The following is a 60,198-nucleotide window of genomic DNA, read 5'->3' on the forward strand; positions in this document are numbered from 1 at the left end:
AATATCACTGTAGCGTGCACATTTTACATTTTCCATAAATTTCACCTAAATGCCAAATATCCCTAACTTTTTGTGAGTAGTGTATATAGCTTAATTTGTAATATTTATACTACTACTATATTTATTTTTTATGAACTACAGTGAGAAAATGTCAGACTCTCAGTGCACAGGGGTGGGTCCAGAGAATTTTCTGGTGGGGTAACAACAATTAATCTGGGCAGGCCGCCCAAAAGTAACAAAAATTAAAGCTGCCACCAATCGCCCACTTCAATATTTATATTGTACAGTTACACACTGTTTGTTTTCATCTTGCTGTAGGATGATTGCTACAGAGTTAGTCAGAAGTTAGTGCTCCTAGATCTGTACAGTGAACATAGTAGTTCTGTGTAGTAATTAGTTTTAAGCACCACTTCAATTCTTACAATGTAAAAAAAAATAGCCTATAATAATAAAAACAAAAAATAAAAATGTGAAATAGAATTTAAAAAAACAATAAAAAGCTCAGTGTTCTGTGTAGTTATCAGTTTTTTTTTAAGACTAAGCACAATCATCACAATGAAATTTACAGCAGTAAAAACATCTTAACATCAGTAGTGCTCAGCTTTGTACAGTAAACACGAGTGCAGTGTGCAGTCATCAGTTAATAAGTTAATAGCATTTTTAATGAATATTCTACCTTGGGGACCTTTTGGTGTAGCAAAAGTAGGATGAACTGGGAGGTTCCTGTTGCTGGTGGAGCTGCTGCAACTGCCAGACCTGCTGTTACTGTCATCTGATTCAGCATGGTCATCATCAGGGTCAGTCCTCTCCTTTTGTGCATCTGAAAGTATTGATTGACACAGTCAACACTTCATTTTTCACTCTATTTTTAATTACACATACATGATTTTAATTTTTAATCAAGCGTACATGATTATTTGTTTTATAATACATAGCATGAATTGCAGATATTTAACAAATAAACAATTTTAAGTTCATAGTTCCAGTTTTATACTGTGATTTAAAATGAGGTATTAAAAGGAGGTATTAAATTCCTTCATTCACTGAATAACTGTAAAATTGTGCAGAACACATCACACATTTTAAAGCTTTCCCTAGTATCGGCTGTATTTTCACCTGGAGGTCCATGACTGCTGGTCTGGCCCTGGAAATTTTGGTCTGTTTCAGCTGCCTGGCTGCATTCAGCTTGACTTTGACTCTCACACTCCTGCTGGTCACCTGCACTTTCCCTGCTAATTTTCTTCTTACTGAAGAAACTGGAGATATCTCCCTGGCTCCGTTTCACACTATAGTATACAATGAAAACAAACACAATGAAAAGCAACATGTTATTTGCACTGTACCAACATCACAGTAGCAACAATGATATGATACGCTACTCTGTTGTTGACTGTTAATTCATGTCGCAAAACACAACAGATGCTAACGTTACTGAAATAGTGGAGAGATGTGTTAACGACGTTTATCCAGATGGAGAGCTAACTAAAGTAAAACACACCTGCAGTGTTGTTTAAGAGCAGTTTTCATGCAAATTTAACAGAAGTTGGCAAAACATTGTTGTGACAGACAGTCTTAGAGGACCTGCAGTATTCTGTTCCTACCTTAACTCGGTGTTGGCAGAGTTCAATGCGCAGTGTTCTGCGTGTGTAGCAGTAGTCGTCATTTTGCATAAAATAAAGAGCGACGGAGGAATAAAAAGCTGGGAGAAAAAGGAGATGTTCACACTAGTATTCGTGCAACTCAAATCACCACCTGCAGCAGTAGCACAGCAGCACAGGTGTCTTCTTTTTCTTCTTTATGGTGTTTAACGGCGGCTGGCCACCTTTGCAATGGGGCATTACCGCCATCTACTGATACGGGGTGTGGATCAGGCTCCTATACCCCATCCTATATTCTATTTTCCACCTACCCTAATTGATCCTAAATAAATATAATAAAATAACTGAAAAGAAAAAGAAAAAAAAAATAAAAATAAAAATAAAAATAACATAATCATAATAATAATTTTTTTAAAAATTAAAAAGAAAAGAAAAAAAAAAAGGGGGGGGGGGGGTAATCCCTCCCCTCATATTCATTCATTCATCTTCTTATCCTCACTAGGGTCGCGGGGGGGTGCTGGAGCCTATCCCAGCGCTCATAGGGCGAAGGCAGTGAAACACCCTGGACAGGTCGCCAGTCCATCCACACACACAGTCACACCTAGGGGCAATTTAGCTTCTCCAATTCACCTAACCTGCATGTCTTTGGACGGTGGGAGGAAACCGGAGTGCCCGGAGGAAACCCACGCAGACACGGGGAGAACATGCAAACTCCACACAGAAATGGGTGGGAATCGAACCCAGGACCTTCTCACTGTGAGGCAACAGTGCTAACCACTGCACCACCGTGCCGCCCCTCCCCTCATATTCTATAGGGCTTGGCAACCGACGTCACTGCGCAATGCATTCTGGGACGTAAACAATAGCGCGCCGCCATTTTGTGTGGCCATATTGAGCGAGAGAAAAACACAGCAAACAGGACACAATAACTTCTTGAAAACTTGTCGAAAGTGATTTTAAAAAGTCGATTAAACGACTTTTGACGTTTCCCGATTTTTTGTGTACTTAGTCTGTGGCGTCAGTGCATATACCAGGGGTCGGCAACCCGCGGCTCCGGAGCAACGGACTACATTTAAACTTACTCACTGACCCGAACAGCAATGTTCTCCCACGCCGTCTCCCTCCTTTGCCGCTGCAGCGGTGTTGCAGAGAGACACTTGAGACTTTTGATTTTAATTCAGCTGCTGCACAGTTCACTGCAGCGAAAATGCGTAAAAAGTAGGCTTTTTTTCGGGTCAATGCGTAAGTTTAAATGTAGTCCGTTGCAATCACAGTAATATTACAGGGGAAAACTGCTTGAATAGTAGCCTATTAATTTATTTCATTTAGGTGCAATTCTCCCGCACGGGGGAGAAGCGCACTTGGCAGCAGCTTAAGATGAAATATAATAGGCCTAACATTGTTCAAACATCTATGCGCGGTCTTACAACCATCTCCCGACGAATATTTAATTCTCTGCACCTTCATCCACGGGATCGTTGTCAAGGACATGCCATGTTCGTGAAAAAAGTTGCCACCTAACTAGGCTACTAATGGACTTATAAAAGCCTACTGACTGTTTTGTGTTGTTGTTGTTTTTTTTTTTTGTTTTTTTTTTTAAATAACAGACGGCAGAACTAATATGCCACACCAAAACTCACCTGCTGACTGAATGAATGAGGAAGTTAAATACCGTGTGTGGCTGAAAGAGGGCGGACACAGAGAGAAACTCGAGGTTTCATGAGAAAAACCTGGTCCCGACCAGGTTAGTTTCATGGAGTCTGTTACTGCGGTAACTGACCGAGAGCTTAAGTCAGCCTACCTCCCTTTGTGAAACGGAAAACTCAGTTTCCCTCATTTCAGGGTTAACAGAATCAGAGTTTTCACTAAACCTGCTTTGTGAAACGGACCCCAGGGCTGTGTGCCGTCACCTTCATCTTTACACAGGATCGTAAGCTGTCATCTGTCAGGCGTGCTCGATGTTTGCTTTTAAGAGCGACAAAAATTTTTTGACACGTTTTATTTAGATGTTACAAGATCACCATAATCTTCAAATTTAGAATTACATTTTTTTTTTTTTAAAACGAACGAACTAAAATAAAATACATTTTAATTAAATACTCTTCAATTATTTTCAAAAGCCACAGGGAGGCGCATCAGAGGGATGACAGAGCCGCATGCGGCTCCGGAGCCGCGGGTTGCCGACCCCTGGCCTAGCCTACTTTACAATAAAAAGATTACGCTATAAATTGACATGCCCTGATATCATTCTTATATGGCCTGAATATAATTTTAAGCTCAATAAAATACATTACATCCGACCACACAACAGGTTCTTCCCATGACGGTAACTTCTCGGCGCGCAACAACGAACAAGTGGCCTCACAATATGGCGATTTCTCCCATCAGCCCCTGCGGCGCTCCAGCCGTGACGTCACGCCCCCATCCCCTATTATATAATCCTGTACTCTTTATAAATTCCATCACCACCCTCGATTTAGCCGCACCACCCTCGCTAATTATATCCTTCAGCTCAAAGCCTTGGACCCCCAGACGCCTTGTTAACCGTTCCTGCTTCAGCGATCCGACCGTGGTCGGAATGCACAGGGGAGATTATTACTCTGCTCCAGGGCCGAAGTTAGCAACAAACTTCGGGGCTAACCCCCACTCTTCGTGCAGCAAGTGGCCAAGTAACACAAACAAACCGTCTTGAGGAGTTCTCGCATTTATTCTCCCAGCAAAACTCTGCCGCATACACCTTATTCTTTATCATTTACAACCGCTTGGTCTCCGGTCGCCACCTTCTCCCCGGCACACACACACTAGACTGCGCAGCACCTGCGCAACACGTAGCGCACTAATTAACCCTTAAAGGGGCCACAGCACTTGTGTAACACTACCCCCACTCTGGATGGCAATTAAACATAATTCCACTCCAGCAAGATAACATACAGCAACATTTTTGTTTTCAAATACAGGTAAACAGTCCTCATTTACAAGCTAAGAGGATCCAGAACCATCAGTACATTCACAATCCATTATAGGTGGGCAATAACCAAAGTGCAGTGCTTAAGTGCAAATAAACATATACATCTATTACAACAGAGCATTGGAACCCTGAAAAAGAATGCATTGTAAATACTTGCTAAACAGTTATGCAGTGATTTGTGCTCTGACCAGGAGACCGGGGGCCTATTCCATCAAGCTGGCTAACGGGATAGCCTGGCTTATTTCGATGAGTCTCGCTAATTTAAGTGAGAGTTCCGTTCCATCAAAGTGGCTTGTATGAGTTGCAGCTCAATAACCATGGCAACTTAGTCAGCAGAACTAGCCTGCTCCGTGGCAGGCTTACAGCCAAGCTTAGCTCAGCTGCTGTCAGAGAATGTCCGACGGACGCAAACAGACCCCCAAATGACGGCTCCGTCACGTCTGTATTGTTGTCCTGACATCACATATTCAATTTAATTAAGTTCAAATTTAATTATGTAGCACCATGTCCGTGTTCGGAAATATAAATTCAGACTTAGCCTATTTCCCACAATGTGACCAAGCATGAATGTACGTGTTTACTTAATAAAAATAAACGTAATGAAAATCATGTGTTATCACTGTCAGTCTCCGAAATCAACCGAATAAACAATCAATTACTCAATCAAATTTTATTCATATAGCACAAGTCATACATCAAATGCAACAACAAGCGTTGAACATAAAAGGGTTGAAAAGAACATGAGGTTAAATTAAAAAAAAAAAGACGTCTTATTTTATTTCCCACCCGCAATTTGCGATGACCCGCCTCTATTCTGCCCGAAGCCAATAGATTAGTTGACATAGGTGAGGGACGTAAGAACACATATTTCAGTTAATCCCAATTGGATTCATGGTCATCCTACTTTTTGAATGATCCCTTTATATTTGGATTTTTACATGTAGCCTACCTATAATTTCATATGTAGGCCTAATGTAAATTCCTAAGTTTTGAAATCATTTAGCCTATTAACCATTAAAAAAACAACAAAACAAACTCAATCATCATCATTTGATCATCAGAATGAAAGCATTAGATACAGTCCAAACCATGGCTTTCTGTTGTGTTTAAATTTATAGGCTACTTAGCCTACTTCCTTCTCCAGTTTTTTGATTTCCATATCCCGACGGTGTCGCGCCGGTCAACAATTCTGCTTCCGGCGCCCCCCTGGCCACTAGCGGCGCCCCTCCAGCAGATGGCGCCCTAGGCAATTGCCTATACCGCCTATGCCAAAAGCCGGCCCTGTTTGTGATGATTTCTCTATATTCTTCATACAGTCCCATCAGCAGTGTCTGCTCCGCCGCTGAAAATGTCGAGGCTCTCCTTTTCCCCTCCTTTTGAGGCAGTTGTACGTTCGTTTCGACAATCGACTGTTCTGGGCTGCTTATGTGCCCCGTGAACGCGCGCACTTGAGGCTTGTTCAAACGTGGCTAGAATTAGCGCTGACTTGACGCGGCTGAATCGCGTTCGTGGAACGGGTTGAGGCTTTAGTGAAAGTTGACGCTAATTCAAGCCAGGCTATATCACGTAAGCGCAGCTTTCTTTAGCTGCTTTCATGGAATAGCCCCCGGGACAATAATGAACTAAGCTTCACAGCATGAAAGGTGTGTAACAAAACAATGCAGTTCCATGACAGTGCTTTATCACGGTTACACTAATACTCCTCAAGTTTTTTTTTTTTTTTTTTTTTTTTTTTAACATTAACCCTTAATTTCAACAGCAGTGAACAGTAAAAAAAAACCCATGTATTTCTTTTTTTAAGTTTGTTAGCAGTGTTGGGTGTAACGCGTTACAAAGTAACGCGTTACTGTAATAATATTACTTTTTTCAGTAACTAGTAGTGTAAGGCATTACTCGTCTGAAAATGGTAATATTATTAGTTTTCCTGAGCTAGTTACTTGCGTTACTTGCGTTACATTTGCCAGTCATACACATCCTTCATCACACACAACACACAGAACAGAAGGGAGGGGGAGGAGGGCGTGAACAGTGATTGGTCTGGGTTTGGCACGAGGTATCATTTACCATCACTGATTGGTCGACACCCGGCAGCCGGCGGCAGAGCAGCACCCGCGAATCAAATGGGAAAAAAATGGAAGCGTTAGCAACACAAGAACATGCTACGGCAAGCACTTTTTCAGAAATAGCTTCCCAGCAGCAGAAAGCCAGTTTCGACGGGTGGAAATTCAGTCATTATTTTGAATATGTTCAACGGAAAGAAAATAACTTGACGGTGAAGTGCACACTTTGCCCGGGGAGGAAGCTGCTCTCCACCGCTTGTAACTCTACCTCCAACTTAAAGAAGCACCCGGAGCAACAGCACGGACACACACAGCTCGTTGCGAAGCGACAAAGTGACGTGGACGAGCAGCCCCGCAAGCAGCAAAAACTTTCATTTGAACATAAGGTACTACCACCAACATCAAAATCCGAAATAAATAAGCTTGTTGCATCGTACGTAGTGGAAGAAATGTTACCTCTTTCTCATCTTATGGACTGTCAAAGAAGGTCACAGCAACAGTCACAGACAACGGATCAAACTTTGTCAAGGCTTTCAGGTCAGTTGAATAATAGTTTACTTACTTGTACTTATTTGCAAATGTACAAGTTAATGAATTGTTTAATTTGATTGCATTAATCAAGAACACACATGATATGAATACAGCTGTCCCTCGCTATAACGCAGTTCACCTTTCGCGGCCTCGCAGTTTCGCGGGGTTTTTTTAGTGCAATTTTGCATGCTTTTTTCCCACAGCGCATTGTGTTCTGCGTTCTGATTGGCTAAGAGAGAGCCCGCACATTGTGTTCTGCGTCCTGATTGGCTAAGGGACTGTAGACCATTGTCAATCAATCTCCTCCGTGCCGTGTCTCCTGTACAGTACAGAATGCGTTCATTCTATAATACTGGACTTATTTTTCTACGAAGGTTTGAACTTTGAGAGTGTTTAAACAAGAGAGAAAAGGGAGAAAATGTTAATGCCTGTCTGAGAAAAGTGTATATAGTGTGTAGTGAGGGGTTTTACAGCCTTAAAACATCTATAATAATTGTAAAAAATAAAGCTGACTACTTCGCGGATTTCGCCTATTGCGGGTTATTTTTTAGAACGTAACTCCCACGTTAAATGAGGGACCACTGTACATTTTAATTGAATAGGCCAAACATTATAGTTTTTTTTTTCTTTCACTTCTCACATTCACGGAGTGTGAGCCCAAGCCAGCAGCAGCAGCAGCAGCAGCAGCAGCAGCAGCAGCAGCAGCATCCGATTCAGAGGACGAGGGATCCGGCGAGGATGAAGAAGTGACATTTACTGATGTACAAGATGTACACTTTACTCTCCCCCCTCACTTAAGATGTGCCTCGCACACACTTAATCTGATATCAACTGTTGATATTGAAAAATGGTTGACAGTGACAAACAAAACAATTTACAGAAGTGCCACTGCAAAGTGCTCTGCCCTCTGGACTAAGGCCAGCCGGTCTGCAGTAGCTGCAGAGCTAGTGGAAAGCCTTGTTGGAAAAAAGCTCATGGTGCCTGCAGTGACGAGATGGAACTCTTTCCACGATGCAGTTGCACGAATAACTGAGATATCCATACCACAGTTGACGACTCTCTGCAGCCAGTTAGGTGTGAGACCCTTTTCCGAGCGAGAGTACAAATTCCTTGTAGAGTATTGCACAGTCACAAAACCGCTTACAAAAGCTTTGGACCGTTTACAAGGTGAGATTAAGTATAGGTTAATGTAAACCTGTAGCTTCTTGCCTTTCCTTTTTTTGAATGTTAAACATTTGAATCAAACAAGTAATTCATTCATTGATTCATATTCATTCATTCCAGGGGAAAATGATTGTTGTTATGGCAATCTATTACCGACACTGGAGTCTCTGATGTCAAAGACCTTGGCATTGCGTCCCGGCCTCTCCCAGATGATGGGAAATCTACCTGACGTCATAGTGCAGGTAGGCTGTGAGTGTGTATTTAAGACTTACTGACTGTAACTTTGTGTGATATGAGAGAAACCTTTCATATGCACAACTGCACATCCCTCTACTATCACAGATGCTGTCAGATGCTTCCACTATCACAGTCTTCTAAATTTCACACTGAAATAGGCTCTTAGAGAATGTAAGAATTGTATTCTGGTACTATGTTTCTGAAGACTTGGTATAGTCAACTGTTGCGTCATTTACATGTCAACTCCTTCCACAGGAAGGTATGTTTTGCTTCTTTAAGAGAAATCTAATTTTAGAAATCTCTTTCTCTCTTTCTCTTACAGGCCATCAAAACCCGCTTTGCCTCTGCTTTGGACAGTAGGGAGGCTCTTCTGGCTGCTGTCACTTTGCCAAAGTTCAAGATGCAGTGGCTGAGGGAAGAGAGCAGGAGAGAGGCCCTAAAGACTCTGCTGATAACACAGTGTCGTGCTTCACCCCTGGCTGCCCCCAACAATGAGGAGCATGAGGTCAGGCCTCCACAGATGAGTCCAGCATCCAGCAGCAGTGAGGATGACTTTTTTGTGTTTGAGCAAGAGCAAGATTCAGGATCTTTTGGTCCTGACAGGGAGGTGATGGAGTACCTGAAGTCTGGGTCAGAGATGGGGGTCCTAGACAACTTCCCCAGAATTAAGAACTTGTCTTTAAAATACAGCACAGCACCAGCATCCAGTGCTCCAGTGGAGAGGCTTTTCAGCCTGGGAAGCCTTGTTCTCACTCCAAGGAGGAACAGGTTGGGGGACAAGCACTTTGAGAGACTCCTCCTTATGAGGTATAACCACTACTTTGACAAATAAGCTGACACATTCAGCTCATATTTTGCACTAGAAAAATGCACTAAAGTAAATGCAAACTGTATTTTTCATTTATTTACTTTGAGTCTATTGTATGTGCGTTAACTCATTTAAACAACCTACCTCTCTGCACTGTGTTTTGCTTTTTAATTTACCTCACCTCTACACAGTGCTGGTAAGGCCAGTCTTTTTTATTTATGGATATATTTTTTGAGGAAGTTATATATATTTTTTGTTTGTACTTGTTAATCGACAATCAAATTGATTGTTTGCACTAGATGGTGTTTGTTAAACATTGAGGAAGTTAATACTTGTTTTTACTTGATTGCACAAGTACAGATGTTTGTACTTATTTGTGCTATGCAGTGTTTACATTATGGAAGTTAATATTTGTTTTTACTTGATTTCACAAGTACAGTTGTTTGTACTTGTTTGTGCTAGACAGTGTTTACATTAAGGAATTAAATATTTGTTTGTGCTTGATTGCACAGGTACACTTGTTGCATGCATACCTATCCAGTATTGGCAAGGCCAGTCTGTTGTTGGCGTAATAAAGACTCTAAAGAACACTCCTCCTTTGTCTGTTCTCCCTCCATCTTATGCATCTCAGGCAATTATAGAGTAATTAAGAAAAAAATGTAACTAGTAATATAACTAGTAATATAACTAGTTACTTTCTCCAGGGAGTAATAAAGTAAAGTAAGGCATTACTATTTTTGAGAGTAATATGTAATATGTAATGTATTACTTTTTTGAGTAACTAGCCCAACACTGTTTGTTAGCAACAGTCAATGTAACAAAACATTAACCAGACACAGTCCAATGTGTGCACTCTTCTTTTCTTCTTTTGTTTCTTTTTTTTGTTGTTTTCTCTTTTTTTAAAAAACATTGGAAACTGTCCATGAACTCTTGAAATCAGTGAGCCACCCACTCTCCGTACTTGGCTGGCGGTCTCCGTGGACGGCTCGGCCTTTGAGACCGATGATCTTGGTGAGGTAACTCTGCTGCACTACCCCCACTATCCTGAAAGTAGGGAGGAGAAGAGAAGTCCGGGCGAGGGAAGATGGAAGAAGATGAGGCAGCAGGTGCAGGGAGGTGCCCTGCTGGATCTGGTGGAGTGTCGCTGGGGGTTTCCTCCGCACCTGCAGTGGTGAACAACCCGGAGAGTCCCAGGTCCGTGTCCGTGGGGTCCGATTCCAACTCTGGAGGTGACACCTCGACAGGTGTCCATTAGTGAGCCTGCTCCAGGGCCCAAGTGTTGTCAAGTGGGTCGCGGCTGCGTAGGGCTTTAACTGATCATGATGAACCACTTTCACTTTGGTCTTTGGGCCCTTCTGGATGCGATACACTAAGTCGTCTAGATGTCCCAGGACAAAGAATGGGCCTTCATATGATGGGAGGAACTTCTTGACCTTGTTCTTGGCTTTCCGTGTGCCTTTGATGAGGTACCACACAGCATCCCCAACTTGGTACTGTGTGCGGCAGCAATTTTTGTCATACTGTCTCTTTGCACGTTTCACAGATTCACCAAGCGCATCTCTGGTGATCTGATGTGCCAACTCCAACCGGTCACGGAGGCGCTGGACATACTCAGGGGCAGAAGGAGCTATTTCAGGGTCAGGGGGCAGGCCAGCTACCAGGTCCACTGGCTCACTCACTTCCCGACCAAACAGCATGAAGTTGGGGGTGAAACCAGTGGCGCTGTGCCTGGTAGCTCTGTAGGCCATGACAGCATAAGGGATCATGAGGTCCCAGTCCCAGTGACAGCGCTCAGCTGTTGTGGCCAGGATCTTTTGCAGGGTGGCATTGAATCTTTCCACTTGGCCATCTGACTGTGGTCGGAAAGGTGTGGTGTGTGTTTTGTCAATACCGAACAGGGTGCACATTTTCTGGAACACTTGAACAGACTTGAAGTTTCGTCCTTGGTCACTGTGCAGTGACTGGGGGGCTCCATAACGACACACCCATTCGGAGGCAAGCACTTCAGCAACAGTCACTGCCTGGTCATTGGGCAAGGGATAAGCTTCATTTTTGTCAGCCAACGGAGGCTGCTATGGTCGGTGCGCACAATGAAAGGCCGGTGTAGCAGATACTGGCAAAAGTGAGATGTGAACTCTACCACAGCTAGCAGCTCTCGCCGAGTGGTGCAGTAGTTCTGCTCAGTTTTTGATAACTTGCGACTTCCATAGGCGAGCACACACTCCCTGCCCTGTTGAACTTGTGACAGGACGGCACTGATGCCCACATCGCTTGCGTCAGTGTCCAGTATCATGTCGCCCTGATCTAGTGGGTAAGCCAGGACTGGTGCGGTGGTTAGCAGGTGCTTGAGTTTGTCGAATGCCACCTGACATCCTGAAGTCCACTGGAAACGGGCATATTTCCTGGTCAGGGCATGGAGGGGCTCAGCTACACTGGCAAAGTCTTTGACAAACCGACGATAGTATGATGCCAAGCCAATAAACTGGCGGATCTCCTTGACCGATGTGGGTGTAGGCCATTCCCACACCTTCTGAACTTTGATTGGGTCGGTGACCACGCCATCCTCCGAGACGATGTGGCCCAAGTAGGCTACTTGGCGGCGGAAAAGGCAGCATTTAGCAGGCTTCAGTTTCAGGTTGGCTTGTCGCAGCCTATCGAAAACCTGGCCAAGGCGCTGCAGCATCTCTGACACATCCCTGCCCAGCACGATGATGTCGTCCAAGTAGACTAGGCAGGTCTCCCACTGTATGCCAGCCAAAACACGGTCCATCAGCCGCTGGAACGTCGCTGGAGCATTGCACAGTCCAAACGGCATGACATTCCATTCAAACAGTCCATTTCTGGTACAGAAGGCGGCTGCTCGGCGAGCTCTGGGGGTCAGTTCGACTTGCCAGTAACCAGATGCAAGATCCAATGTGCTGAACCATTTTGCAGTGGAGAGGGTGTCAAGTGTGTCCTGGATGCGAGGCAATGGGTAAGCATCCTTAATGGTGCAGTCGTTTAGGGCCCGGTAGTCTACACAGAGGCGGTAAGTTCCATCCTTTTTACGGACCATCACGATGGGAGAAGCCCAGCTGCTGTGGCTGTGGCGGGCCAGGCCGACTTCCAGGCTCTGTTGGTCAGCCTCCTGTTGTTTATCCCATGCCATCCGGCGTGGTGGCTGCTTGACTGGAGTGCCTGGCTGAGTCACAATGTCATGCTGCACCAAGCTGGTGCGACCAAGGTCGTGGAGGCCAGTTGAAAACACACCACTGTATGTGCACAGCAACTGAGCGAGCTGAAGTTGCTCCTCTCTGTTGAGCTCAGCTGAACTCTGATGATACAGCTCCTGTAGGTGTGGGGGAACAGTAGGATGTTCTGGCTGCTCTGGCGTGGATGTAGTGGTAATGGGCTGCACAGCTTGCACAGGCTGGAGGAACTCTGCGATGGCTCCCTTTTTGATGGTAACGGCTGCATTTCCAGGGTTAAAGAGGCGGAGTGGCACCGGCTTAAAGGGCTGGGTTTCTACTAGGACACGGGCAACTAGCACTCGATGTTTCTCGACAAAACCTTTGGTTGGGCTCAGCATCACTTCCCCTTTAATGTGTTCCCTGATGTGAGTGTTGCCCCTTACCACATACTCCTGTCCAGCCTCCAGTACCACCGTCCGGGCTACTCTCACTGCATGTGTCTTTTGCCTGCCTGGAGCGTGGAAATATGGCACTTCCTCGCCGAACAGCACAATGCGGTGGTTTCCAAAGTCTAAGCGTGCTTGGGCTTGGGTGAGGAATGGCCCAGGAGAGCCTCATTGCCAGCGATGTCAGCTACCAGGAAATGCACACTCACTTGGTGGTTGTTGATTTGGACAGGAATGTGGGTTTCCCCGATGACAGGAACTTCACCAGGCCCAACACCCAACACGGTCGTTACCAGTGAAGGCTGTAATGGGGGCCGTGCATCGGGGTGAATGGCGTTGTAATGGCGCAGAGGCAGCACACTTTTCCGTGCTCCACTGTCTAGAACAGCACAGACATCCAGTTCATGCACTAACATATGAATGCTCATTTCTCGGTCGTGTGCATTAAGGTGAAGCACAGTAGGCTCTGGGTTCTCATGAGGGGCTGTTGCAACTTGATTTCTGGTTGTTTTCTTTGGTGAAGGGCAATTTCTCTTCATATGACCTACACCAGAGCAGTTATGACAGCGGATCTCCTCCCGCTTGACATCCTTATGGTTTCTCTGGGGGGTGGATGTGTGATGGAAGGTAGGGGATTTGTACCTGTAATGGTCAGCTGAGGAGGTTGCAGCAGTCCCTAACTCCGCCCCTTCAGCTCCCTCCCTGACAACAGCAGCACGGGGCCTCCGTTCTGGCATGTGGTGTGTTCCAGATTGCATGAGGCTGGTAACATGTGATGCTGCCCGCTTCGTGGTTTCATGACGGCGGGCGATGTCATAGGCTTGGGCTAGTGTGCGGGGTCGTTGTTCCAGCAGTTTCTGTACAATCTCTGCATCCCCTACAGCATTAGTGAAAACTTCAACAACCACAGCGTCCTGCTCACTTTCAGTCCTGTCACTATAGGCTATTGACACTTGACCATATATGTCATCTCTCAATACATGGAGAGCCTCACCTGGTTTGCGGACTCGCTGTCTCAGCTCAATAGCTACCGCAGCAGCGTACTCCGATGAGGGGCCATAAGCCGTTTCTATCTCCTCCACCAAGCGGCTGTAATCCCACTGAGAAGACCGTGGATTTCGGTGGATGATTGCCCCTGCAGCACCTACCAGGCAAAACTTTAGCTGGACAGCTTTAGTCTTTTTGGACCAGTGATTAGCTTTAGTACAGCTCTCAAACCGGTGCAAAAACTCCTTCCATGAGGAAGTGCCATCATATTGCCCAGGGCGTAATGTGGGGACCCTCTCTCTGGGCTCATAGTCTTCCTCACTCTCAGAGGAAGGCTGACAGCACGTTGGACTGGGTTGGCATGTGGGCTGGTCATTTTTGGGGCAGGAGCGTTTCAACTGCACAGTCTGATTGTTATTGTGCTCCATCAAATGTCCATAGTTATTGTCTTTAGGTGAATTACAACAAGGGCTGTGCATAGGTGGGCATGGGGTGAAAGATGCACAACAGGGAGCCGGTGTACTTTGAACAAAACTCCCTGAATGGGCAGATGGAAAGGGGTTTGTACGTGGTGTCTCAACAGTTGCCACTGGTGGCAGAGCGCTGCGGTGCAATTCTAATGGTTGAGCTTGCTGGTCATGCATGTGGAAACAGGGGTCTTTGCTGAATTTGTGCAGGTCACAGTCGTGGAAGCAGTAACTTCCCTCATCAACATCAACAAAGGGATTGGTGCTTGTGAACTTTGGCCGAATATGCAAGTATGTTGGTTCATTTGCTTGTTTAACTGCAACAGTCTCTCCTTCACATAAGAAGGGGTTATGTCTCTTATTCTTGGAATCTGTTTTTATTTCCACATCACTTACTTCAGTCAGCGACATGAAGGGGTTGGAGTGTCTTGTTAATTCAGGAGATGGGTAGTGTTTCTTTTCAGTCTCGTGGCGTCGGCTGGCGGTCGCCATGTTAGCCCTTTTTTTATTTTTCGGGAGCAGTAACACGGTAGCTTTTTCTCCTACTTAACGGCGCGGTTTATTTTACCGTTCACTCACCACTGCTGCTGTTATTTGAACGTGATAATGTCCCTTTGTGGTCGCCAGTGTTAACCGTTCCTGCTTCAGCGATCCGACCGTGGTCGGAACGCACAGGGGAGATTATTACTCTGCTCCAGGGCCGAAGTTAGCAACAAACTTTGGGGCTAACCCCCACTCTTCGTGCAGCAAGTGGCCAAGTAACACAAACAAACCGTCTTGAGGAGTTCTCGCATTTATTCTCCCAGCAAAACTCTGCCGCATACACCTTATTCTTTATCATTTACAACCGCTTGGTCTCCGGTCGCCACCTTCTCCCCGACACACACACACTAGACTGCGCAGCACCTGCGCAACACGTAGCGCACTAATTAACCCTTAAAGGGGCCACAGCACTTGTGTAACAGCCTCAACTTATCCCTCATCACTTTTCTATGATCTTCATACATTCTGCACCCCAGCAATACATGTCCCACTGACTCCTCCTCCTCCCCACATCCCTCGCATAACCCTGATTGATGTCTCCCCACCAGCTTCAATGATTTATTCAGTGCACAATGTCCCAACCTCAATCTCATCAAAACTATCTCCTCTCTCCTCCTACCTCTGTTGATCTTACTCCCTCTAACATCACGCTGTATCTGGTAGAAATGCTGACCTTTCTCCTCCCCATCCCATCTAGCCTGCCACAACTGATTGGCCTTTTCCCATATTATCCCCTTGGCCTCTGCCTTACTAATCTTAACATGCATATCTACCCTCTCCTTCTTTAAAGCCCTCTTTGCCAATACATCAGCCTCTTGATCCCCCCCCACTCCTATATGTGCCGGCACCCATAAAAATCTCACATCACATCCTTGTCTCACACACCGGGTCACACACATCAGGATCTCATATAACATACCCTGCCTGCTTCCAGAATGAAAGGATATTATGCTTGACAGTACAGAAGCGGAATCTCTACATATCAGCGCTCTCTCCACCCTTGCAGACTCCACCCATGTCAGAGCCACAAGCACAGCTACCATCTCCACTGCGCTCCACCAGACGGTCTGTTGTCCTTCTATTTACAGACACCCCCCTCTCCGGAACAACTACCCCAAATCCTGTCACCCCAGTCTCCATGTCCTTTGATCCATCCGTGAATAATAAAGTAAAATCCTTATAGAAAGTCTGAGTAAGACCCTTAAAGGCCATCACCGCATTCACTCCTCTTCCAGCCTTTCTCTCCTCCAGCAGCCGCCAATCCACATCTGGCCAAACTAACATCCAAGGACCCACAGCTGGATACACAACTGAAGGGCAAAAACCAAGACTCCACACTCCAAAAGCTTCTGCTATTTCATTTCCTATCTGGCCAAAGTTCTTCTTTTTACCTTTTCCATTCTCCCAGCAGTTCCTAAGCACCCCAATTGTAGGGTGAGAGTCTCCATGTCCCTGCAAGCTAACCCAGTAATTAGTCAATAACTGATCCCTCCTTAAATCCAGTGGCATCTCACTCAACGTCACCTGTAAAGCAGGCACTGGCGATGACCTAAATGCCCCACTGCAAATTCTTAAAGCCTGGGCCTGAAGTACATCCAGTTTCCGAAGATGAGTCTGGGCCACCGACCCATACACCAGGCAGCAATAATCCAGCACCGACCTCACTAGTGCCACATACACTGCCCTCAGAGCCCCACAACTAGCCCCCCAACTCTTACCTGACAGACACCTCATTACATTCAACACCCTTTTCCCCCTATCCACTATCTTCTTAACATGGCCTTCCCATGTCAGACGAGCGTCAAACACCACCCCCAAATACTTTCTTCTTTGTGAAGAACAAAGTCTGCGTCTTCTCCACTGAGAACCGACAACCCCAGTCCAGCCCCCACTGCCAACACCCCTCTCCTCTCGAGTACATATGATATTCTTTCTGTCACCATCCTCTCCATCACTTCGCAAATATTAGAGGTCAGAGCTATCGGCCTGTAGCTAGATGGTGATGTAGGGTCCTTGCCCGGTTTTCGGATCGGTACCACCACAGCTTCCTTCCACCCCTGCAGGAGCTTCCCCTCCTTCCACACTCTGTTGTGTGGAAGGAGGGGAATCCTATCCTGTCCCCTAACCTCCAGCAACTGCTCCAACCCTAACCTCCTACAAGGATTATAGTAGTTTATCACCACCATCTCCACTCCCTTATCCCACATCTCCACTACAATATATTCTAATTCAGCCCCAATTTCCAGAACCCTGTAGGTAATACCATGCCTTACAAAAGTAACACACCCCCCACCCCTGCCACCATCCTCCCTGTCCCTGTGCACTCCTGTGTACCCATGAAGCACAAAATCCAGATCTGGCTTCAGCCAAGATTCCTGAATGCAAATAATATCTGGTTTACTAACCAATTCCCTCAAAAAATGCTTAAACTCCTGGCCTTTTGCAAGTAAGCTTCGAGCATTCCAATGCAAGAGAACCACCATAAATATATTAAGAGTTCTGTAAATCCCATGCAGCCTGCAGGTCCTTCTGGATTTCCTCCCAAGCAAGCCCCTCCACTCCAAGATGACTCACTGCTGATTTGACCACTAGTTGAATCTTAGCCGTTTTTGATGTGACGCCAAACGTGCAGTTTATCACAGCAGCTATGAATGTGACCAGAGCTTTCTTTCCTACATAAATCTTATCAGAGAACTGTTTTTCCACCTCCCGGGCCACCACCTTCTTTGCTTCTTGCCCGCTAGTCTTGAGCCCTGTCCCCTCACCACCTTCACTGCTTCAGCATAGGAGAACCCCCCCTCAGCCCTCACTTTCTGGACCTGTAATTCCCTCCTCATGACCTCACATCCCCCAAACGCCACACTGTGATTTCCCCCAAAGCTGCAACACTTGGGCTGCACCCCATTTCCACACTCCCCATAACCATGGTCCCCCCCACATCTAGCGCACCTTCCTTACAGATCTGAGCCGTATGGCCAAACCGCTGGCAGTTGTAACACCGCAATGGCCTTGGCACATAGGCCCTAACTGGATAACTAACAAACCCCAGGAGCACTCTACTAGGCAGTATCTCCCCTTCAAATTCAAGCAAAACTGTCTCGCTGTCTCTCTTCACCCCCTCCTTTGTCCTCTGCAATCTCTCCACCCTCAAAATCTTTCCCCCCTCCAGATTTTCCTGCAGCTCCTCCATTTTCATACACAATGGCACCCCTGCTATCACTCCCTTGCACCCACCTGATCTACGCTCCCCCACTCTCCCTGACTGTATTGCCTTAAGCCCCCCAACCTCTTTCATTCCCCTAGCTTTCTCAGCCTGCCCCTCATCTGAACAGGACACTAGATGATTCCCGTCAGGGAGCACCTTGGCGAATTTTATCTCCCCCAGCTGTCTGCCCAAGTCATTAGTCAGCTTCAGTGGATTTAAACCCTTCATGTTTTTCTGTTCAGCCTCCCCAAAACGTAGGATCACTACCAGCAACCCCTTGCCCTCCCTCTGAGCTGGACCTTCCCCTCCTCCTATACCCACTCCTCTGTCACTTCTCTGTTTCTTATGAGAGTTTCCCTTTCCCACATTATCTTGCTGTTTTGGACCTCCCCTCTTCTGCCCCTTATCTCCTTCCAGCTCCATCTCTTCTTTTTCCCACTCTTGCCCTAGCCCTGAACCTGACCCATTCCCGGACCAGCTGTGGCCAGCCAAGAATTCTCAGTCTAGATTTCCAGCCACTCGATTAAAGCCTCCTCTACCACAGAAAGTGCTGCGGGAGCCCATTGTCCGCCCGCCACCTGGAAAGATCAGCAGCAGGGACAGTAATGCAATGGTGTACTCAGCAAGGATCAACCCAGCACAGGTGTAATTTATTTAAACGCTAATTACATAGATTCGTAACAGGCATTTCCGGTTTTAAAACAATTTCAAAATAAGAGTACATACACAATTGAAAGCATTTAATATACGAATGTCAACACGCGGTGCACCTGGGAGCATCACGTTGAGCAAAAGTCCGTAACTGTTGAAGTTAAACAAGTTCATTAGCGCAGTCTCAGAGCCACGGAGCTACTTCCTCTGTATTTTTTCCAAAATAAAAGCCTTCATGAGTCCTTAACACAGTCGTCACACAATAGGTTTCAGATTTGCTTCCGTTTTAACATGCAGCGTCTGTAGAGAGCTTTACACAATGATTGACATTACCAACGAGTCAATGACCATTGAGGGGGCACACGGGGGATTAGGGTTGGGGGGTGGCTTTTTACCACAGATCTTTTGTAGCACAGAGGAGATATGTTGGTGAAACACTCGCTATGTAGTGTTAGTGTATGTTTATGAGCTATATAGCATCATAGATTATCTTGAAGGAGTAGATGTTTACCAGTAATCTTGACTCCAATAATTTAACAATATGTTAAATTATTTGCTTTAAAAATGTAAATTACTTATCAAACAGACCTAACAATTCAGCTACCAATGAATGAGCAGTAGTATGCCTGTGATAACACAGATTGAAAAATAAGCCGAAGTGATATCTCTTCTCTGAATAGACAAGCTAAGCCAGTGTGCTGCGGTTAGCCAGTGAAAATAGAGCGGACTGGCAACTCTTCGCTTTGTTACACAATCTATGTCAGTGTGCTGCTGTAGCCTGGAAAGTTTCTCTGCCTTTTGGCTCATGCGGTGCCGGTGCAGTTGTTATTATGTCAAATTCCGAGTTAAAAATATATTCTGTTTTACTTGGCTAATTGGTCTCTCTCTAGTCATCTCAACTTGCACACACTACCACGAGTATCTTTGACACGGCTGAGTGGCGAGTAAGCCTGCGTATCTAAGGGCCTACCGGCGCATTGTTGCCACCTATCGGTCTGGACATGGAACAACAGTAGATTACAAGTAAAAAGGGGAGGAAAAAAAAAAAAACTGGCAGCACCGGCCGTTCTGGTATTCTCCAGAATGTCCAGATGGCCAGTCCGCCCCTGTCCCTGTGTGTGTGTGTGTGTGTGTGAGCGGGGCACACGGCGTAGGGGAGGGGCGCTGTGTGTGACTGGCCTATCACACAGCATGGACACAGTCAGCTACCCAGTTAGGATTTTCATTCATCTCGAGCACGGATATTGACTCATATTACTCGGATCATACTCGTACTCGGCAAAAGTGCTTTATCTGTACTGGATACTCGTTTCAGCCAAGTATCCGGCTCAACCCTAGTATTTATGTTTATGGTAGCCTATATGTTTGTGTTACCTTAGAATGATTTTAATATTAAAAAGGTGGGGAGTGTGCAGGAATTTTCCATTAAAATCATGTATTGCGTTAGCCCTTGTCTGACCTTAGAGTTAAGCTGGTGGTATTTTCGATGGATCAGACTCTCTATCTGCTTATCTCATTTAGAAGTGGTAAGTTAATTGTTTGGAATTTACGCACAAAGTGAAAACTCTGATGACACAAGCTTAGGACATGTGACATAAGATGTTGCCCGAGTTTACAGTAAAAAGCATTATTGTTTTTACTGTCCCACGTACTACCATGAAATGGCAAGGCATTTAATATTTAAACACAGCAATGAAACAGCTGTAGCACAAGCAGATGGTTTTCCTTTGAACTCAACGAACGACAATTGCATTTGGACCTCATTAGAGACAAAGCAAACCATGCTCATAATATCAAGCTCCTAAAAGCTGGCAGTGGAACACTAATCCCAATTAAGCAAACTCAAAGACCAGTGAAAGCAAGTTACTACATCCACTGCATTAACTGTGAGGCTTTGCTTAAAAGAAAAACATTGTGGAGGCATATTGTCCAGGTGCAGGCTTTCATGAAAATGCAGTGCAACAAAGCCAGTCACTCCATGCCTTTTCTGCTAACACAATTTGGGACAGGCTGCACAAGTTTTTAGAGCTGGTAAATTCTATGCACGGGGTGATGTCACAAACATCATTAGAGAGAAGAAAAGCATTTTGAGATTTGGAGAACATTTGTATGCAAAGCATGGACATGACAAGACCAAACATCAGTATGTCAGAAAGAAATGTGAGAAATAGGAAGACCAATTTAGCACTTAAACAAAATGAGGACTTCTGTGTACATACCAACTTCAATTCTGTGGTCGAAACAGTAAAGGAGGTGGCTGCCTTGAAGACAAAATATCTACAAAACTCAATCCTTGGCCCTGAAAGTGGATCATGGTCTAAAGAAGACTGCAAATACTCTTGAGTGTGGAGCAAAGATGGAAGTCTGACAGAGAGGAATTTCTTAAGAATCAGGAGAGGAGCCGGGGTCTTTACGAGAAAAAAGTGGGATGTATTCAGAAAGAGGGGAAATGGAATACTCCTCAGCTCCTCCCAAGTTGCAGTGGGAACCAATGCAACTAGAGTGCAACTAAGGGTGTTTTCACACATACAGTGTTTAGGTCGACCTAACTGTCTAGCCCGACCTAATTGGTGTGGTGCGAGTAGTGTGAACACAACTAGCCGCACCCGAGGTCGACCTCAACAGCCGTACCGAGAGCGGCTGGAAGGGGTGGTCTCGGAGTGGCGCACCAAGCCCTTTAGTGCGGTGCGGCGCACCGAACTAGTGGTGTGAACGCGCAGCGAACCCGGGTCGGACAAGCCTGGTGTACTCCACAAGTTTGGGCTACGTAGGCTGGGCTGGGGTAGAGGACAACATTGTTACCGTATTTCACCAATTAATCGCCTGGCCGCAAATAGCCGCCTGGTTCTTTTAAACGCCTGGGGTCTGCACCCATTTTGCGTATTAAACGCCCACCCGAATAACTGCCAGGGCGATTATTTGCATTACATTGAGGTAAACCCAAAATAAGGCGATTCACCTCATTTTTGCAGAAGTAAACAGTTAGCCGCACAATAACTGTGCGGCACCTCCGTTTTCTGTCAAAATAAGAGCTAGCTAACGTTAGAAAAAGGGTCTACCGTAATCTTAAATCGACCGATTAACTCTTATTTTGACAGAAACGGAAGTGTCGGAGGGAACGACTCGCAGCGCGAGCGGTTTGCGCTGTTTGTATGTACAGATATGTTTACCTTATGCCTTACAGTACTTTCTGCCTATGTTGCCACCCAGGGCGAAATTACTGGCTTGCGCCCTTTCATGTTACTACTCCAACCCCCCTGCCCCCGCGGCACCAGTCGGCCGCGGCACCGGGGCAGCATCAGTCGGCATCAGGCGAAGCGGCCGCTCAACTGTCAGATCCGGCAGACCAGACCGGGTGGGTGCGGTGCCGGCCGGCCGGCCTGCCTGATGCCAACTGATGGTGACCCGGTGCCGCGGCATGTGCGGGTCAATACGGTAGTCTAGAAAACTGGCGATTTTTTTTTTCTCGTGTGTCCCCAAGTAGATTGCGACCCGGGCGGTTGCCCACACTGCCCATAGCAAAAACATAGGCATATCAGACGGCGTTGTTGTTGAGTCTCTATCATTCACGTGTGTTTTGTTTACATCTTGAGGCTTCATTTCAACCTTCTTTTCCGGGTGGGATGGTGCTACACATGTCATTTTCGTCTGGTTGCCATGGATACATGACGCTCCATTCTGTAGAGCGGTGGACTTGGTACGGCGATAAAAAGCATATGTGAAACCGAGCCGCTCCAGTTGAAAATTGATACATTGTATATTGGGTCGACCCAAATATGTCACTGGGTCGACCCAAATATGTGTGAAAACACCCTAAAACATGCTTCAGAGACTTAAATTACACTGGTCAACAACAAATTTATTGTTTAAGTTTTTTGAGCTGATTTAGGATAATTTTGGTGTGCTGAATCCAAAAATCACATTGGTTTTGCTCAATCAGGTCAACTTTCTGAACTATGCTACATATTGGCTTTTTAACATTTTGCTTACATTTATGGGCATTTTCACATCATATGATACAAAATTCTTTCATATTTCTTGCAATAAACAAATTCTGAAGATTTTACTTTTGCCAATTTATTTATTTATTTTGTTGGGGCAACAGTCCGGCTTCACCAAGTACCCATGCTCAGCATTACACAAAGAAGGACTGGCCGGTGCGTCAGGAACTGGTGCCTTTGCAGAGCAAAGAATGTCATCAACATTCCTCTGGTAGACAGAGACAAGATTCTCTTCCCACCACTGCACATAAAGCTCGGCTTGATCAAACAGTTCACCAAAGCTCTAGATAAGGATGGTGGCTGCTTCGCCTACTTGTGCCATGCTTTTCCAGGATTAACCATAGAGAAGTTGAAAGCTGGCATCTTTGATGGTCCTCAAATCCGTCAGCTCATCAGAGATCCTCAGTTTGAAAACTCAATGAACGAAGTGGAACTGGAAGCATGGAAGGCTTTTGTTCTGGTCGTGAAGAACTTTCTTGGCAACAAGGCCAGGAACTATGCAGACCTTGTCACCAATATGCTGACTGCTTTCAGAAACCTTGGATGCAACATGAGCATCAGAATGCATTACTTATTCTCACATACGGTTTCCTGAGAATCTGGGATCAATGAGTGATGTGCAGTCTTGATGGCTGATTACTGCTGGACTCTGAAGAGAGACATCCCTGCTGCTGAGCATTCGAGGGGTTAGAAGAAACGAAAATTCATGCCCTGAATTTTGCACAATGACAACTTAATGTTCAATTTCATGTACTTACCTTTATCAATGTCTGTTATTCAATTTGCAGGAATTAAAGTTTGTAACACTTAATAAATACATCCTGTTAGAAAAGTGATTTTTTTCTCTTAAAACCTATTTTGGGTGAGAACTATATAAAGAAATCAACTGATAAAGTCACAAAAATGTAATCAATTTTGTGAGAAGATCAAATTTTTCAAAATCAAATTAGCAAAAAAACCTGACCTGATTGAGAAAAATAGATGTCATTTTTGGATTTAGTTGTGCAAAATTGTCCTATTTCAGTTGAAAAAACCTAGACAACTTGCAAACAAATTTTTTTGTAACCCAGTGTTATCAACACAAGTTATTTATGATTCAGGCTGATTTTCAAAAAGAGCAAGTCTCAGTGTCACATTAGACTGTGGACCAAGATGGTCACTTAGAAAGAGCCTCCTGTCAAAGTGTTCACTTTTCCTCTTTATTGTTTGAGTAAGACCTTTATTTCTACTACGTACTAGTCATTTAACAAGGCCTATACATTGCTGTCGCTAAATTCAGCAACAAGACTTAAAAATGGCAACGTCAAACTCCAAAACAAGAATGGTAAAACAGGCTACTAGTGATGCTAACAACAACAAGCTGGCTACCACCACTGAGACTCAAGAAGCAGGTACACAATGAATGTTTCAGCAGTGAAAATACTGCAGGAGATGGATGTTGTTGATATCAACAACATCCAGGGGCCCGTTGCACAAAAGTAGGATTAAGACATCCGGGATAAGTGACTGAGCCGAGCTCAACGAATCCAAAACACGAGCGTCCAGGCTCAATTGGTTGCACAAAGGCCAAGCCAGGATCAGCAGACACGGATTCATCAAGCCAGCTGAAACCTATCCTGGATAAGTGCACGCACGCGGCTTCCTCAGTAGACCCCGCCATCGATCACAGATTCACCGATTCACCATAGCAGCGAGAGCAGCGTATTTCTCCTCCTCTGAGGCAGAAATCCTTATGGAGGCTTACGAGGAGGTGAAAGATCAAATAAAAAAGAAGGGCAGCACGGCCACTGTTATCAAACAACGAGAGAAAGCGTGGAAAAGTACTGCAGACCGCCTGAATGCGTAAGTAGTGCGCAAATACACACTCACTGTTCCGCTGAAACCATCACAATTACAATCCAAATAGTTAATTAACATCTCCGAAAACGTAGTTGTCCTCTGATTATTAATCAGTTGATATTGTAAGTGAAATTTACTGCAGATGTGAGTGAAATTGTGTAAGTGTAACTCCTTCAGACTGTATAACAATTTGATAAATAGATGAGCTCACTGACTGAATTGAATTTCCCTTTAGGATAAATAAAGTTCCTTTTATCTTATCCTTATATTTGCCCCTCATGCTCCATGCTCCTCTGCATGCACACCAAGATAAAATCCCCCTTAGGTGCCCATGAGGTGGGTTTTGTGAATAGGAAATCCTTTCACAGCATTATGTTTAGGTGAACATGACTTTTTGATATTGTCAATTAATGAACACTGTACACTGCTTGTGATGTCAGTTGATTGGTTTAATAGTCTTCATCTTATAATTTCAGATGGTCTGCAATGCTGACTGTCTGATCAGCAATGTTGTGGCAAAGTGGCCTGGCTCAGTCCATGACTCCCAAGTCTTTCAGACCTCTGGAATCTATCAGCGCCTATCACAAGGTGAGCCACACAACCTCTATTAATAACCACTTTTTACATCATGGCTGTGTCAAGAATGTCACTCTATTTATGAGGTTGTGATGACGAGATTTTGTATTGACAGGTGAATTCTCTGGTGTGTTGCTGGGGGACAGGGGGGATGCCTGCCAGCCTTTTCTCCTGACACCACAGACCCCCAGGGAGCACAGCAGGCCTACAGTCCTGCCCATGCCAGGACAAGGGCCAGGACTGAAATGACCTTTGGCCTCCTGAAGGCACGCTTTTCACTGTCCTCAGGACTTAAGGGTCAGGACTTTGAGGGCATGTGACATCACTGTGGCCTGTGCTGTCCTCCAAACTGTGGCCTGCCTGAGGAAGGAGAGGGCCCCCAGAGTGCCATCACACAGACTGGGACAATCCTGCATCTTCCCTGATGACGACAGTGGTCGGCTGCTCAGGGACCAATATGTGTTAAATTATTTTAGTTAACATGCATGCTTTAAATTTAAGTTAAATATGTCCTGCAGTGGCAGAGATGCATGCTGTGAATTTCAGTTAAATATGGCCTGCATTGGCAGAGGAATTAAAAAAAAAAAAATGCTTAATTGTATTTAAACTGATTTGGCCTCTTATGTCGTTTGTGCTGTATACTGTGTGTATACAAGCTTGCTACTGCATCCATTCATTTGTCTGTTCATTTGTTGTGTATGGATTTGTCCTGCATTTATTTCAGTGTGCACACATGCAGGGTGTATTACATACAGACCTTTGAATGTGTCTTTATTCTTGTATTGTATAATATGCTTTGATTCTGTGCTTTCTATCATGTAGAGTCACTGTGAGGAGGAGCTGATTGTTTACCTGCTTTGATTTATCCTTATTCAATAAAGGAATGTCATGTTACTCTTTGATGTGTATTTATATTTATATGGGATGTGTATTTTATAGTCTATGGGAAACTGTAAATTATCTAATATTGCAACATCTAAAATCATCATTTATCATCAAATTAATGATCACAAATGTTTAAATGACAGGGGGTCTAGTTTCGACACTTTCCTAAAATAATCGCCTAAGTCGTTTTTTTTTTTTGTTTTTTTTTTGTCAAAAATGAGTTTTTTGCCTAAATCATCTCCTCTTGATGCTGGCCACCTCTGGTGAAATCACCAGCATCAGAACAGGTCATGCCATTCTACCCCTGAAGTATAACTGCCTAAATCACTTGTGTGCAAAAACTGTGACTTTGGTAGTTTTATTTTTGCCTAAGGCAAAAAGAAAAAAAAAAAAAAAAAAAAAAAAGTTTTTAGGCTATTTTAAGCATTTCAAGATGGCAGCGGTATCAAGAAGAAAGAAAATTTTCTCTGCCAGTGAAGTTATTTCAATGATCCAGGGCTCATCCTCAATTGGTAAGTGATGAGGTTTAGTATAACTTTGGCATATAACATATTACAATTGCCTAAGTCAACAAAGGCATGTTCAGAAATTTGCCTAAGTCATTTATTTCTGTTATGTTACATAATTGACTGACATTGTTTTTAGTATGTCAGTAGTCATCTTTTTTTATATAACATTTTTGAGTGAAATTATCAATAAATATCATAGTTAATTTTTGGTGAATTTTTTTGTGTCCTGAAAAAATGACTTAGGCGATTATTTTAGGAAGGTGTCGATGTGATAACAATGCGTAGTGGGCAGTGGAATAACGTTTAGTTTCCGTTTGTGGTGACTGTTGACTGAGATAAGGGATAAGATTAAATAAATCCTGGAACTTAGCCTGGTCTGGAGCAGGCTAGCTCCACAGAATATATCTCCATGGTAACTTATATCAAAACATATCCTGCTATCCACTATCCTACTTTTGTGCAACCGGATCAAGGATAAGTTAATCCAGGATAACCAAGATATCCCGGCTTAATCCCTTATCCTAGTTTTGTGCAACAGGCCTCTGGTCCCATGTCGTTGCGTTGTACCAAGGACAAAAGGTGAGGGTGTGGGTCTATAACACTGTCTCTGCCACCTAGTGCCGGCCAGCAAGACTGTCTCATACATTGACATTAAGGGCCCTATCGTGCGCCAAAGTCCCTAAACCCGTTATTTAGGGATTTAGCATTGCGCAAGAGGCGTTCCCCCGCAAAAGTTGCTATCTTGCGCACCTCCCGTTATCCGTAAAACACCTGCGCTACCCGCTATATTATGCATAGGAGTGTTTTGGGCGTTATGCCAATTACACCAATCAGTGTGCCAGGTGCCATTGCCTTTAAGGGCAGGCTGCGCTATCCTAAATCCTAAATCCTAAACCCGTGATGGAGAGAGGGAGGTAGATTTTTTCAGGGGTTCTACTGAGGCTAAAGCAAGTTGGCTTTATATATATACATATTATATATTATATTATAGGCAAGTTAATTCGGGAGGTGGAGCCACATGTGTCCAAGTGGACGTGTCACAAGGTTGTAGCCTACTGATTGAGTAAAATCCCACGGTCACACCACACACACACAAGAGGCAGAGGTGGAACTATGTGTAAACTAATTTATTGACAAGGTAGATTGGGCAAATAAAATATTAAAAATAAAAATATAGCACAGCTGCTGGCTTATGATAAAACAATAAAACGTGCTGGCGTAAGTGTCCAAATAAAACAGTCTTTCCTCTAAACAGTCTATATGAGTAGCCTAACATACTCAGTCCATTCCGGCGGCGTCCCGGTATCAGTCTGACCGTGTGCGTGGTGAGGCTCCGTCGGGGCGTGCATTGAAGCCACCTGGGTGCGCTCTCGTAACAGCCCAAACTTTAGGGAAAGCGGATAGTGGGTGGTCCTGACCACCCGCTATCCACTTTCCCTAACGTGTGTGCGCAAGATAGCAATTTTAGGGATAGCGCATGAAACACGCCCACGGACACACCTCCAGGCGCAAATAACGGAGTCGGCATAATGGATAGCGGGTAGCGTGGGCGCAAGATACTGTTTAGGGATAGCGGAAGTTCCTAAATCCGCAATTTGTGGGTAGCGGGTAGTGGCAGCGGGTAGCGGGTGGCACAAGATAGGGCCCTAAGTCCCAAGTGTAACACACTGTACTTCAGGAACAGGACTTACAAAGCAGTGCATATGAAAGTTGATCCCACATTGCCTGGTTAGTAGGAGGGAGAACAGCTCCGTACTTATATACTCCTTACGTACATTTTCTCTCGAAAATTCACCTCATAAGCTGCCTATACTACCAAAATTGGACATGGGGTAGGCGTGAGATATCAAGTGTATCATTCCTAACACTTAACCAATAAGCCAATATTGGCCTTCATATGTATAAGAACCTACCAAAATGTCCCCACTCTGTTAGTTGCAAATGTGTTCTGGTCCTTACTACAGGAATACACACACACACACACACACACACACACACACAGACACACACACACACACACACACACACACACACACACACATACACACAGGTTAGAAATTTTCCTTGTCATGAACAAAAACTTCCTATATCTTGAAAACCATGATGATTAATCCATTCTTTCAACTTATTTAGGCTTTCTTCGCCATATTTTTCTCTCATAAATTTTAGGTTTGAACTGTTCAGATTAAAGTCTCGGTTCATTCTTACAATTGCCCATTTTTTACCCTAGTGGTGACCACTCAGTGTATAAATCACATATAAATCACACACACAAACACACGCACACCAGCATTACTATTCTTGGCTCAGCAGGACAATTAAAAAAAAAAAAAAAAATCCTGATATCTGCTCTGGAAGCTATTTCTTTATTTCAAAAGCACATTTCATTTGAAGTATCAGTATCTATTGTCTGTAGAGATGAAAGATTGCTTCTATTTCCATCCATGTTTCTTGAAATGTTTTAGATACTACAACTATATCTGTTGATATGCATCATACAGTTTGCTATGATATTCACATTGTACAGTCACCCCATCCTCTCTGTGATCCACTCATGTATCTCAACATGGTTTACATGCATACTTTTACTATGTAACATAATCATTTATACAAATGGCTGTTTCTTCAGGGAGTAACTAAGAGGTGGCCTGAGTCTTTTGGGCCCCAATAGCAGTCCATTCATGATATGAGGGAATATACTGACCAGTGATCAAATGAGGGTCTTAATCAGTTAATGTCTCAAACACTCTCATCTGATCCATTTTGCTGACATTTTGCTGACATTTCCTGCACTTCACAATCCTTATTGTTTTCTGGCCTTCAGCATTCATGCTGGGGAATGATGCGACATTTGAGGATCTTCAGGTAGTTCTGGACCTTGTTTGAGTCTCGGCGGAAGCAGTAGAGCAGGACGTAGTCCTTCATCAGCCGCCATTCAGCTCTGTCAGATGGTATCAGAGCCTCAGGAGAAGTCAGGCTGTTGACGGAGTTACTGATTATCCCCAGCATCTGCATCTGAGACCAAGAGGACACACACATACACATCAATCAATCAGTCAATCAATCAAACTATATTTATATGGGACATTCATACAATCAGATGCCATGTAATGCACCTTAGAGATAACAAAAAAAAACTGGATGCTCTGAATGTATTTTGGAAAAAAGTAAAAACAGGCGCTATACATTTATGTTAAGCAACTTAAGCAAAAAAGTGGGCACTTAAAGCAGTGACAGCTGATGACTGCGCCATATTTGACCAATTTCAGAAAACACTCCAGTATGATTTAATGCACACTGCACACATTACTACCTTGTGCTTGAAAAACTAACATTTATATTAACATGAAATAAAGCAGTAAATAAATACAACCTTGAAAAACACATAAGGGCATTTAATTTTTGTCATCCACACAGTAGAGAAAATCAGTATACAATATAAGGCATCTATACATGTAACATAAAATATATGGTTTATTTAGTGAAATGTTCCTGTGGACAATTTTTTTTGTTTTGTTTTTTTTGGGGAAAACCAATAATGAGTTAAAGATGAGCAGAGATAAACATAAAAGTGCAACTATGAATAATGGCGTTATGGTATAATTCCTTATAGTCTAGCCAGACATTTTCAGACATAAGCATGTAGTTATTTGGTGGCAAAGTTCTTTGAGATTTATGAGTCCAGAAGTATGAGTCCACCAAGTGGAGGCAGGGAGTAATGACATGTTAATTGTACAAATGGAGAACAGGTGGATTTTCTTGTTGAATACAAAGAAAAGTGTGATTTTGTCCTGTTATCAATCTGTAAGCTTAGGTTTAGACATTGGCAGGGAAAGTGAAAGAGCTAGTCCTAGAGCTAGACATACAAACACAAGCCATCGTAAACAAAGTTTTCCTCTTAAACAGGGAGACATTTTACAGAGTTAGGACTTGTCAGAGAAGTGATAACCATTGTCTTTAAAAAGGCCAGACTCTTGACTGTTGCTTCCTGTGGTCACAGAGGACACCACATCTCCTGCTTAGGCTGACAAAATTTTTGACCTGTCTGTCCTTTCAGGATCGGAATGAAGGACCTGAATCTAAAATATTGAAAAAAAAGTTTTTACACTTTTTTGGGGAGGGGGGGGGGGGAGTTGTTGTATCGATAAAAGGAAAATGCGAATAAGTGCTGTGGAAATGGTGACGTTCACAATCACGTGACTTTCGCTCCACTGTACAGACAAAAAATGGCAGCAACACCCGGTATGTTTGGACCGAAGAAGAGACTTCCTGTCACCAGGAGAATTAGCGCCACCCATTTGTTACCACGAGGAACCAACTCCAAATATTCGCATAAAAAAAGTGGAGGAGACACGCATAAATTTGCATTTTGTTTTGCCAGTTTTCTAAAAATCCAGTTAAAATTTGCAATATATTTTGATGGAAACCTGATTACTGTTGCCTCCTAAGCAGCTCCTCCTTTTCCACAGCATACTGTGTTGTGGGATAACTCTGTACAGTAGCTGCACACTCATAATACTGAACCAGTTGAGTATGTTTGCTGACATTCTTAAGTGTACAACATTTTCATACTCACACAGTTTTAACACACTATATCCTCAAAACTTCATTAGCATTAGTATATAGTATACACAGCTTATGAAGTAGAAAATTTGCTGCCATATTATGGTGCATATATCCTCACATCCACACAAGTGAGCCATACCTTCTCAGCGACTTTCTCCACACCTTTACGTAACTCATGCACCATGTCACTCATCTCCAGAGCTTTGTTGGAACTGAAGTTGTTGAAGTCATGGTGGTGAGCGATGCTCTGCTGGAAGTGCCAGAGAGGATCCCTCCATGCCACCAGGAGCTTTAGAATCACTTCTGTCAGCTCCTCTCTCTGGCAGGGGTGTAAGGGCTAGAGGTTAGGGTTAGGGTTAGAAAATAAAATAAAATAAATCAAAAGTGAACAGATGCTTTTAGCATTGGCTGTGTTTAAGGTAAGATGGAAATTTATTGACATGAATCTTAAAATAGAACATGAGAGTTACATAAAGATATAGTATGTACTGAACATATGAAAATCTAAAAAATAAATATGTATGAATATGTATAACCATGAAGTTATGACAATATTGTTAAAGAATTATTATTATATGCAGTATGTAGTAATGAGAGAGATGACAAAAAATATTTAACAATACACATGATATAGTTTTGTATATGTAAATTATGTAGAGTGTGCAAATGTGAATGGTATAACAGTTAAAATAAAAGAAAATCTAATATAAAGATAAACGTACTGCCAGTCTCTGAGCATTCTCCTTGCCATTGGGGGTAAGGATAGTGGAGGTGTGACAGATGCGGTTGACCCGACCAATGTGATTCTTACTGGGAAAGAAATACTGCTCCTGACAGGTCAAACATGAATGGAAATGTCAGAGGTGAGGTGGCATGTAAATGCCAAGTGTGTCTAGACTGAAAAAGTAATGAATGAAATAGTAGAAAAGCATACTGTTGAAAATAATTAGATACTCAGATAATGTGGCATTGATCTGAAGTCTTTTTTTCCTTACAAAAGTACAATAACTTCAATGGAAATGTAAAAAATAAACAAATCAGCCAGCCATTTCTGTCCATTTCAGTTTAAATTGTTTTCATTACTGCATGGTGTTATAAATTTCAAAAAACACAAAAATGATAAGGAGGGAAACCACTGCAATGGACAGAAAACATTTTTATTGTAGCCATAATATTGCAGCTTTCAAAGCATTGTAGGCTTACATAAAAACAATAAAAACATGAAGGCTTAAATTTGCATGCAGACTGTAAATGTGTTACTATACAAGTGGTCTGCATGCTAGTTTAAGGCTTTGTTTTTTTGTGTTTTTTTGTACAAGCCTACAAATGTGTGTTTTAAGGCTACAATAAATAGTTTGGTCACCTTTTCTTTGGATAGTACCCTGTAGATATTCAGGCTGTTCTCATTCAACGTTCATACAAATTCCTATGAAAAATATTGCACTATAATTTGTATATTTCCCACGTAATTGTGAACCAGAAAGTTGTGATCACGTGACCTATGCGCTGCAGGCTGGTCTTTCTGTGAAAACAAAATAAATGGCGGACATTCCTTTTATTCTCAGTGGAAAATGCAATATTTTAAGATAGCTTATGCATTCAAATGAGTTTTGATAACATTTCTAGCGGGAAATGTACATTTTATTTCCAAAATCTTCGTTCAGTTAATGTATTGTTAGTTATTACAAAGATTCTTTCAGGTTTCTATCGTTGCTATGGCTGTTGCTATGGACGCTTCTACCACTATTGCTGATGTAGCTTCCGCTCGGAAGTATTGTCCTCACTGTCACTGTGGAAATCTGGGGATGGAGGCGTGGGGTTAACCTGCGCTCACAGAAATCCGTGAAATGAGCATGACCTCCTAATAACGCATTGCGTGCTCCTCGCACGTAACCTGTTTTAATCATAGATTTCTATGGTTTTAATTCCATGTGGTCACCACACAAACAGTGTCCACTGAAAGTCAGCGAGGATCCGTGCTGGACACAAGGAACTACAATCTGCGTGGAGTTGCAACACACAGAGGTGTCCTACGCCATAGGTTTTGTAGTTCTAATATGTTATGTCTATTATGTGATGTTGTGATCACTAATTTTTCAATTTTCATTATAGTTTTTGGGTGTGGGAAGAACGCCTGTTTGGTCAGATTTTATTTATTTTTTTCTTAAGATAGTGAAATCATGTTTTTTCCATGTTTTGACAGTAGTTAGTGGCGCCCCCTATTGGTTTGCCATCAGGCATGATAGTAGAGGTCAAGAGCTTTCCAAAAATGTCGACCCCATGTCTGTGCCATTTTTTGTTGCTGCACTGTAAGCCTTTAAAAGTGTCTCAGGTGCAAGGTTCAAAGGGCACTCGTGGGGAGCAGGAACTGCCCACTGATCTCACACTGAGATATGTTACTCCATAGGTCAAGACCTTTCAAATGATGTCTTCATTGTTGTTCTATGACAAAGTTTGATTTTCATCGTGCTCCAAGCCAAGGCTGTCTCAGGTGTACATCTGCAGACCTCTTCTAGGGCCAAGCTTGATAAAATCAGTCAAACTTCTTTAAGGGGTATTTAATGGCCAAATTTATTTATAATATTGATGTTAGTCTTATACACAGTCATACTTTTCAATTTGGACCATTCCAAAGCTTTTATTCCCCATAAAATACTCAATGTTTCGTATTTCATATTTTCCCATTAACTTAATATGGCCACCTGAGATACTTTTAAAGGCTTGAAAAATAAAAAATGAAAAATAAAAAAATATATATAAATCTTTAGTGCTATTTTGACGTGTTTCCGCGTTTTTTCCACCCGCTCTGTTTCACTGACTGAAAGGGTTGTGTTCAATGGCGAAACATATCAGCATATTATCAACTTTCATGCACTTTATTACACTTTATTGACTTTATTGATGAAAGTCAAATCAGACACGTCGCTGATAAACACTAGGATTATGGGTAATGTAATGCTTCTCCGTGATATGACATAAAACTTTATTTAAAAAAAATAAAACGTGTTTTCTTAAAATAAAGTTGATATTATACCGGACTTGTGGACTCGGCAGAAGCACATGCCATCGTTACACAACCTCATAGCTCGTGGTAAGTCTGCCTTGGATGGTTACAATGTTATGGCTAATAATCAGACCTTTATCCGGAATATCGATTAAATTTGCACTTCCGGGATCTATGAACCACCACCCACAGTGTGACGTCTTTGAAGCCGAGGATCCGTGTGTCCAGCACGGATCCTCGCTGACTTTCAGTGGACACTGTTTGTGTGGTGACCACACGGAATTAAAACCATAGAAATCTATGATTAAAACAGGTTACGTGCGAGGAGCACGCAATGCGTTATTAGTAGGTCATGCTCATTTCACGGATTTCTGTGAGAGCAGGTTAACCCCACGCCTCCCTCCCCAGATTCCCACGGTGACAGTGAGGACAATACTTCCGAGCAGAAGCTAGATCAGCGATAGTGGCAGAAGCGTCCATAGCAACAGCCATAGCAACGATAGAAACCTGAAAGAATCTTTGTAATAACTAACAAAGTAAACATCATATACATTAACTGAACGAAGATTTTGGAAACAAAATGCACATTTCCCGCTAGAAATGTTATCAAAACTCATTTGAATGCATAAGCTATCTTAAAATAGTGCATTTTCCACTGAGAATAAAAGGAATGTCCGCCATTTTTCTTACGGCTCTTGCTTCGGGGCTCGCGCATGCGCGCTGATCGCTCGTGCTGCTGGAAATTCGTAGGAATATGCACGGAAATTGGTGCATAACTTTTCGTATGATATCATACAAACCGTTTCATGAGAATACGTTGAGATATTCAACAGAATATCAGTTCATATATAATATCAACAAGAGGTCAGGAGAATATCAATAAGGAATAAATTCATCAACATAGTTTCATATCGGTTGACATTCTGTCACCAAATTTTAACAAACAGGTAGGTGTAGCTGACTGGATGCCTGCTGTGTTATTATGAAACCCACCAGAATTCTAGGTAACATATGCTCATAGGGTTAAGGTTAAAGTTGTAGTGGGCTGAAAAATGAAGGCTTTCATGGACACAACCTGACCTGACTTTACATGTCTGACCTCTTGTCCAAAGGTTTTTTGCAGATTGCATTGGTTTCCTAGCCAATCATGTCTGTGATTGACATTTTAAGAAAATTCATAAGAGGTACGTCTTACAAACTCTGAGTGCAGGTCACTGGAGATGCCATGCATCCTTGCTGAATGTTGGATGACCCGGTCAAACAAGTCAGCTAGAGAGAGGATGTGGCAGCCGGCCTGGCCATTGGTACAGATGGGTGCTGCACCAACCCTGACCAGTCTGCTATAAAACAACAGACAGACCAGACCCACCCACACAGCAGACACTGTGACACACAGGAAAGAGGAGGGAAGAACAGAGAGATTAACTAGAACAAAACATGTGGAAAACCTAAACTGAAAAATTCAGAAAGAGGACAAAACTTTATCTCAAACTCAATCGTGTCATATTTTCTATCATGGCAAACACCAAGCCAACACATTTCCCAGTAGAAACCTTCAGTATTTGCCTAAAAACATTTAAACTTCTCTCTCTCTCTCTCTCTCTCTCTCTAAATGGAGGCAATTTTGTAATTTTTGGCATAACATCCAAAAAAGGTAAATGTACTGTGAATAGGCAAACCTACTATGCATTTTCAAAGATAATAACTAATTCTAGGGCTGGGAATCACTGGTATCATATAGTTATATGATACCATTGTGATATTTTACCCACCCATAGCTATGGTATCACAATACAGGTGATTCTGTGATATGTGATTTATTGTGATGCTGTGATGCGTCATGATATCTGTAACTGAAGAAGAAAAACACCCTGGAAAAGGCAATAAGCAAGCTTGGTGTGCACAGATGTAAATTATGTTTTTCAGTGTTTCAAAATGAACAATGACTGCAACATGTAGAGTTAAAATACCTAAAGACAGGAGAAAAATACACTTCAGGGGCATTCAAATGTGCATCTGTTCACACCAAGCTGAAAATTCACCATATTTGGATGGATATTTAAAGTAAAAATAAGATATTTGATTTTACTGAATTAAATTTGAATAAGGTCCTTTTAAGGTACATGTCAAGGGCTAATGATATTGGGGGACTTTCAATCAGTATTTTCAATACAATGACAATGACAGCTTTCTATTCTATTTCTATTCTATTCTAAAAAAAAAAATCCGTAAATATAAATTAATCAATTGATTGTGTTCTTAAAAGCCCATGAAACAACATCTTGATTACCTTGTTCCCTTATTGGGAATGTTAATGGATTTTTATGGACCTTTAAGGTAAAACGTCAAACAGAACAGGCGAACATACATTGTCTAGTCCCATCATGCAAAGCTGTTTCCCTTCAGTAGCTACCTGATCTGAAGTTCTCAGGCATCCTGCAGGGCTTGGAGCAATAGAGGCTGCAGCTTTTCTACCGTCCAGTGCGTATGGCAAGGGTCCCTCATTGGCATTTACTCTGAGTCCACTTCTATTTAATACCACAGAGATAGATAGAGAGAGAGAGAGAGAGAGAGAGAGAGAGAGAGAGAGAGAGAGAGAGAGAGAGAGAGAGAGAGAGAGAGAGAGAGAGAGAGAAAGGGAGGGGTGGGGGACTGACGGTGATTACGAGTTATTCATACCCCAAAGCCACAGGGGTCAGAAACTACTAAGCAATGGATTTTGGAATAGAATACATCAGAATAGAATATGATGAAATATTATGTTTCTACATATTTTAGCCGAATGCTCTCAGTTGTGTCAGTTCATAAACATGCAGTAGGCACTCATGCTGTACATACAGTCATGGCCAGATCATTTGCAATCTTTATTGGTTGGCGATAGCAAATGTGAACTCCAATTGATCCTTGGATCAATTGGATAATTCTCTGCTGTGGGCTAAATCTATAATGTTGACCAGCGTGACATTTTGACACTTTGGCTTTGACACAGTCTGCAACCTGGTGCTTGACTTTCAACATGGCCAGCAATTGGATGGATGGATGGGTGGATATTTATGCATATATGCAGCACAACCAAAAAATACTTTTGCAGTGGTTACCTTTTGGGTAAGATATTCATAAATATTTAATAGATTGTCGTTCTCATATTTATAAAGTAGCTATAAATATGGTTGTAAATATCTGTGATTATTTATGAATAAAACAGGGGCTAGGATTAGAGATAGTTACTTATAAGTAACCAATACATTGGTTTAAGCACATTTTCTAAAATACTTACAAGCTTTTACAAATAATGTATATGTTTATTTATTTGTAAATAGATAACATACATTTATCAACATATTTGTAACTAATTTACAAACATTTCTAACTGTAGGAGTGATAATCTTTAGAATAGTTATTAATGCCTTGTAAGTCATTTGTTAAAGGTGTCATGGTTTTGTGTTTTGTTTGATTCTGTTTCATGTGTTTCTTTTGCCTGGTTCTTTTAGTGATTTCACCTGTGTCTTGTTTGCTCCTCCCAGTGCCACACCTGTCCTGTGTCTGTTAATCATCCCTGATTGTTCTGATCCCTCCCAGTGTTTCCCTCAGCCTATCCTCTGTGTTCTCCTGTCTTGTGCTCCAGCCCCTTCCCCAAGTGTGTCTTTTTGATCATTTAGTTCTTGTGTATTTAAGTCCTGTTTTGAGTTCTGTTCCTTGTCAGTTCATTGTGTTGTGCTGTGCAGTCCTGTCTCATGTTATGCTCGCTTTCCTGCCCTGTGTTATGTATTGTGTTTCCAGCCTGTTTAAATATATTTTTATTTGCCACTGAGCATTTTTGCCTGCCTGCTCCTGCTTTTGGGTCCTCCACCTTCCATCGCCCATGACAAAAGGAATACCATTTTGGACAAAGTATCCTTTCTCCAGCTTACCCAGACTGAGACAAGATGTTCAATACCAGTTTCTCCTCTGTATGTCCAGTGGTTCAGTTCCTACAGGTAGCAGTTCATGTTAGTTCATGTTAGACATGATGTCTCTATGGAAGTTGTTAGCCTGACTGTCAAAGTGAAAAATAAACCTTACAGCAAGATGTATTCGAAATGTTCCACAGTTCCACCATCTAACTTCTCCTGAAACCACTCTCATTTTTAAAAAAAAAAAAAATTCCAAGACACATATTTGTAATACATAATACACCGTTTAAATAAGACAGCTTCAGAGCTGCTTTAAGGGTTATTTATTTACTTTGACTGAGCCAGGTTCCCATAGACTTCAAGTCTTTATGCTAAGCTAACTTAAAATGGAACTGATAGGAACTGACGTACAGAAGTGAAAATGGTATTGAACACCTTGTCTCAGTCTCGGTAAGTCGAAAAAAAAGGGTATTTTGCTGAAAATGTTTGAGTATTCCTTTGAGGAATATTAAATAAATTATGGCCACTTTTCATTAATCATCAAATATCTAAAAACTAGGGTGGCACTTTATTTTACTTCCCACACAATAGTTACACCATAACTATTGTGTAATTATGGGGTACCCTTTCATAAGTCCTTAATTATTTAAAAAATAATTGTAACCTTTTCCCCAGAATTTAGCTTTAGTATCCCATAATTACATTGTTTGTACCCTGTAATTGTAAGTTAAGCGATACTGTTATTACACCATAACTATTTAATAAGTCGTATAGTGTTTGCTTACAAAATTGTTACCCCTCAGTTCTCCAGAATTTGGTTTTGCTGCACCATAATTACACCATAATTTCAAAATGTGCAAGCTGTGAAATAAAGGGCTACCAAAATTATTATGACCAGTTATTATGACCTGCTGCTTTATGGCCATGGCTCCTATCATTTTATAGTCACCATAATTTTGTCCTAATTTGTAAGATTTGTGGTTACTTTATTTATTCATTCATTTTTCCACTTTATTTGACAGTCACAGTACACTGTAAAACATAAAACAAAATACAGCCAAATTCTAGCAATAAGGTACTGCCTTCTGTTAAGGAGGCAGAGGCCGAGGACCCAGAGGTGGACTCGTCCATCACCCAAGCTGAGGTCACTGAGGTGGTTGGCAAGCTCCTCAGTGGCAGAGCGGCGGGGGTGGATGAGATCCGCCCTGAGTATCTCAAGTCTCTGGATGTTGTGGGGCTGTCTTGGCTGACACGCCTCTGCAACATCGCGTGGCGGTTGGGGACAGTACCTCTGGAGTGGCAGACCGGGGTGGTGGTCCCTCTTTATAAGAAGGGGGACCGGAGGGTGTGTTCCAACTACAGGGGGATCACACTCCTCAGCCTACCTGGGAAGGTCTACTCCAGGGTGCTGGAGAGGAGGATTCGGCCGATAGTCGAACCTCGGATTCAGGAGGAACAATGCGGTTTTCGTCCCGGCCGCGGAACACTGGACCAGCTCTATACCCTCCGGAGGGTGCTCGAGGGTTCGTGGGAGTTTGCCCAACCAGTCCACATGTGTTTTGTGGTTCTGGAGAAGGCATTCGACCGTGTCCCTCGTGGTGCCCTGTGGGGGGTGCTCCGGGAGTATGGGGTCCGAGGCCCTTTGCTAAGGGCTGTTCGGTCCCTGTACGACCGGAGCAGGAGCTTGGTTCGCATTGCCGGCAATAAGTCAGACCTGTTCCCAGTGCATTTTGGACTCCGGCAGGGCTGCCCTTTATCACCGGTTCTGTTCATAATCTTTATGGACAGAATTTCTAGGCGCAGCCGGGGGCCGGAGGGAGTCCTGTTTGGGAGCCACAGGATTTCATCGCTGCTTTTTGCAGATGATGTTGTCCTGTTGGCCCCATCGATGCAGGACCTTCAGCAGGCACTGGGGCAGTTTGCAGCCGAGTGTGAAGCGGCGGGGATGAGAATCAGCACCTCCAAGTCCGAGGCCATGGTTCTCGACCGGAAAAAGGTGGCATGCCCTCTCCGGGTTGGTGGAGAAGTCCTGCCTCAAGTGGAGGAGTTCAAGTATCTCGGGGTCTTGTTCACGAGTGAGGGAAGGATGGAGCGTGAGATTGACAGGCGGATCGGTGCAGCCTCCGCAGTGATGCGGTCGGTGTACCGGTCCGTCGTGGTGAAGAAGGAGCTGAGCCGAAAGGCGAAGCTCTCGATTTACCAGTCAATCTACGTTCCTACCCTCACCTATGGTCATGAGCTTTGGGTAATGACCGAAAGGACAAGATCACGGATACAAGCGGCTGAAATGAGTTTCCTTCGCAGGGTGGCCAGGCGCTCCCTTAGGGATAGGGTGAGGAGCTCAGTCACTCGGGAGGAGCTCGGAGTAGAGCCGCTGCTCCTCCGCATCGAGAGGAACCAGTTGAGGTGACTCGGGCATCTGTTTCGGATGCCCCCTGGACGCCTCCCTGGGGAGGTGTTCCGGGCATGCCCCACCGGGAGGAGGCCCCGGGGAAGACCCAGGACACGCTGGAGGGACTATGTCTCTCGGCTGGCCTGGGAATGCCTTGGGGTTCCCCCCGAGGAGCTGGCGGAAGTGTCTGGGGAGAGGGAAGTCTGGGCGTCCCTGCTTAGACTGCTGCCCCCGCGACCCGGTCCCGGACAAGCGGCAGAAGATGGATGGATGGATGGAGGTACTGTTAATTCTAAAAATGGTAAAATACTGTAAATGTTGATTCTTTTGCCGCCAAAACCAAGAACAGGCATCAACGGTAGGCCACTGTAAGATTTCACGGTAAAATACAGTCGTTGTAACAACTTGCTGTAAAAATACAGGAGTTTTTTACGGTCATGTACCATTATTCATAAATACAGTTGAATACCATAAATGTTTGAGGAACAAAAAATAACGGCAAGCCACTGTAGAATTTTACGGTATAATACAGTATTTTTTCTTTTTCAGTCAACTGAGTTTTAGTCCATCCACATTTCATTTGAGCACAATCCTGCTGCTTCCCTGCTCAGCTCCATTTTGCTCCTGTGGCTAACTTAACAAAGTAAATGCAAAGTCAGCATTTTGTCATTTTGTGTTGAATATACATTTTATTGACTGCTTTTGCTGAAAAGTCAAATTTACTGCTTGACGTTATTTAGTGTGAACCACATGTTCCAAGCATGCATGCTAATGTTTTCAGTTAAAGTTAGTTTGCATAGCTGCTAAGTGGAAAAATTGTATCTTTTTGTTGAACCACATTACCAGTAACATGTCGAATTATTTGATTTTCAAAGCTACTTTGTTGAAGTTCCAAGCAATCAGTTTGTTGTGGGACTATTTAATGAAAAAGGTTTTTAGGATATCATGTTGCTTCTCCACCTAGGGAGGGGAAACCTGCTTGTTATGTAGGTTGAAATTAGAGCCAAAAAGTTGATTGTAATGTGCACTCAAGTCCCTGTTTTTATGTAAAAATTGTATTAACCTGTGGGAGAGTATCTTAAAAATTGTCTGTGTTGGATGAGCAAGATTATTTTGCTGTGAAGGCCTCTAGGCCAGGCCTATTCAATTGGCGGCCCGCGGGCCACATGCGGCCCAGAAGCAATTCCCGAGTGGCCCAGCTCGTGGTTCAACCAAAAAAGCAGAGAAAAACATTCGCGAGAATGAACTCGAAATCCCTGCAGTAGTTCAGAAAGTGAATGCAACACTCCACGTTGCCTAGCAACACACAAGCAACTCACATTGCAGCGCGTTGTTTTGAAAGTTACTGATGCTAGCGGCTCAAAAGTATGTCTTTTTCAACCCTTAAACGAAAAATTGACGATGAAAACCGCCGTTTTAAATGTCTGGAAAATGTCTGGCCCAGCTTAAGGTCTCGGTTAAAAATCTGGCCCAACTGAATTTGTAATTGAATAGCCCTGCTCTAGGCTGCAGTATAAACATTATGCTGGCAACTGTAGCTGCCAGTAATTTACCGTTATTAAACGGTGAAATGTTTTACAGTGTAGAGAGAGACAGGAAAGGCAGGGGAGAGAGAGGGATGCAGCAAATGGCCTGAGGATGGATTTGAACCCAGGACACCGCGATAAGGACTCAGTCTTAACACATGATACTTGTAAAATGGAAGGTAAGGTCACAAGCATCGTAAATGTATTTCACTTACTTTATAAAGTACAACTGTGCAATTATTTTTAGAATACTGACTGTAGTAAAAAAATGTTGATATACAGTGACATACTACATATGCAGCAATTTTTTTTCCATCAGATTAACAACAGAAATAATCATTGCTGTAGTATTATAGCAATGATTATTGACTTGTTGATAGAAACCACAGGTTGGTGGACTATAAAGACCCCCAGCTGTAGTTGTACATCTGTATATTTTAGTTAAAATATATTTATTAAGGGTATGTAAATGTATATACAATAAACTGTAAAACCATTTTACTTTATTTAATTACCTTATTTAATTAGTTTGAGATTTGTGTGCTATTTTGAGATCTGGCTTTGTGGGGATTGTATAGGTGGTGGGAAGGGAGTAAAACACAAGGTATGACAGAAATTTTCATGTCTTTTGAATGTTTGGCTCATGTACTGTCTTTAAAAAATAAAATTAAAAAAAATGATGCTGAGCGATCTGGAGCCTTGGGTGCTGGAGTCTATAGTGTTTGATGTTATGGTAAATGGGACATTCTCAATACAATGAGGAGAAATTCTGGTGCATTAACAGAACCAGTTACATCTGTATATTTTAAGTCTTTCTGTTCTGAATTGTCATCATGACTCAAGCCTATGTAATGGATTTGTCATTCAGCATCAGTGTCCATATGAACAGAGCAGGGGAGGGAGAACCTACAGAGAAGCTCATAGGTCTGCCAGAGTTATGATGTCATTAGCCCAGACGTCATCACAGATTGAACTGCTTGGCCAATACATCTCTGTGGTTCACTGCAGGCAGCACAGATCTGTAGTTGGTATTATTAACCCATGAAAAGGTCAAGCAGAGCCCTCCCAGCATCAATAGGAAGTGAATCCCAAGAGCCTGCTGATCGCTTCACTGCTGCATGTCTCCATACAGGGGGGGGGGGGGGGGGGGTCAAGGTCATTTCAATGTTATACCAAATTGTGTAAGACTGTAACACCACCACTGATGGGCAATAAAGGACCATACAAGTGGTTTTGAATGTTTGGCCTGTTTATTACATTTTTTTATGTATGTTTATTGCTTTTCAGAATGAAACAAAAACACAGGACAAACAGATAATTGGAAAAAAAAAAAAAAAAAAAAAAAAAAACTCAGTCCCCCACCCCAAAACTAGCAGATAAAACAAAAAACATGAACAGGATCAGCACATCATATGTAAGAAATAATAACAAGAGCCACAGTCATGACAATAAAAATAAACATTCATTTAAAAAAAAAAAATGAAAGAAAGAAAGAAAGAAAAAAAAAGTACAAAGTAAAGAGGGAAGTGAGAGATACACACAGCAAGATGTTTCACAGTGACCGACACATCAGTCCTTTCCTTGAAACAATTGCAGTACCGGGTCCCACATCCTATCAAAAGTGTCTCCCTTGTCTTCATTATAAAGCCTCAGTCTCTCCAGGTGAAGCATATTTGCCATTTCTCCAAACCACAGATGGTACGTGGGCGTAATGTCCGACCTCCATGCCCGGAGGATTAACTTCTTTGAAATCACAGTTCCAAATAGGATAGCCTTTTTCTCATATTTATTGGTGGAAGACAAAGGGGTAGTTGCCCTGAGAATGGCTACAAATGGATCAGGCTCCCAACATTTCCCAATGAAAAATACTTTTCCAGTATGTATACAATCTACTGCATAATCAGAAAGAATGTGCTAAGTTGCCTGTCATAGATTTACTTCTGCTGAAAATTGTGCAGTTTTTCCACTAGAATAATAGAGCCTATGTAATATCTCAAATTGTATAAGGCAATGCCTGACATTCACAGAGCAATCATGTATGCTTTTTAAACATTCATCCCATACTTCATCTCCCAGTTCTGCATTTAGCTCATTCATCCATGCCTGTCTAATACTCGCTGTACTCAATGGAGTGTTGTTGTGCAAGATCCGGTAAAAGAATGAAACAGCCCCTTTAGCAGCAGGGTCAAATTTGTTTATCACCTCAAGGGCCTCATGCTCTACCTAAATTTCAAAGTTGGGTATATGCGTCCTGACATAGTTTCGAGTTTGAAAGAACTGAAAAAGGCCAAATTTAGGAATGTCATATTTAGCTACAAGTTGTGGGTATGAGGTAAAAATGCCGTCAATGTATAAATCACCTATGTTGCAAATGCCTTTCCCCTTCCAGAGGGGGAAGACACCATCAGTCAGACCTGGTAAAAAAAATAAATAAATAAAAATAATAATGATTTTCACATATTGTGGTGTCCAAGTAGGTTTTTGGAGCCTTTATGCAATGTTTTATGTATAAAGGCTCCAAAATCTGTCCCCAGATTTTTATGGTGTTGACAATTACAAAACTGTTATTAAAGCATGCCTCTCTAACAGCAGTAGGACTGTTAAGAGCGATTACATTTTACACTGCAACAAACCATTTAGAAAGTCATGGGGGGTACTACATTTTTCACAGCATCCCACAATCAATTGAAATCTCTCAGTTTTAAAATATGCATTTTGGTTGAAATACCCACCTTATACAGTGCCTTGCAAAAGTATTCACCCCCCTTGGCATTTTTCATGTTTTGTTGCCTCACAGCCTGGAATTAAAATGGATTGTTTGAGGGTTTGCATCATTTAATTTACAGAACATGCCTACAACTTTGAAGGCGTGATTTTTTTTTTTATTGTGAAGTGAACAACAAATAGGACAAAATAACAGAAAATGTCAATGTGCATAACTATTTACCCCCCTAAAATCAGTACTTTGTAGAGCCACCTTTTGCGGCAATCACAGCTGCAAGTCGCTTTTGATAAGTCTCTATGAGCTTGCCACATCTTGCCACTGTGATTTTTGCCCATTCCTCAAGAGAAAACTGCTCCAGCTTCTTCAAATTTGATGGTTTGCGCTTGTGAACAGCAATCTTTAAGTCTGACCATAGATTCTCAATTGGATTGAGGTCTGGGCTTTGACTAGGCCATCCCAACACATTTCCCCTTAAACCACTCAAGTGTTGCTTTAGCAGTATGCTTGGGGTCATTGTCCTGCTGGAAGGTGAACCTCCGTCCTAGTCTCAAATCACTTACAGACTGGTACAGGTTTTGCTCAAGAATATACCTGTATTTAGCACCATCCATCTTTCCCTTGACTCAGACCAGTTTCCCAGTGAAAAACATCCCCACAGCATGATGCTGCCCCCCACCATGTTTCACTGTGGGGATGGTGTTCTTGGGGTGATGAGATGTGTTGGGTGTGCGCCAGACATAGCGTTTTCCTTGATGGCCGAAAAGTTCAATTTTAGTCTCATCTGACCAGAGCACCTTCCTCCATACATTTTGGGAGTCTCCCACATGCCTTTTTGCAAACTCAACATGGGCCTTTTTCTTTTTAGCTGAAAGTAATGGCTTGCTTCTGGCCACTCTTCCATAAAGCCCAGCTCTATGGAGTGTACAGCTTATTGTGGTCCTATGGACAGATACCCCAGTGTCTGCTGTGTAACTCTGCAGCTCCTCCAGGGTTACCTTGGGTCTCTGTGCTGCTTCTCTGATTAATGCCCTCCTTGCCCGGTCCGTGAGTTTTGGTGGGCAGCCCTCTCTTGGCAGGTTTGTTGTGGTGCCATGTTCTTTCCATTTGATTATGATGGATTTGATGGTGCTCCTGGGGATCATCAAAGATTTGGATATTTTTTTTTTATAACCAAACCCTGACTTATACTTCTCAACAACTTTGTCCCTGACTTGTGTGGAGAGTTCCTTGGTCTTCATGGCGGTGTTTGGTTAGTGGTGCCTCTAGCTTAGGTGTTGCAGCCTCTGGGGCCTTTCAGAAAAGGTGTGTATACACTGACAGATCATGTGACACTTAGATTGCACACAGGTGGACTTCATTTCACTAATTATGTGACTTCTGAAGGTAATTGATGGCACCAGAGCTTTTTTGGGGCTTCATAACAATGGAGGTGAATACATATGCATTTTCAGTTTTTTATTTAAAATATACAGTGAAATGATATATATATATATATATATATATATATATATATATATATATATATATATATATATATATATATATATATATATATTTCTCATTTCACTTCAAAACTTAGACTATTTTGTGCAGATCCATCAAATAAAATTAAGATTAAAAAACATTTAAATTACAGGTTGTAATGTAACACGTAAAATGCCAAGGGGGGTAAATACTTTTGCAAGGCACTGTAATGTTGTGATTCCTTGGCTGGCAAAGTTGTCACCATTCATCAACCACAGAGTTGATAATTGGCTGTGTAAAGCAGTCATTTCACCCAGGAGAGAGAGATGGAGAGAGACTGTTTCATTCCAGCCAGTTTCAAGTAATCAAAACAACAGTGCTGCAGTTCTTTGGAAAACTAATGTGGACAAACTGATGGAATACTGGTGTGAGGAAAGTTTGAAGATAATTTTCATATCTAATGGAATGAATGAAGACCACTGGCTGGATAAAAGATAGGAAAACTATTTTAGCTCTAGGATATGGGTGCTTGCTTTGGGAAAAGATAGAGGGCTCTAGTTTCCCGGCACAGCGCGGGGTGGCGCAGTGAGGCGAACCCCGCGCAGAGCTAGTTTCGACCGGCGAAACGGCAGAGGCGGACAGTCTCCAAGTTTCGCAGGCGGAGGTTCGCCGAGATGGGAGTGGTGGCGCAGCGGGGGGAGGTGCCGACAGATACGGCTTGGCGCAGTGACAGTTTCGTGCCAAAAGGCTTCGCCGAGGTGCGCCAAAAGCTCGCCATCTGAAACCACGTCTACTTTCAGCGCAAGGCGGAGCGGAGCCGGCGCAGTGGAAGTTTGGCTGCCTGGCACACATCACCAAAACCTCACAATCAGCACAAACAGTGCCAGTCTCCTTTGATCTGACATCAGCTGTCACGGGACAGTTGATATGGAGATATATGTATGTGCTGATTGTGATCGTAGCATTGAATAGTGTTTTTTTCGATATTTATAGCATTGTTCATGTGCCTGACATTCCGGAAGCCTGCCTGTGAGGTTTTGGTGACGTGTCCGCACTGCTCGCCGGTCTCCGCTCCGCGCCTGTCTCCTGGGCTCCGCTCCGCCTGCGGCAATAGACCTCCATGTCAGCTGTGTAAACTTTCATTACGCCTTCGCACAGCGCATTTTAAAGGCGAGGACAGGGGCTCATTTGATTGGTTACATGTGAATCGGCTGTGTCAAACCCACTCCACTCCTTCTCTCCTCCCTTGCGCCGGTAGGAGGGACGGCGGAGTACTTGCGCCACCGAGAACGGCGTGCCAAACTTGGAAAATCCGCCTGGCCACACCCAGTTGGCGAAGCGCATCTGCGCTACGCCCCCGCCTCGCCTGGTCTGCGAAACTAGAGCCCAGATACTTTAATTTTCCTCAAGAGGAAATTAATTATCACAGTTTGCACAGAGCCTCACATAAATAATAAATACAGTCATTCAGTCCACACAGATGCATATATACATACAATCAATAGCCATATGACAATGAGTTTCGTCCCCTCGGCCACAATGGCAGAGGAGTTGAAACTCCTGCTGAACTGGGCATTGTTCCAGGTCAGGGACTTGTACCAGAACCTGTATGAAATGTGGATTTAGAGGATGTATGGGGTCTTGTGATATGCTTTGTGTGTGATGGCTATGTTGTTGAGGTATGAGAGGTTGGGGGTCAGCAAGACCAGTGTTTACTGCGAACTCTATTTTGAAGTTCGCAGATGACACCACCATCATTGGCCAGATCTCCAACAATAATGAGTTTTCATATCGGGAGGAAATCAACCATCTTGCAGAATGGTGCACAGAAAACAACCTACTGCTCAACGTCAGCAAAACCAAAGAGCTAATAGTTGATTTTAGAAAAAAGGAGGCAAAGACACACAACCCTGTCTACATCAATGGAGCTGAGGTGGAGCAAGTGAGCAGTTTCAAGTTCCTGGGAATCAACATAACAGAGAACCTGTCATGGACTTCACATATCTCTGCCCTGGTTAAAAAAGCTCAGAAACAGCTGCATTTCTTAAGGAAACTTAAGAAAGCAAAATTCCCATGCCAAGTTCTTGTTAACTTCAACAAAAGAGTGATTGAAAGCATCCTGACTGGAAACATCACAAACTGGCATGGGATGTGCACGGCCCAGGACAGGAAGACTCTGCAACAAGTGATTAAAACTGCCGAAAACATCATTGGTACCCATCTACCAAGCTTCAGTGATATCGCGGAGGCGAGGTGCCTGCACAGAGCCAAAAGGATACTAAAAGACAAGACCCACCCCATCCACAGCCTGTTCACCCTGCTGCCGTCAGGAAAAAGATACAGAAGTATCCGCTGCCGTACCACCAGACTACAAAGCAGATTCTTCCCTCAGGAAGGGGAGCAGAAGAGTATTATGGGCTGAATAATGCTTTTGTAGACGACTGGTGGGGGTCAACTGAGAGGGCTCTGAGTTTCCAGATGGCAAAGCTGAATTTATTTTCCAGGGTGAGACTGAGGTACTTGACTCTCCCTACCAAGCTCTCAACTGTTGATTGATGTATGTGGGGTTGTGGACTGTACAATGTGATCTGAAGTTGACAGTGACCATTTCCTTTTTCTTTGAGACATTGGGCTGCAGGTGGGTTTTTTTTGTGTGTGTGTGTGTGCCATTGTGTGGAGTGGGAGAAGTGCTGAGGGTGTATAGGGAAGGGCTTGGTACACAATCCTGTTGCACTCTGGTGTCGGTGATGTTGGTAGAGGATGATTTTGTGCCAACTGTCTGGTTTAGCAGAAATGTCATAACCACAAGCAAACTGCTTCACAGCGATCATGTTGGAGGAGAGATAGGAAAAGGGAGTGAAATAACACGTTTTTGGGAATGTTACAGTTTAAACAAAATTTGGGAAAATGTGTATGCTACAATTAAAACATTCTAGGTCATACAATACATAAAGAATGTACAATTATCAGACTTGGAAATATAAATAACTGTGTCCTTGATCATGATAAATATTTAAATGGCTTATCAGCCTAGAGTAAGAGAAAATGTTTTTGTCAGTAAATGGAAGAAATATATTATTTTTGACACAGAACAGTGCCGGAATTTCAAATCGGCCAAGATAGCCATGCCCGTCGTGGCCCCTCAGTTTGGCCTTGTCCCCCACAGAAAAATTATATGCCCTACAGCCACATTGGCCTTGATGGCCTGCCTGCACTGCTTCAGCTGATTTAGCTGTTTTCTTCTCTGCCTCCTCCTTGTCAACATGATTTTTTAGAGAGCAGTGTGTTTTGTTGAGATATTGAATTCTTATTAGGCAACATCAAAGGAAATGCGGTATGCAATCTTGCATGGGTATTTATAGTGCATAAATCTTTAAATCTTTCTTTCAAGTCTAGAACTTATCATGCAGAAGATTCCAGCAGACATTTACAGTGATGTGTAATAATGCTACCGTTGTGGAGGTTTACTAATAACCTCTTTTTACCTCCATTATGTCTCATGAACTGAGTGAAACACATCATGTTCTCTGCCTCAGAAAACAACAAGCTGTGTTTGTAGCAAAAAACTCATACTAACAAGTTATGTTTTGCCATGTATAAACTGCCTTGATTACTAACCTTGGGGAGCCAGTCTCCACATTTTATTAGCAAGTACATATGGACACGGCTCCTCTCCATGGAGACAAACTTGGCACCCCAAATGGGACGAGTTTCTCTGCCACTGGATCTTCCTGCGCAGGCTGTCTCTGGCAGTCTGGTAATGCTACCTCTGCACCAAGTGTTTTTGAGATGAGCGACTGATTGACTGAGGCAGGGGAAACCACCGCTGACGTCCCTTTGACAAAGAATTCCATGAAAGAGGGTGAGAGCTTTTCTCTTTGAATTACATCACGAAGCTTCAAAATTCATGAAGTAATTCACTGTTCTGTGGGTGAAATATAGAGATGGACTCCATATGGGAACAGAAGTCCTGCAATAAAATTTTACCAGGTAAAATATTGTATGACTAAATAAACTGAAAGAATGGATTAATTATCATGGGTTTCCAGATACAGGAAGTTTTTGTTCATGCTCTCAACGAAGGCAGACGCTTTTTCTCTAGCTCCCTCCTGCCCTTATCTGCCCTGCTTTGCTCTCTGTCTTGTGTTGTCTCAGTCAGATCTATCAGAGCCTCTCTCTGCATTTCCCTCCGAAAACCTACAACAATGGATCTGATCAGCTGGTCTCTCATTCCAATTGATCAAATTTTCTCTACAAGAAAACTGGGCAAAGGAGAACCCGCATGCCCCGCCGGAATGTTTGCCGCCGGGTACACCATCGACTCCTGGGAGCAGTGGAGGGTTGTGTGCCTGTCGATTCTTTCCGTCGAGGATGTTGAAGACGTATACATGATTAGATTTATGATAACAGGATTTCTGCTGTTTGGTGCTGGCGGATTCCTGATTTATCGCAAAGTTCAGAGGGTGTTGGCAGCGCTTTTGGTTCTGGAGAAACTGCCAGCCATAGAAGGTTTGTGCTGAGCTAACAACACTCAGACTCATGCGTTATGCGAATTAATTCCAGAAGAATTCCAGAATTTCCCTGTTTGGGATCAATAAAGTATATCTATCTATCTATCTATCTATCTATCTATCTTAATTCACAAGCAGGAAGCAATTCCGGGACTTTTACGCCAGATGAAAGGGGCAGTTGACGCACAGTGCAGTGGGACGGTTGATGCGCTGAGCTTGGCTGGAACCAGAGGGGTGCACGAGACGATTTTGGGCAGAATGAGTGACATAATAGGCTATGAAGGCTTCCGAAGATATCTTACAAAGATATCTTTCTAATGCTATTTCAATTAAGAGACACATAGACGAATCAAGAATGAAAGTGGTTTATTATAACGGATGAGCAATTATTAAATGACAAGACTTTGGCGCTTAGACTCTACAGAGAGATTTAATCGAAGGGTGACAGCCCTGAGCGGCATCTAAATAAATCCCCCCATGGAGTCCAGACACTGGTGGTGGTGGTGGGGTGGTGACTGATGGGGCTGAAGATGAGCTGAACTGATGAATCTGGGAAGACCAGGAGGCGATGGGGAGGTGGAGGGGCGCACGACAGCAGCATGAATCTAGAGGCACAGAGAGAGGTGTATTTAAAAAAGCCGCAGTAAGCTGATAGGCTAACGAGGAAGGTGAGATGCTAGGCTATTGGAAGATGAGAACAGCTGACGAGAACAGCTGATCGAGCTCAGTTGACAGCCCCACAGTGACAGCCGGGAAATTATGAGTGCGCATGCTAGAGAAGAGTGAATGGCATAATAACAGAGGAATAGAATTATTGATGAAAGCAGGCAAAAGATGGTCTTCTTGATTGAACTTACGCTAAGCTCCATTTCAATCAAGAGACACATAGACGAATCAAGAATGAAAGTGGTTTATTATAACGGATGAGCAATTATTAAATGACAAGACTTTGGCGCTTAGACTCTACAGGGAGATTTAATTGAAGGGCGACAGCCCTGAGCGGCATCTAAATAAATCCCCCCAAAATAAAGGGGCGCGAGCCCCCTAAACACAGCCCAACACTTTACCCCCAAGAATGCTAGGTTACTTACCAACCGGGATGAAACAGGCTCAAAATTCATAACAAGATGGCTTAATCTGATAAAAGATAAAACAAGATAATGAGCATAACGCAGAAAATTATAAAGCTTGACTGAGGTCAGCATTGACCAAATTAGGAGCATAGCCAGCAATGGCTAAGGTCAGCAATGACCGGCTTGCAATGAATGGGCTTTAGCCAGCAATGGCAGTGGACGACCATGACCTGCTTGCAATGAATGGGCTTTAGCCAGCAATGGCTAATGGACAGCGATGATCTGCTTGCAATGAATGGCTTTAGCCAGCAATGGCTATTAGACAGTGACGCCCTGTTTGAAATGAGAGGGACTAACCGGCAGTGGCTAGGGGACTTGGAAAAGACTGAATGATAAAGCTTGGACAAAACACACCAAAAGCGATTCAGCAATTATGAACGGCATACATGGAATTGTTAGTTAAAGGCCGTGCTATCTAGGAGAAACAATCACCACCACCAGCCACCAGTTATATGCAATTGCTTACCATAAGCTGTTATGGCTTTAGGGATCTTTGAGCTGAAATGATTGAAGAGGCATCGGGACGGACATAGGAAGCGTAGGCAGAGGACGACCATCGGCCCAGTTGTTGGAGGGATGCTTATGGGAGACCTTGCATGGCTGCAGAGGTTGCCGCACCTATTCTAAATAAATGACCTGAATAATGCTTTGGAGAAATGTTACACCTGAGAAGAATCTGCTTTAAGTGATAACTAAACCAAGATTTGGACATGGGATTGGAATCTGGAGTCAGAAAAAGAGGAGCGCAAGGGTCAGAGAAAGGCCGTTTTTTTTTTTAGGAATTTACACATTGATTTATATGGGCAATACTGAGAATCGATGCGTGCAATGACAACGGAGCAAGCGCCGCCAGCCTTAGAGTGCTTAAGGAATAGACTGAAAAAATCGGGGTGGAAAGTTAAATCTGAAAATGAAACATCCCTTGTTGGGTCAAATGAATTTGAAGAAGTAGTAAACTCGCCACTCCTTAAAAACCCATAAAAAGCTAGTAAAAATGAGCAATCCAACAGGGAGTCAACGTAAGGAGAGAAAAAACCCTGTCTCAGAACGCATAGCATTTTATGCAAACTGGAAAGAGTAATGGGACATTTGTTATCAAGGCTGGAGGGGGAAACTTTTGAAATGCCTCTGAGTAATAGTTTAATGGATGGATTGGAGAAAAGGCTGGGGAAAGAGGGATCAGAACATCTTGCATTAAACTGGATACCGGCAACCAGACCTCTTACATATTGGGGCTTGAACTGACGCACATCCATGCAATGACAAATGAAAGCACAAACAGCACTGATTGTAACGGGTTTTAGTGGCAGATGAAGAGAAGCACAAAACATAGCAAAAATCTTCCAAGCAAAATCATCTCATAGTTTCACACTAACTCTGAACCTCAGTCGGAGCGTGTGTTCTTCAGGTTAGGCTATTTTCCACTGCTGTTTAACTGTTATTACTTCTGTTTTACTGTTAATACTTCTGTTGAAATTGTGCATATTCCTATCTTTTTATAATCCCGGTTCATAGTGTCTATATTGCTTACTGCTATTTATCATGTGTATAGTGTAGATTCTGCTATTTATCATGTGTATACTGTATATTCTGCTATTTATCATGTGTATACTGTATATTTCTTCTAAATTTGCACATTGACCTACCTCTATGCACATTTTATACACCCATGCACACGTTTTTTCTGTTTTCTGTTTTTTTGTGGCACATTGCTTTTTGCACACTGGGTTGTACTTAACTTAGGTTATTCTGTTGTACTCAGATCTTATTCTGTTATACTTAGATCTTATTCTTTATTTCTATTTTTTTATTCACTTAATTTGTAATCTGTGGATACTGCTGAAGAAAATGTGAATTTCCTGCGGGATGAATAAAGTATCTACCTACCTACCTACCTACCATAGGATTTCAGGGTAGAGGCCGCTATACCTTTCCTCATATAAAACCTAGCTGAATCTAAATATGACTGCAAGGAGAGAGGGTTTAGTGGAGGGCTAGTGCCTCTAGAGGAGGAACTGCAATGGGTGTCGGGCTGGCTTCTGGGCAAAGAGTCTTGAAAACCTGGAAATTAAAACGGGATAGGGAGTCAGCAATGACGTTAGCACGGCCTGGCACGTGACGGGCAGTAATAATGAAATTGTAACAGACAGCCAGGTAATGGATCTCATGAATGGCATGATTTCGCGACTGGCTGAACGGCCTTTATTGATGATGCCTACTACTGCCTCGTTGTCGCACTGAACAGCGATGCGTTTGCGTTTCCAGGATTTCCCCCACACGTGGCATGCTACCGCAATGGGATAGATTTCATACAGGGCTGAAGAGGAATCGACCTTAGGGAAGGACTTGGGCCATCTGCTGGCAAACCACTGGCCCTGAAAATAGCCCCCAAAACCCACGGAGGGCGCGGCGTCTGTGAAGAATTTGAGCGAGTCAGATGAATATACTAAATCATCATAGAAGAATGACACGCCGTTCCAGTGGTTCAGCAAATGAGACCAAAATTTCAAATCGGAGTGGCAACCATCATCCAATAGAATTTTATCATGCAGATTTGGCACGGACGCAGCCATGTCCAGCAGTCTGGAAATGAACGAGCGACCCTGAGGGACCACACGCATCGTGAAATTTAGGTGGCCGAGGAGAGAGAGCATTTGCTGTTTTGTTATTTCTTGATATGCCATGACTGAGTGGGTTATTTCGCGAATGCGTTCGAGTTTCTCAGCTGGAAGAGAAGCTTTCATTTACACTGTATCCAGAGTAATGCCCAAGAGCTCGAGGCGCGTAGCTGGACCACTGGTTTTCTCGTCGGAGAGGGGGACGCCCAGATATTGGAACAGGAGTTTCAATTTGGACAGCGAGGAGCCGGAATTGTCATGCGGGGGATCTATTAGCAGAAAATCGTCCAGGAGGTGAAGCAAAGAGGGAACTCTAACTCGGTTTAAAAATATCCAGCAGAGGGCTTCGGAAACCTGATTGAAAATGGAAGGACTGCTCCTACAACCGAACGTGAGGCGCACTGCAAAATACAGCTTGGATTCCCACTTGAGGCCGAACAGATGCCACTGCGAGGGATGAATTGGGCAGATTTTGAAAGCATCGGTAATGTCGGCTTTTGAAAGCCATGCGCCCTGACCAGATACCTTGATAAGCTTGATAGCATTGTCAACAGTGGAGTAGTGAAGAGAGAAAGGTGCAGGAGGAATGAGACTGTTAATGCTTGGGACTGGACCGGAGCGAGCAGCCGAGAGGTCGACTATTAGACGTTTTTTGCCGGAGTATTTTCTCGTGGCTATTCCCACTGGGCTAGTGCGAAACACGGGAAACGGAGACGAGTTGAATGGGCCAATTAGATAACCTTTATTGAGCTCTTTCTTAAGTAACTGAGATACTATGTCTGGCTCTTTGATCGTGGACTGAAGATTTTTGGAGACGTATGAGGAGGAAAGGGACGAAACGACCCCCACCCGGAACCCTTGGGACAAACCAGAGAGCAAATGATCAACAAACACAGAATCAGGATGCGAGGACAATTCTGATGCAAGAGCTAGGACATTTATTGGAGTTGAAGGGTGGATTTTTAATAAGTCTTTGAACCACGGCGATTCTGCTGCGGAGGGCGAAACCTGCAAGGGCACACAGAGCGGGGATGCGCGTCCTTGCAATTGCTGCAGATGTGAAGGAAAATGCAATTGGGGTAAGAGCACACATTTTCATTGAAATTGTTGCAAATGGGCTGATTGTTGAACATATGCACCTTTCGGCCGCGGCTGTCGGTTTTCTCTTTCTGAAGAGAAGATGGTTCGTTGTTAGCTGCTGGCAAGGCTGAGCGCTCTTGGGGGAAAAAGGGGACCAGAGGGCAGAGAGATTCGGAATGGCCGGTGTTGCCGCAGTTTTTGCATGCCACGGCCTGCGTGCCACCCACCAGCATAACCAGGAGCTCCGTATCCAAAACGGACCAGTTCAGACGAATGTTCGCTTGGGCAATGTAAAGCGCTGCTTTGCTGGAGAAGCCCTTGTGATACTGGTAGAAAATGTTTTTCCCATATCTCAAATTTAAATCCCCTATCAGTGCCAAATAGGAGTCCAGTTCCTGTCTGCGCTCCGGGTAGACTGAGCATATTACGTCCCGGTAAATCCCGAAGGCTACAACAAATTCACCAATAGACAAATCTCTCGCCAGTCTGGGGTCGGCAGATTTTATGACTGCTGTGAAATTTTCGCCCGAGGAAATTTTGTTACCGCACTCTGGAGATGGGAGAATTAGGCTGATGAGATTTATGTCTTTCCCCTGCAAGATTTTTGACCTTAATCGAGGAGAGATGTTTGCCCCAAATGGAACGTAAGGCCTACCTATTGTCGGTGCAGGGACAGCGGAGGCCAGGGAATGCTGAGGCACGTCAGGGGCTGTTGCGAAGGATGAGGATAGCTGAGGAACCGGTGCCGGGGCCATTGCCGGCGCCGGTGGGTGCAGCAATGGCGGGACAGAAAACATGGCAGAGGAGGAGGATGAGGCTTGGGCGTTCTCCAGGCACTGGAGGCGGGCATCGATTGCGTTCATGCTGTTTACCAGAGACTGAAGGGTAGATGTGAGGGCGACATCTGGTGCATGGAGAGCAGCATTGGGATGGTCAGGAGGAGCAGAGACAGCCGAGGCTCGCTTACGCTTGGCTTGGGGAGCAAGATGGTGTGTTTTCCTCGTGCGTTTCCGACCCGGAGCAGCTGCGGGGCCAGAGGATGCGGGGCGTTGAACCCGAACCGGAGTTTCGCAGACCACGCCGTTGCTGGCCAGTTCTTGGAGCTGCGAAAGCTCCAGGCCCGGGGCCGGAGTAATTCCCCTAGCCCTTAGCGTCTCCCTGATCTGAGAGGCGGACTCACTCTGGGCTGCGATTCGGTTGCTGCGCCGGGAGGTTGAAGCAGCAGGAGTCGCATCCAGTAACTCAGCACTACCTGACTCCGATTCCGACGCTGACATCATGAGGTAAGATGACAGCCCGAGAACCACGAAAAATGCAAAACACAAACTCGCCATACACGACTGCACAGAGACTGATGAGCGCGCACGACAGCAGCATGAATCTAGAGGCACAGAGAGAGGTGTATTTAAAAAAGCCGCAGTAAGCTGATAGGCTAACGAGGAAGGTGAGATGCTAGGCTATTGGAAGATGAGAACAGCTGACGAGAACAGCTGATCGAGCTCAGTTGACAGCCCCACAGTGACAGCCGGGAAATTATGAGTGCGCATGCGAGAGAAGAGTGAATGGCATAATAACAGAGGAATAGAATTATTGATGAAAGCAGGCAAAAGATGGTCTTCTTGATTGAACTTACGCTAAGCTCCATTAGTTATTTGCCAAATTTTAATCTGAAACGCAGTCAAGACATTATTATTGTTATTATTATTATAAGTAATAGAGCTCGCGCAGTGTCAAACTCGGATTTAATTAGGTTATGAAAGCTTTGAGTTCCTGTGAGAAAGACAGCTCATGGGCTGTTAAATTCCAGTGAAAATGAGACAAGGAAATTATGACAAGTGTATTTTAAATGCAGTTTCCTGTTGATTAAGGTCATATCGCCAAACAGGCAACATTGCTGTGGTTCTTTTTAACGGATTCTGAACGTATAGCATGTAATGCTTTGGTACAAATATGGAATAAGGTCTAGAAATACAAGTGTTCAAAGTCTAAACCAGGGGTCCCCAAAGTTTTTCCTGTGAGGGCCCCATAACTTTTCCCTTCTCTGATGGGGGGCCGGGGTCAGTTTGTAACAGAAAAAGTGTGACGATTGCAGGGGTGCCTAAACGTAAACATTTATTGTTTTCCAGAAAGCCACACATAACCAAATATTAATAACCCTTTCCGGGATCTTCACAGAAAAAAAAGTCAGGAAATAAATAATAACACTATTAATGAAATAAATTACACTATTTGTGAAATAAATAATAACCAAATAACCCTCTCTGGGTTCTTCACAGAAAAAATAAAGTCAGGAAATATATAATAACACTATTTATGAAATAAATAATAACCAAATAACCCTCTCTAGGTTCTTCACAGAAAAAATAAAGTCAGGAAATATGTAATAATACTATTTATGAAATAAATAATAACCAAATAACCCTCTCTGGGTTCTTCACAGAAAAAAAAAGTCCATGGAACATTAACTTTCTGTTGTGCCGTGCACAATCTTAACAGGTAAAAGTTCAGCTTAGTTGTCAGAGCAGAATCTCTTACTTAAATGCAGGGACGATTTTTGCTATGGGCAGTGTGGGCCAGGGCGCAATCTACTTGGGGGCGCACGAGAAAAAAAAATTCGCCAGTTTTCTAGACTACCATATTGACTCGCACATGCCGTGGCACCGGGGTACCATCAGTCGGCATCAGGCGGGCCGGTCTGGTCTGCCGGATCTGACAGGTGAGCGGCTTAATGCTGGCCAGTGCCGGCTCGCCTGATGCCAACTGATGCTGCCCCGGTGCCGCGCCCGACTGGTGCCGCGGGGGCGGGGGGGTTGGATTAGTAACATGAAAGGGCGCAAGCCAGTAATATCGCCTAGAGCGGCAACATAGGCAGAACCGCCACTGCTTAAATGACTCATATGAGCACTCTCTCAAAGTTCTTGTGTTCCTTCCTTATAATCCTTTTGTAGGTTCCAGTAGGCTTGTCACGTTCTATGCATGTATTAGTCTCGATCGCGTGGCCAGACTGAAAAAAAAATCATAATGCGTCTCTGGTATTGTTCAGGGGGCTGGGCCAAATGTGGAGGCGGGCCGTATCCGGCCCGCGGGCCGTAGTTTGGGGACCACTGGTCTAAACAGAATAACAAGCACAAAAACCTGAAATATGGCACACTTTGTGCTATGCATCAATTGTCCCTCTTGTGTACGTCAACTGTCCCGACGGGAGGGACGAATGACGGATTGGCGCTCGGTCTCTTCTTAGCCTGTTTGTGTTAGACTCAAGTATCGTTCAATGAAAAATCCAGCTGTTATTTGTAAAGGACATGTGTAAGTTGGGTGTGTGAATTTTGGGAGCTCTGTCTCAATAATTTTTGGAGGAAATGGGATCAGACTGAAAACTGTGTCATCCGCCCTGACGCTCCCCTACACGCATCCCTCAAAATTCAACACCTTGTTGGCCCCCCACCCCCTCTCCCTCCCGTTACAGTGCAGTTTGTGGGTGTGGAGCGCCGCAGTGGCATGCCATGTTGTGCGCACGCTGGCTGACCCGAACGTTCTCCTGATCCTGTAACCCTGTATTGTCATGTCTTTTTGTGTTTCTTGGATGGGATGTAACTTAAACTGAATTTCCCCCTGTGGGACACTGCAAAAACGCAAAATCTTACCAAGATTACCAAGATCTTATTTCAAGTCAAAAATGTCTTATTACTAGTCAAAATATTTCATCACACTTAAAATAAGACATGATCACCTCAGAAATAACTTGTTTTTAGATAATTGTCTCTTGTTTCAAGTGAAAATTTGCTTGTTTCATTGGCAAAATTTGCCAGGGGAAAAAGTGAAAATTCACTTGAAATAAGTGAAAATTAGCTAGAAACAAGAAACAAAATTTGCCAATGAAACAAGCAAATTTCCGCTTGTTTCAAGAAATTTTTCACTTGAAACAAGAGACAATTGTCTAAAAACAAGTTACTTCTGAGGTGATCATGTCTTATTTTAAGTGTAATGAGATATTTTGACTAGGAATAAGACATTTTTGACTTGAAATAAGACAAATAATCTTGGTAAGATTTTGAGTTTTTGCAGTGGACAAATAAAGTATGATTGATTGATTGATTGATTGATTGATGACAAGGAAAATTTCTAACCTGTGTGTGTGTGCGTGCGTGCGCACGCGTGTGTGTGTGGGTGTGGGTGTGTGTGTGTATGCCCACACACCAGCATACATACATACCAAAAGTACAAAGGTGACACCTATTGGGCAAATGTGGTGCCTACATAAACATCGCTGCGGCCAAGTGCCAAGGTGGTTGTGTTCGTCACTCTGGCATGAACAGCACACCGAAGCTGATCCCAAAAGTGGCCTGTCTCTGACATCCCCCGTTATATGGAACTTGGCCTTCACTTTGGAGATGCTCACTCCAAATAATGCCACACCTTGGTTTTGCGGAACACCAGTTTGAAGTTGCCCTATCGCACAGGCCCTATCCAGATCAGTCAAACGTGGCATGCCGATTCTTGGAGCAGACACCTACTGACCATTGAGGCAGGCCCATGCTCACAGGTCTGGGGGTACCAGAAGCTCAAAACAAGAGTCAGTAGCAACAGCAAATAATAATTGTACTCATTTTGATCATGGCTCCTTTTTGACAAATTTTTCAT

The 60,198-nt window shown here is 43.5% G+C and overlaps 1 protein-coding gene across 1 annotated transcript; it reads right to left on the reverse strand.

Annotated features, from left to right (window-relative positions):
* Nucleotides 1-29,011: 29,011 nt before the first annotated feature.
* Nucleotides 29,012-36,711, reverse strand: prl2 (prolactin 2). Its single transcript, XM_030046012.1, has 5 exons — nt 36,629-36,711; nt 35,411-35,598; nt 31,934-32,041; nt 31,351-31,530; nt 29,012-29,660 (listed from the first exon to the last, which is right to left on the reverse strand). The coding sequence occupies exons 1-5, from the start codon at nt 36,648-36,650 to the stop codon at nt 29,466-29,468; spliced, it is 693 nt and encodes a 230-aa protein (XP_029901872.1). The 5' UTR covers nt 36,651-36,711; the 3' UTR covers nt 29,012-29,465.
* Between the last annotated feature and the right edge of the window lie 23,487 nt (nt 36,712-60,198).

This window comes from Myripristis murdjan, chromosome 23 (assembly GCF_902150065.1).
Source record: "Myripristis murdjan chromosome 23, fMyrMur1.1, whole genome shotgun sequence".
Classification (NCBI taxonomy): Eukaryota; Metazoa; Chordata; class Actinopteri; order Holocentriformes; family Holocentridae; genus Myripristis; species Myripristis murdjan.

Coding starts and splice junctions, on each gene's coding strand:
- prl2 (XM_030046012.1), bottom strand. CDS start 36,650: ATGCCTGAGAACTTCAGATCAG. Junction 32,042..35,410: donor GTGACCTGCACTCAGAGTTT/GTAAGACGTACC, acceptor TTGACCTGTCAG/GAGCAGTATTTCTTTCCCAG. Junction 31,531..31,933: donor AGAATGCTCAGAGACTGGCA/GTACGTTTATCT, acceptor CACCCCTGCCAG/AGAGAGGAGCTGACAGAAGT.